Here is a 72,089-nt window from a genome sequence, read left to right as displayed (position 1 = left end):
TTGATCATAGAGTTAATCTTGTTAATCTGTTTTTATTTACAGTAAGAAGTTATCATCCTGTTACTACAATTCTACACAATTCTTTAAATCTTTAAAAGTCAAAGTCCCAATCCTGCAATCCTTGCACATGGAAGAAGTCCTTATTGAAGGGACTAAGCTGTGAGTAATAATGAGCAATCATGTAAGGGCTGCAGGATTGGGTCCCAAAGAATCTCTCTTCTTTCATAATCTCTTATTTTTAATGCCTTGACCTGCCACTTCCCCTCAATATCAGAATTATCCAGGACTTGTAATCTGGAGTAAATGTGTTTGTGATGAGTAGGGTGAAATCCAAGCCCCACTGAAGTCAATGGGAGTGTTGCCATTTACTTGAAAGGGGCCAGGATTTCACCTGTGGAACAGAACTTTTTCAAATGCATCTCTCATATATCTAGTTACACCCTCAGCAGCAAAATGAAAGAGAAATTCCCAAGGCCATTAACAGTAACCTGATAGCAGCCCCCCATTCCTTTCTCCTCCTCCTAACATGCGGAGCTGTGAGACATCTAAATATTATCTGCTGGAGCAATACAATTTAGGAAGTAATATATGCCAATAAAATCGAAGTGACTAACATTTAGCACTATCCTATTTCTATTGCCTTTTCTTTCCCATTTCTAGTGCCTGCTTTTTCTCCCTCTTCCTTTCTATTTTTTTCTTTCCCTGTTGTTTATCTTCTTTCTCATTACTCAATTTTATTTGATCATAGGCCAAAACAGCACCCATCCCCCACTTGGTTTTTCTTTCAGCCCCTTTTTGGTAATTGGTGATGGCCACAGGCAAAAACTGTGTGCATACTCATTAATTAAGGAGAGTTTTGAAAATGCTTCTCAAAGCTCTGACGTAGTTGCTTCCACCCTATTATCAGCATGTTGTACATAGGCCTCTAATTGTATCAGAGGCTTCTGGTTCACATCATACACACTACAGAAGAGCCCAACTAGCTTAATAATGTCACCATCAGGTCAGCACTGAATTACAATTTCAGATGAAGAGTATTCGTGAGCTGCTTATATTAATAACTATTCTTGAAGCATCACTGCACAGTGTGCTTTACTTTCCATTCCAGTGGAACCCTGCCCTCAGTGAAGGATAATTGTATACTGCTGCTACCAGGTAATGGAGTTACTTCTTTAGCTCAAGTGGTAGAGGTCAGTGCCTGGTGTTGAAGGTCCTATGTGTAACTTCACTGATGAGCTGTGCTATGAGTTACGTTCTTACTAGTAATTTTTTCCCCTCACATTGTTTATTTCAGTTTGTTTAAAATGCATCCAGCCAGAGCTCTGGGTGAACATAAAAACAGTGAGCCCAATTCTCTCAGATGCTAAGCACCTCTCAGTGTTGGTGAGTACCCTGGAGGGAAGAGGCATAATGTTATAGTTAAGGCAGTAGACAGGGAAGGAAGCAAGTTGAGTGCTATTCCAACCTCACCACAGACTTTCTTGTGAAACCTCAGACAAGTCATTTAACTTCTCAGTTTCCCTATGTGTAATAATTATACTTCCTAGTCTCACATGAGAAGGGTGTTGTGAGGATGAACGTGTATTAGAAGTGAGGCACCGAAGATCCTGTGAAGAAGAGTACCACAGAACACCTAGTAAGAGGTCTCGTTGTAGTCAGCGGGAGTTCCATGCTGTGATATACCAGGGTGCAAGCCAGACCAGTAGGAGGCTGTGTCATCCCTGCTCAGTAACCTAGGGTACCTTGCTGCTGTAGGCTCCAACCTGGACTGCTCACAAACAGCCACCAGCACGCAGGCTATTCCCATATGTTTGTGTAAATACAGCCTGTTAGTCACACCATGGCTTTCACCAGCCTGGGTTACACTGCAGGATGACCCCAACACACCCGCAGTCCTAGCTTTCCCCTCAGAAATGTGTGTCCTGCACTGCACTGCCCAGCCCTTTCCTGGATAGTACAAATATATCAAGTCCATTATTCCTTTGAGGGAATAATATACACACGACTTGCCACCCTAAAATGGAGTTACCCTCACACCCGAACACACTGGATTACATAAAACAAGTTTATTTAACTACACAGAGAGACAGATTTTAAGGGAGTACAAGTAATGAGGCATAAAAGTCAGAAATGGTTACAAGAAAAAAAAAGATAAAATGCTTTGTAGTGCCTAACTTAACAAAGTATATTAGATTCAAAGCAAAGTTTCTCACCCCATGCTTCCAGCAGTATTACTGACCAAACTCTTTAGGTCAGGATCTCTTCCCTCAAACTCCAACAGCTGTTTTCTGTTTTCCTTTGTCTTCTTAGATGCAAAGCCAAAGGAGGGGGGGGTTTGGGGCATTTTTCCTTCCTTTCATAGTTTAATACCCTGAAAAACATATCTAGCTGAGAACCAGGAGACAGTCTGCTGGAGGATAGAGACTCCATGCTGTTTCTTTGCTAAGATGCAGATCTTTGTCCCTGCCCCCCTTCCTTGCCAAAGAATGACCACTTGGAAGGTAACAGGCCTGTCCCATCAGCTTCATTGGCACCTGGCTGGGGTGTCAGCTTGCACTTTGTCTTTGAGAAACTGGTAATAATAACTCCCCAGATCTGGGAAACACACCTCAGTCATGATTTCAGCTTATGTTCATAACTTTACCTATAATGATATTACTGATCAGCAAGTTAAGAGTTTTCAAATGATGCCTCACAAGGCATACATCATAGAAAGGTTACAACAGTGCGGAGGGTATGCTCCATCACACATACCTCTTCAGGATCAGACTCTATATCAATAAAAACAAAACAACTTAAAACAATATACAAATTCAAAGCCCTCCAACACCTCACAGAAAAAGCTAGGAGAACAGATAGGCCAGGAGGGTCAACAAATGTGAGCTGTTGTGGACTAATGGGGAAAGCCAAGAAACATTTTTGCCTTCTGTGTAAAACTGGAGGACTGTGTGCTGAAGTGACCTCAACTGCTGTGGTATGACATGAAGAGAGTGGGACGCAGAAACCCCAGACCAAACACCTTCCATTGTTCCTAGCAACAGGTTGGAAGCTGGCACAGAGTGCTGGCTTGATGCACTCCTTGCACAGAATAGCACGCAACAAGCCAGCAGCCTCATCTGCATCACCTGAACTTTCTGAGCAGTCTGCAGGTATAGCTTCATGGGACAAAGGCATGAATCACCCTGGCAAACTTTGCATGCACAAGGACCTAGCCTCCTGAGCAAACGTAGGTGACGGAAAGTAACCTTGGCAGCTGCTGATACCCACACACAGAGAAGCAGCCGAGGATCCAGTAAAAGCTCCCCCTTGCAAACCTGAGTCACAAAGTGGGGGCAGGTTTTCGCAGCTGAAGGAGCTGATATCAGTGCCATGTCTTCTGAAGAGCAGAGGCTGCCAGTTCCAGCCAGAATCCTGAGGGGAGAGGTCTTGGATTCTGGAGGGAGATCTGGATTTTGTCTAGAGCTTTGCTTCCTCCCTCTGATCCTGTCACCTCCCTCTTGACTGCTGCTGCCAGTGTGGAGGAGCTGCTGGATCATGGTCTAATCTCCTGCCCCAGTTCCTGATGAGCAGCACTTCCTACTGCACTTGGCACAAACAGCCAGTGCAGGAAGCAGAAGGGAGAAGTGGTTCTGTCTGTTGAGACACGCACATCCTTGACCCAGCCATGCTCTTCAAGGTGACTGAATGCCTGTGAATGCTAAGGAATGGTGGGAGAGAGCACAGTGTATTGCACCTCAAGACCACCAGCAGTGTCAGCGAGGTGGCAGGCAGCAGCCTCCCTGTTCTTGTGTCTCTTACGCTTTATCTCTGCCATGCCCTTCCTTCTTCCTCTTCTCTCCCCAGATTCCCACTTCCATTCCACCCATCCCTCTCTTCTCTCCTACTCCATCCCCCATCTGTGGCCTTTTCTCACCCAGGTCCAGGCTGCTTCACAGCCCCCTGTACTTTTCACAGAGCAGGGCTTTAAAGTGAATCCACGAAGGCTCAGCGCCAGTGGCTCAGCAGATGTAACAGCCAGGCTCTGCTCTGCACTCCTGGGGGCTTTGGGGCAAAAAGGTGAAAAGTAACAGTGTAATTTGGAAGTCCCTCAGCTCCGTCTGCAGGAGAGGAGCAGCAGGAAAGCTGCTGAGCTGGCTGAATGGGAGAGAAGGAGAGACATGGGAAGAATAACACAAATGCTGTGGTCCCTGCTTCTGACAAGAGGTTGGACATATGTTAAGGAGCCATCACAGGAGCAGTTGGGATGAGACCAAAAAGAACTGAGAGGGAAAGAATTAGTCTCCCAACCATAATTAGATTTTAATCAGGATGGCTGCCTTTTGCTATTTTTAGAGCGACCAGGACCTAATTTAGCCACACTGTGCTAGCGCATTTGGAATGCAGCTCCACTGAAATCAATGGAGCTGACACTCCGCTTCACAGAGATGCTTCAATGGCTTAATTGGAGCTAATCTCCAAGTGCAGTAAAGCATCAATGCCAGAGAAGTCATCATGAAATCAGTGGAGCCAGCATCAACTCAGGATCTGATTCTGATCTTACGTACACAAGGATAACAGCAGCATACCTCCTCCAGCTTCAGGGGATGGACTCCTGTCCAACACCAGTAAAACATATCAGAGTCAGGACTCCAGATTTTGATATAAATATTCCACCTTCTACGATGGAGCATTCCTCAGGTTCTTGATCCTTTTTAAATACTGATCTAATCACCCCTCACCCACTCTCCTAACCTCCCCACCCCACCCAAAGCCACTCAGATACACACACAAAATTGGCTCCCAAGTTCCTAAGTGCAAAGCATTGAACTGGGATGTCATTTTATTTGGAAATCATCTTTGCACAAGCTGCAGTCTCTTGCAGGATGCAGACCATGTGAAAGTGAATTGAACCAAAAGCCGTCACATGAATCATCCTCTTCTATGTCTCATTTTCTGTGTCGGGCTCAGGTGGGGTTACATCACAATCAGCTGGTTTATGTATGGCAGGAGGATCATTTTGGCATCAAAGTTATCAAATAAGTGTCAGTCAGCCCCAGGCAGATGGACTCGCTCCAGTTTTCATCTGGAACCTCACAGAATGCTGCACTCATCTCACATATCATGATGGGCACCATTCTGATCTCAGGCACCCAAATGTACCTCCATCAGACTTCTGTCCCAGGCTGAGCTGGCTCTTTAAGAGGGCTGGAGCTCAGCTGTACCTGTGCCAGACTTAACTCACCTTCCCAAATAGGTGATTGGGAGGAGGTCTGTGGGTCAGCCTACACAGCTGAACAAAGGGGGACTGCAAGGAGAGGAAACAAGAGTAGATCTGGAAGTCAACGCTCGCTAAAGCATGGGAGGGCAGCCAGGAGGGATGGGAGCATACGAAGGGGCCTTGGGAAGAAAATAGGGCAGCTTTCCATTATGAGGGAAGAGTAGGGGGTTCTCAGAGCTGGGAACTCATAGTAGAGGGTGGATATAGGTTCCCCCTAAGCTGCCACCTTTTCTTGGGGTGCAGCAACCCCTGCTAACAACTGGAGGCTGAATAGTATGACTAGAGCCCAGGAGAAGGACAGTGTTTCACTTGGACTCTGGTTCACCAGAATGGGATGAACTTTTTGGATGTAGCTGGAGGGCTAGGTCATTGCAGAATCTGACATTGCTGGGAGCCAGTGAATGACTGACACTAATGGGAAACTGAGGCAGAGACAAGGCCCAATGCTGGGTGCAGAGGGGCTCTTGGTAAACAAGCATCTTCAATAGCATTTCTCTGGATTTACACTGGTGTAGCTGAGATCAGAATCTGAGCCAAGGTTTCTAGACCCAGTCTAATTGCATTAACCTTACTGTGCAGGTCAGGAAAAAGTCTGACCAGTAAATGGGAACACGTGCAGCCAAAATAAGCACCCTGATTTTAGTGAATGAGTAGAGGCCTCTTTACAGATCAGGAGTTGTTGTATATAGTGTGACAAAGTTCCTCCTCTACCTTGGTTGGTCCTCTGCTTATTGACAGATTTGCTCACCTCAGTGATCTCCCCCACACTCTGGATCAACTCCTCCTGTGTCTGATCAAGAATTGGGAGGTTTCGGGGGAACTCGGGCCCACCCTCTACTCCGAGTTCCAGCCCAGGGCCCTATGGACTTGCAGCTGTCTATAGTGCCTCTTGTAACAGCTACGCCTCCCTGGGCTACTTCCCCAAGGCCTCCTCCAAACACCTTCTTTATCCTCACCACAGGACCTTCCTCCTGATGTCTGATAATGCTTGTACTCCTTAGTCCTCCAGCAGCACACCCTCTCAGTCTCAGCTCCTTGTGTCTCTTGCTCCCAGCTCCTCACACGCACTTCCTCTCCTCTAGCTCCTCCCCATCTGACTGGAGAGAGCTCCTTTTAAAACCCAGGTGCCCTGATTAGCCTGCCTTGATTGGCTGCAGGTGTTCTAATCAGCCTGTCTGCCTTAATTGATTCTAGCAAATTCCTGACTACTCTAGTGCAGACCCTGCTCTGGTCACTCAAGGAACAGAAAACTACTCACCCAGTGACCAGTATATTTGCCCTCTACCAGACTCCTGCACCTCACTGGCCTGGGTCTGTCACATATCCCTCCCCCCTGCTCAACACCAAGGGGTTGGGCAGCTTGGGATGCCAGACAGTGGACACGTGACAAGCCATCGGCATTACCGTGATGGCTCCCTGCTCTGTGTTGCACACGGAACTGGAAAGGTTGGAGGGATAAGAACCACCTGGTCACCCTTGTGTTCTTCTCCTTGTTCTGCTGCATCCATTGGAGAGGGACATGGTCGGTCATAAGGCCAAATCTGTGCTTGAGCAAGTAGTAGCACAATGCTTCCATGGCCCATTTTACGGCGAGGCACTCTCTCTCCACCACTGCATATTTTTGTTCTCTCGGAAGGAGTTTCCTACTGAGGTACAGAATTGGGCGTTCCTCCTCCCCGACCATCTGTGATAGGACAGCCCCCAGCCCTACTTCCGATGCATCCATCTGCAGGATAAATTCCTTGGTGAAATCAGGGGCTATCAGTACAGGGTTACTGCAGAGGGCAGTCCGTAGGTCTGTGAATGCTTCCTCTGCTGCATCAGATCATCTCACCAGATCAGGTCCACAGGTTTTCACTAGGTCTGTCAGGGGGCTTGCCCTTGTGGCAAAGTGGGGGATAAATCGTCAGTAATACCCCACTACATCTAGGAATGCCTGGACTTGTTTCTTACGACGCGGTCGGGGCCAATTTTGGATGGCCTCCAACGTGTTCACTTGGGGTTTTACCAGACCTTTTCCCACAATGTAGCCAAGATATTTGGCCTCTGTAAACCCTACAGCGCACTTGGTAGGTTTTGTTGTAAGGCCAGCTCGCCTGAAGGTATCAAGGACTGCCTCCACCTTCTCTAGGTGGGTTTCCCAGTCTGGGGTATGAATGACCACATCATCCAAGTAGGCAGCAGCATAACTGTTATGCAGGCATAATAGCTTGTCCATGAGGTGCTGGAAAGTAGCTGGGGCCCCATGTAGTCCAAAAGGGAGGACAGTATATTGAAAAAGACCCTCTGGTGTAGAGAACACAGTCTTTTCCTTTGCGTTTTCCACAAGGGGAATCTGCCAGTATCCCTTTGTCAAGTCTAGGGTAGTCAAGTACCGGGCATTCCCCAGACGGTCCACTAGCTCATCTATGCAAGGTATGGGGTACGCATTGAACTGGGATACTTCATTTAGTCATCGGAAGTCGTTGCAAAACCTTGTGGTGCCATCAGGTTTGGGCACCAGCACGATTGGGCTGGACCACTGACTGTGGGATTCTTCGATGATCCCCAACTCCAGCATTCTTTTTACTTCTGCTTTTATTTCCTCTCTTTTGGCCGCTGGCACCCGATAGGGCCTCATTGTTATTCTGGCCCCAGAGTTCGTGACAATGTGGTGATATGTCTCAGTTGTTCGACCCGGTTTTGTCGAGAACACATCTTGCTTCCGGAAGATCATCTCAGACACCTCATTCTTCTGGTCCGGTGTTAAATCGGGAGACACTCTCACCTGTTTGGAAGGCTTGTTTTCCTGGGTTAGGTCTTTTTGGATAGTTATGCATGCCTCTTGTGCATGCCAGGGTTTCAGAAGGTTGATGTGATAAATCTGTTCTTGTTTTTGGCGTCCTGGCTGCTGCACCTTGTAGGTTACTTCCCCCACAGGTTCAACCACCTCATAGGGCCCCTGCCATTGGGCCAGAAGCTTGCTTTCTGCTGTGGGTACCAACACCATCACCCAATCCCCTGGTTGGAACTGTCGGACTTTTGCCTGGCGATTGTAATAGGTTCTCTGGGCCTCCTGTGCCTTTTCCAAATGTTCCCGTACAATAGGGGTGACACGGGTTATCTGGTCTCGCATCTGTATTACATGTTCTATTATATTTCTCCCCTCATTGGGTTCCTCTTCCCAAATCTCTTTGGCGATATCTAGTATGCCACGGGGATGACGTCTGTATAATAACTCGAATGGGGAAAACCCAGTTGAGGCCTGAGGTACCTCCCGGATAGCGAACATAAGGTAGGGCAGTAGGGTGTCCCAGTCCTTCCTGTCCCGACTTACCACCTTCCTTATCATAGCCTTGAGGGTTCGATTAAACCTTTCTACCAACCCATCAGTCTGCGGATGGTAAACTGAAGTTCTCAGGGTATGTATATGGAGCAGTGTACAGAGCTTCTTCATTAGCTTTGACATAAATGGGGTTCCTTGGTCTATTAATATCTCCTTTGGTAGCCCCACTCGGGCAAAGATCCCCACCAGCTCTTTGGCTATCGTTTTAGAGGCTGTGTTCCGCAGGGGGACAGCTTCTGGGTAGCGAGTAGCATAGTCCAAAACAACAAGTATATATTGGTGGCCCCGAGCCGTCTTCTCCAGGGGTCCCATTAGGTCCATGGCTATTTGCTCAAAGGGGACCTCTGTGATGGGAAGGGGTACTAAAGGTGCCCCCAGCTGGGGATGGGGACTGTGCAGCTGACACTCCGGGCAGGATGCACAGTACCTTCGCACTTCGTCATGTACTCCGGGCCAGAAGAACCATCACAGGACTCGTGCCAGGGTCTTCTCTACCCCCAAGTGCCCCCCAAAAAGATGAGACTATGCGCAAGACTTAATACAGCGTTCTGGTGTTTTTCAGGTACTAAGATCTGCTGTATCTTCTGCCCCTGTACTGATGCAACTCGGTATAAGAGATTCTTCTTCATTATGAAGTAGGGTCCTGGTCCCTGTGTTCTCCCTTCCACGGGGACCCCATCTATTTCAGTCACCTCCTTTCTAATGTTGTTGTACCTTGGGTCTTCAGCCTGGTCCCGTCCAAAATTTCCTCTTCCGGGGCTAATCTGCCCAAGATTTAGGGGCTCAGTCTCTGTTGCCTCTACTGGTTCAGAAGCGTTAGGGTGGGGTCAGACTCAGGAGCTTCTCCCTCCTGGTTGGCCTCCTTTTCAGCTGCTCGGGTCCACCTACCTACGAGAGCAACCTTCTGGCTTTGGGCCAGTATTTGGGTTCCCAAGGCCTTAGCTGCCCTCCTTTCCCTTTTCGTCTTTCTACCATGTCTGGGAATGGAAAATAAATCTGGGGATATTTCAGAGAAGACTTGGGGTTGACAGTCTACTGTGGATGCCTCACTAACTTCAGGATTCCCCTCTTTCTCCAATCCTCCTACTGGGAGTAAGTCTCCAAACCCTGGGAAGTCCCTCCCTATGAGCACCAGGTATGAGAGTTTAGGGACTACACCTGCTGCTACCTTAGTAGTGTTCCCCTGAATCTCGAGTTTTACTGGGATGGTGGGGTAATAACCAACTGTCCCATGGACGCATGTTATCCCCGTACGCTTAGCCCGCAGCAGCTAACTACACTTCACAAGCTTCCCCAAGACAAGCATGATAGCACTCCCTGAATCAACCAGTGCTGTGGTCTCTACCCCATTTAGCTTTACTGCTCTGGTGTACATATGTGGAGTTAGTGAGACCCCCACAAGGTGGATTAGGGAGCATGGGTCTGCCCACTTCCCCAGGTTACACTGCATCGGCTCCTCAGCATTGGGACACTGGGCAGCTATATGTCCCCACTCCCTGCAGGCATAACATCTGTATCGGGCCTTAGGCATTCCCCAGTCTCTTGGTTTGGGCAGTCTAACATCTCGATCCTCTTCTCTCTCAGTGCTCTGACTCTTTGTGGCTTCTGGTGGCCTTCAACCCCTCTCTTTTTCCACCTGGGCTCTCCTGGTGGCCCTGTCACTCGAGCTCTAGGGCTTAGTGCTGCTAGTTTAACCCGGGGTGCCTCTTCCTTAACTGATCGGGTCAGCTCCCTAGCTGTCCTTCGCCCTTCTACCAGTGCAACAACCTCATCATAGGTGGAGGTTTATTCTGGCTTACCCAGGCACGAAGGTCTGGCAGTAGTCCCCTCATGTATCGATCGATGACCAGAACCTCTAGTATCTCTTCTGGACTCTGGGACTCCGTTCGCAACCACTTTCGTGCGAGATGGATGAGGTCATATAATTGGGACTGCGGGGTTTTGTTTTCCTGGTACCTCCACTCGTGATACCGCTGGGCCCACACTGCAGTCATTACCCTAGATCTAGCCAGGATCTCTGCTTTCAGCTGAGGATAGTCTGCTGCAGCCTCTTCAGGAAGATCATAGTAGGCCTTCTGGGCCTCCCCACACAGGAATGGGGCAAGGATGCCAGACTACTGATCTCGAGGCCAGGCCTCCTGTAGGGCTGTCCTCTCAAAGGCCAGAAGGTATGCCTCTACATCATCCTCCCGGGTCATTTTCTGCAGCCAATGGCTGGCCCGTATGATCCGTGTCCTCTCATAGCCGCAGTTCAGCTCTGTAAGGGTCTTTACCTGGTTCACCAGTTCTCGCAACATAGCTTGGTCTTGAGAAGCCTGGTCCATCAGCAGGCGAATAGTCTCTTGCTGCAGCCGCACTGTTTCCTGTTGGGCAGCTGCCTGGACACGGGTAACCTCCTGCTGGGCTGCTGTAGCTTGTATCAATGCCCGCACTAAGTCATCCATTGTGGTGAAAAAAAAAAATAAACCCTCTACCTTTTTTGTTTGTTTGTTTGAAGTCACCCTCCTTCTTCTGCCGCGCTGTGCACACCAGATCCCACTCCTTACACCAGCTGTGACAAAGTTCCTCCTCTACCTTGCACTTATTGGCAGATTTGCTCACCTCAGTGATCTCCCCCACACTCTGGATCAGCTCCTCCTGTGTCTGATCAGGAGTTGGGAGGTTTGGGGGGAACTTGGGCCCGCCCTCTACTCTGGGTTCCAGCCCAAGGCCCTATGGATTTGCAGCTGTCTATAGTGCCTCTTGTAACAGCTGTGTGACAGCTACACCTCCCTGGGCTACTTCCCCAAGGCCTCCTCCAAACACTTTCTTTATCCTCACCACAGGACCTTCCTCCTGGTGTCTGATAACGCTTGTACTCCTTAGTCCTCCAGCAGCACACCCTCTCAGTCTCAGCTCCTTGTGTCTCTTGCTCCCAGCTCCTCACACGCACTTCCTCTCCTCTAGCTCCTCCCCATCTGACTGGAGAGAGCTCCTTTTAAAACCCAGGTGCCCTGATTAGCCTGCCTTGATTGGCTGCAGGTGTTCTAATCAGCCTGTCTACCTTAATTGGTTCTAGCAAATTCCTGACTACTCTAGTGCAGACCCTGCTCTGATCACTCAGGGAACAGAAAACTACTCACCCAGTGACCAGTATATTTGCTCTCTACCAGACTCCTGCACCCCACTGGCCTGAGTCTGTCACATTAGATATTTTCCACGGAACTGCCCAATCAAGGAGTAGAACCAAACAGCAGCAATTCACATAACAAAATGTAGAAAATGAGGGTTTTGATAATATTACAACAAACAAAATAAAACTTGGAAACTCCAGATTTGAGCCTCTGTATCAAATTATAATAAAGCAACATTAATCCATATTCACTGAGTATGGGATACTGGTCCTTACAGGTGAAAAATCAAGCAAATAAAAAGTTTGTATTATTACGTAAAGGAAGTTATTTAAGAACTAAAATCACTTGAGGGTCAGGTCCTGGTCCACTGAATTTAAGAGCAGGAACAGAATATGTATTGTTCAAAATTACCAAAATAATACATTTTTGTCAATTATTTTGTCCTTCACTTACCTGGCATGTGCTGGGGCATGTTTCTTCTGAGGCCACCGAGGGCAACACAGATACACCCAAAGCATTGTGGGAGATGCAGCTGACATTTATCACCACATAGAGAAATGCCAAGAGCCTGGGACTTAGACCTTGGCAAGATCAGTGACAACTCCGCCTTCAGCGGTGAATGTTCATTCTGTTGTCTTAGGTACTTGTATGGCCTCCATTACCGTAGGATCTGAACACCTTGTAACCTGCAATGTATTTAAACTCACAACACCTCTGTGAGGTAGAGAAGTATGATCATCCCTGCTTTACAGATGGGGAACTGAGGCACAGAAAAACCAAGTGACATGTCCACAGTCACACAGGAATACTATAACACAGCAAGGACTGGCCTACTGCTCTAACCACAGGACTATCCTTCCTCTCTGTTTTAACATGCTGCTGCCAGGCTCCACACAAGGACTAGGTGGTCCCTAGCCTGAGAAAATTGCAGCCAGAGTGGAGAGGTGGTATTGGGAAGCTCAGGGGAGAAATAACTTTTTTATTTTAAGCTAATGACTCATTTCTTGTGAGCAACACAAAAGAAGCGAAAGCTAGATCAATATGCCCTTGAAATGTGTGCACCAAGGGGTCACTGACTGAGCCTCTTCCCTCCGCAGGTGGAATGAGGGAACCAGTCACCTTCATAGCATCATCTCTCCCATCTGCTAGACCCCGTGAAGGGCTCTGTAAGGGTCTAGAAGTGAGAAGTGGGTGCATCATTCCCCTCTGCAGCCAGTGCAAACATGGAGGAGTCCTCTCTGCATTAGGGAGCACCCTTAAAGGGGGGCACTAGGGGCAGGCACTGGCTGGGAAGTCCTTGGCACCATAAGAGGGGACATCAGATGGGGGCTCAGAGCCAATGCAGAAGCACAGGATGCCGGTCACTTGTTTTTCTCCATGGGGGGGGTTGGGATGGGTACAAACCCCATCAGCTACTAGAAGAAGCAGAGGAAACTCCAAAGGAAACTTCACATAGCTTCCTGTTCCTTACTATACAGAAATCTGATCCAGCTCTGTAAGAGAGACTTGAAAGATTTACTGGCATGATTTCAATTAACAAATATATTTTCTTTGTTAGTAACTTAGGAAGAAGATTCAGGCTACCAAGGTCCAGATCCTTAAAAGGTTTTTAGGCTCCGAATTTCCATTGATTTCAATAGAAGTTAAGCACCTATGTGCTTTTGAACATCCCCACTATGTATCTATCAGCATCTTTAGGTGCCTAAAGACCACTAAAAATCAGGCTCTTGGCCCTCAAAAATCATGAGTGCACAGTCGTTCTATGTGTCTAGCTCAGGCTGACTTCAGCTGAAAATTGGGGCCTGGTGCAGGTACAGGACTGAATATTCCAAAGATAACGGTTAGGTGAAGGTCCTATCCTGTTCTCAAGGTTTACAATGTCATCCAAGGGCCTCAAATAAAATGCAGCATTTAATTCATTTCTGTAGCCATCTGTTATCCAGTGTGGTTTGGGGCTATTGGACAGGTGTCCTGTTCAGCTCTGCTTATGGTTTTTAAGGCCTCAAGAAAGCAGCTGGAAACTTACCCATGAACATATCAATGGAATTCACATTGTAATCTCTGAATAAACCACGTAATATGGATTAAAGGCACTTTTGATACCTTTGAAAATTAGCTTCCAAGACAAAGCACTTATGAACTCTCCCCTTGCGAAAAAAAAAATATTAAGATGAAATCTCTTTCAGCATTAGAGATTCATTCTATTTTAAATAAAAATTCCATATGCTGGGGAAATACTGCACGAGAGCTGGAAGAAAGTGTGGAAGTCAAGCCAAAAAGACACAGGAACAGGGGATAAAGAAGTGTCACAAAATGCATAGAGTCCTCATCATTAAAAAGTCACCATTTGCCAAACCACCACATAATTGGGGTTAAACTGAGGGGAGAAGGCAGGAATACAGCTCCCACTCCTTTGCTAAAAGCAGAGGAAGACCTTCCCTGGCTCTCCCTACCTTAATATGAGCTCCCTATTTTAACTACTACTGCACATATTGGTACCTCAGATGCCAGTTTCCCCTTATCCTTATAGAGTAGGAAATAGTGGTACTAACCATGTGGACGTATCAGCAGTGGCATAACACAGAAATGTCCAGGTGGAGCAGAGTGATTTAAACTAGGGCTGTTGATTAATCGCAGTTAACTCAAGCAATTAACTCAAAAAAATTAATCACACTGTTAAACAATAGGATACCAATTGAAATGTATTAAATATTTTGGATGTTTTTCTACATTTTCATATATGCTGTAGTCTGTGTTGTAACTGAAATCAAAGTGTATATTATTTTTATTATAAATATTTGCACTGTAAAAATGATAAAAGAAATAGTATTTTTCAATTCACCTCATACAAGTACTGTAGTGCAATCTCTTTGTTGTGAAAGTGCAACTTACACATGTAGATTTTATTTTTGTTACATAACTGCACTCAAAAACAAAACAAAGCAAAACTTCAGAGCCTACAAGTCCATTCTGTCTACTTCTTGTTCAGCCAGTCGCTAAGACAAACAAGTTTCTTTACATTTATGGGAGATAATGTTGCCCATTTCTTATTTACAATGTCACCTGAAAGTGAAAACAGGTATTTGTGTGGCATTTTTGTAGCTGGCATTGCAAGGTATTTACGTGCCAGATATGCTAAACATTTGTAGGCCCCTTCGTGTTTCGGCCATCATTCCAGAGGACATACTTCCATGCTGATGATGCTCATTAAAAAAATTATGCATTGAATAAATTTGTGACTGAACTTGTTGGAGGAGAATTGTATGCCTCCTGTTCTGTTTTACCTGCATTCTGCCTAGGGTGACTAAAGAGAAAGTGTGAGAAATCAGGACAGGGGGTGGGAGGCAATAGGAGCCTATATAAGAAAAAACCCAGAAATCGGGACTGTCCCTATAAAATTGGGACATCTGGTCACAGTAATTCTGCCACATATTTCATGTTATAGAAGTTTTGAATGATGACCCAGCAGATGTTGTTCATTTTAAAAACACTTTCACTGCAGATTTGACAAAACACAAAGAAGGTACTAATGTAAGATTTCTAAAGATTTTTATAGCTACAACACTTGACCCAAGGTTTAAGAATCTGAAGAGTCTTCCAAAATCAGAGAGGGACAAAGTGCGGAGCATGCTTTCAGACGCCTTAAAAGTAATTCTTCCACTCTACTCAGCGCTCATTAGGCCTCAACTGGAGTATTGTGTCCAGTTCTGGGTGTCACATTTCAAGAAAGATGTGGACAAACTGGAGAAAGTCCAGAGAAGAGCAACAAAAAATGATTAAAGGTTTAGAAAACACAACCTATGAGGGAAGATTGAAAAAATTGGGTTTGTTTAGTCTGGAGAAGAGAAGACTGAGAGGGGACGTTATAACAGTTTTCAAGTACATAAAAGGTTGTTACAAGGAGGGAGAAGAATTGTTCTTCTTAACCTCTGAGGATAGGACAAGAAGAATGGGCTTAAATTGCAGCCAAGGCGGTTTAGGTTGGACGTTAGGAAAAACTTCCTAGCTGTCAGGTGGTTAACCACTGGAAGAAATTGCCTAGGGAGGTTGTGGAACTTCCATCATTGGGGATTTTTAAGAACAGGTTGGACAAACACACGTCAGGGATAGTCTAGATAATACTTAGTTCTGCCTTGAGTGCAGGGGACTGCACTAGATGACCTCTTGAGGTCCCTTCCAGTTCTATGACAGGTTATTAAAACCAAAATCATCATACACTAGGACTTCTAGCCCCAGGGGGACAGTCACGTACTCAGATCAATGAATACTCAGAACCTTACACCAAAGACAATGTTGTAGACAATCCTTTACTAAACTAACTAAAGATTTATTAACTAAGACCTGGTCTACACTACAAGTTTAGGTCGAATTTAGCAGCGTTAGATTGATTTAACCCTGCACCTATCCACAGGACAAAGCCATTTTTGTTGACTTAAAAGGCTCTTAAAATCAATTTCTGCACTCCTCCCTGATGACGGGATTAGTGCTGAAATCAACCCTGCTCAGTGAAATTTGGAGTAGTGTGGATGCAATTTGATGGTATTGGCCTCCAGGAGATATCCCAGAATGCTCCATTGTGACCACTCTGGACAGCACTCTCAACTCAGATGCACTGGCCAGGTAGACAGGAAAAGCCCAGTGAACTTTTGAATTTCATTTCCTGTTTAGCCAGCGTGGTGAGCTGATCAGCGCAGGTGACCATAGAGTCCCAGAATTGCAAAGAACTCCAGCGTGGACCGAACAGGAGGTACTGCATCTGATCGCTGTATGGGGAGACGAATCCGTGCTATCCGAACTCCGTTCGAAAAGACAAAATGCCAAAATATTTGAAAAAATCTCCAAGGGTATGAAGGACAGAGGTTATAACAGGGACCCGCAGCAGTGTCGTGCAAAACTTAAGGAGCTCAGGCAAGCCTACCAAAGAACCAGAAAGGCAAACGGTCGCTCCAGGTCAGAGACCCAGACCTGCTGCTTCTATAATGAGCTGCATGCCATTCTAGGGAGTGCTCCTACAACTACCCCACCCCTGTGCTTCTCTCCTCCCGCATCCCTCCTGGGCTACCTTGGCAGTTATCCCACCATTTGTGTGACAAATTAATAAAGAATGCATGAATTTGAAACAACAATGACTTTATTGCCTCTGCAAGTGGAGATCAAAGTGGGGAGGGGAGGGTGGTTGGCTTACAGAGAAGTAGAGTGAACCAAGGGGGCGGGTTTTCATCAAGAAGAAACAAACAGAACTTTCACACCGTAGCCTGGCCACTCATGAAATTGGTTTTCAAAGCTTCTCTGATGCACAGCACACCCTGCTGTGCTCTTCTAACTGCCCTGGTGTCTGGCTGCATGTGATCAGCAGTCAGGCGATTTGCCTCAACCTCCCACCCTGTCATAAATGTCTCCCCGTTACTCTCACAGATATTGTGGAGCACACAGCAACCAGTAATAACAATGGGAATATTGGTTTCGCTGAGGTCTAACTGAGTCAGTAAACTGCGTCAGCGAGCTTTTAAATGTCCAAAGGCACATTCTATCACCATTATGCACTTGCTCAGCCTATGTACTGCTCCTTACTACTGTCCAGGCTTCATGAGCCATGGGAGTAAGGAGTAGGCTGGGTAGGTGCGAATGTGCAGTGCTGCCGACTGAGAAAGCAGCCTGAGGCAGAAGCCTCCAACTGGCATGATATTCCAGGCAGGACTGAATCTCCATTAGATGAAACTTAGAGAGAATGACCTAGAGTCATGCCGATTTTTGTCCAGGCGCCCCAACTAACCTCACCGAGGCCGGCCAGGAGCACTCATTTCTGCCCAGGTGGCCCCGACCGACCGACCGAACCGAGGTCGGCTAGGAGCACCCACGGGACGACGACAACGATTAGCAGTCATATTGCACCTTCTCCCATCTGCAAGACAAGGTAAGGGGATGCTGCTGTGTAGCACTGCAGTACCGCGTCTGCCAGCAGCATCCAGGAGACATACGGTGACAGTGAGCTGAACGGGTTACTGTGGAGTTACTGAGTGGGGAAGGGTAGAGGAGTAACTACTGCATTTACTTTGCACAGCTCCTGTAACCAGGCCTGGCCTTACCATGCGGCGAACTGAGGTGGCCACCTCAGGTGCCATACTTTGGGGAGGCACCACTAGGACCCAGCGTGTAGAAAATTGTGTCTGCTGCTGGTGCATATGTATTCTCTCTGCTCTAGATGTACAGAGATGGTGGAGTGCTGAGCTGGAGGAAGGAGGGTACAAGAGACATAGCAGGCAGGCAGGAGAAAAGGTGAGAGGGAATAACAGAAAGCAGAAGGAGCTGCAGGGAGAGAGAGGAGGAGGAGCTTCTTATGTACGTCTCTAGCACTCCCAGGATCCTGGACTCATTCACACCAGTTTCTCCAGGAGCTTCCTGTTTCCTGCTGCTTCCCTGAACCCATTTAAGGAGAACAGGCAGTCAACTGAAATAGCAGGAGCCAGTTAGGCCCTTAAGATGCTGATATCACTCAGGCTCTGCTACCAGCCTGCTTATTTGTCCCCTTCAATTGAGTGTTGAGAGCCACTATAGCTGGCACAGAACAGCAGTCATGAGTGAAAGAAGAAAATGCCCCTTTGGGGCAGCATTCAGAAAAAGAAAGCAAGCAGGAAGGAGCTCTCCTGAAATACAGACACAAATGTTCATGGTGAGCCTTCTGGTCCCAGTGAGGATGTGAGTGGTGAGGAGATGCCTGATCGTCCAGTTAGTCAGAGTGCAGGTGACCTGGCAGCTACTGCAGCATCCATACCTCCATCTCAAATGGATGTAACCGTGCTGTCATGGTATAAATCCCTAATCTGAACCTTAGAGTCCAAAAGATGGGGTACCAGCATGAACTCTTCTAAGCTTAATTACCAGCTTAGATCTAATAGGCTGCCACCAACCAGGACTTACAGTGCCTGGTACACTCTGGTCCCCCCAAAACCTTCCCTGGAGACCCCAAGACCCAGATCCCCTGGATCTTGACACAAGGAAAGTAAACCCTTTCCCCCACCATTGCCTCTCCCAGGCTTCCCCTCCCTGGGTTACCCTGGAAGATCACTAAAAGCAGCAAAGAATCCTGTGGCACCTTATAGACTAACAGACGTTTTGGAGCATCTGAAGAAGTGGGTATTCACCCACGAAAGCTCATGCTCCAAAACGTCTGTTAGTCTATAAGGTGCCACAGGATTCTTTGCTGCTTTTACAGATCCAGACTAACACGGCTACCCCTCTGATACTGGAAGATCACTGTGATTCAAACTCCTTGAATTTTAAAACACAGAGGAATTCCACCTCCACCCCTCCTCTCTCCCACCAATTCCCTGGTGAGTACCGACTCAATTTCCTTTGAGCCTTAACAAGGGGAAAATCAATCAGGTCTTTTAAAAAGAAAACTTTTAATAAAAGAAAGAAAGAGTAAAGATCATCTCTGTAAATTCAAGATGGTATATTACAGGGTCTTTCAGCTTATAGACTCTAGAGAGAAGCCTCCCCCCAGCAAAAATACAATTTAAATTACTTCCAGCAAATACACATTTGCAAATACAGAAAACAATCAAAAGACTAAACTCGCCTTTTTTCCTGGTACTTACTAAAATTAGAACAAAAGAGATTTTTTTCAGAAAGATTGGAGGAATCTGCTTACATGTCTGGTCCCCCTCAGAACCCAGAGAGAACACAGACAAAGAAAGAACACACAAACAAAGACTTCCCTCCACTGAGATTTGAAAGTATCTTGTCTCCCGATTGGTCCTCTGGTCAGGTGTTCCAGGTTCACTGTTTGTTAACCCTTTAGATGTGAAAGAGACATTAACCCTTAACTGTTTATGACACCTGCACATTCCTGAAGAAAAGTGTAGATCAGAGAAGAGTGTGGTGGAGGTACAAGAAACAGCTGCTGCTGAGTTTAGTTCTTTAAATCTAGATGATCCAGGACTGTGAACCCACTTGAGCGTTAGTCTGAGGGACTTCCCTGTATTGCATGGGCCACAGCAAGTGAAAAAGTCATGTTTCCCAAAGACAATGAAAATAGAAGTTTCCTTCCAACACATTACTGACGTGAAATCCCCAATGGTGACAAAATGGAGAGGCCATGGCTTATGTACTCAAAAACCCAGAATGTTGCACACTGTTTTTGTTGCAAACTCTTCCAGTCTAATGTTCTAGCCATATTGGGTTCTACAGGAACAAAGGACTGGAAAAATCTGGCTAGAAATCTGGCATGCCATGAGAAGGCAGCAAAACACCAGAGAGCATTCCATAGGTGGACAGAGCTTGAGATGAGACTAAGGTTAAAGGCTACCATAGATGATCAGCATCAAGAGAAGATTGCATCAGAGTCTCTTTACTGTCAAAATGTTCTGGAAAGGCTCATTGCCATTGTGAGAATGCTTGCTACTCAAAACCTAGCACTCCGTGGCACTTCAGATCAGCTGTACGTGCCAAACAATGGAAACTTCCTTAAAATTGTGGAGCTGATGGCTGAGTTTGATGCTGTACTCCAGGAACATCTAAGAAGAGTCACCCCCCCAAGAGTATACACACCACTACCTTGGAAAAACAATTCAAAATGAGATCATACAGTTACTGGCAACAAAACACAAACTGAAGATTGTGGCGGATCTGAAGTCAGCAAGATATTACTCTGTTATTCTGGACAGCACACCTGACATCAGCCATAAGGAACAAATGACTTTAATGGTGTGTTTTGTAACAACAACAGAACCTAGTGAAAATGTCCCTGTAACAGTGATTGTTAGAGAGCATTTTCTACAATTTATTGACATTGATGATACTACAGGAGCTGGTATGACAAATGTGCTTCTTAAAAAGCTGGAAGATACGGGAATTGTGATAGCTGACATGAGAGGTCAGGGCTACAATAATGGTGCCAACATGAGAGGAAAGAACAGAGGAGTGCAGACACAGATCCAAAAGTTAAACCCTCAAGCTCTTTTTGTCCCATGCCATTATCATTCATTGAACTTGGTGGTCAGTGATGCAGCATCAGCTTCTAGTGAGGCTGCTGAATTTTTTAATGTAATTCAAAGCATTTATGTATTTTTCTCTGCATTAACTCCTCGATGGCAAATTTTGAAGCAACATCTGGGAACATCCCCTCTGACACTGAAACCACTGAGTGTCACACAATGGGAAAGTCGAGTGGAGGCAATAAAGCCTATTAAACATCAAATTTGGAAGATTTGGAATTTGGAAGATAGAAGATGCTATAGTTACCATTATGGAGGATAATGCTCTGACAGGAACTGTTTGTGAGAGAACACTCGCAGAGGGAAATGGAATCACCAGAAACATACATAACTTCAAATTTCTGTGTTACTTAGTGTTGTGGCATGACATACTGTTTGAAATAAATGTTGTAAGCAAGAGACTCCAAGGTGTTGACCTTGATATATCTGGAGCAATGGAACAACTGGACAAAGCAAAGTCATACCTACAGTCTTACTGGTCAGATGAAAGATTTCAAAACGTTCTGAAGAGTGCACAGAAGTTGGCACAGGAACTTCAGACTGCAGCTATTTTCCCACCCATTCAAGAATACAAGAGTCACCGAACAAGACATTTTGATTATGAGGCACGGGATAATTCCATAAGAGACCCCAAACAACAATTCAAAGTTGGTTCTTTAACCAGGTGCTAGATTGCGCAATACAGTCAGTTGAAGAATGTTTCATGCAGCTCAAGGAACACAGCAGTGTATTTGGGATGTTGTCTGATATTTCAAAACTCCTCTCTATACCTGAAGAAGACCTACACCAGCAATGCAGGACACTAGAGACACTGTTGACACATTATGACATGCGTGATATTGATGTGAGTGATTTAGGTGATGAACTGAAAGCCCTTTCAAGTTACATTTCAGCAGGATCAACTCCAAAGGCTGTTCTGGAATATATGTGCACAAATAAGATGACTACCCTCTTTCCAAATGCTTTTTTGCTCTGCGCATACTTCTAACACTTCCTGTAACAGTTGCCAGTGGAGAACACAGATTCTCCAAGCTGAAGTTAATAAAAACACACCTACGCTCCACAATGACACAGGAGAGGCTGGTCGGCCTTACAACCATCTCAATAGAGCATGAGCTGGCCCAGACTGTGGACCTTCAGGAAGCAGTTCAAATCTTTGCAACCAAGAAGGCACAGAAAGCACCACTTTGATTATTCAAACAGATAAAAATGCCAGTGTTTACTATGCAGACAAGAAAAGTTACATTTGCTATTCAGGCGTCTGAAAGTTCAGTGTTACTTAAAGTTTTTGAACAAGGCATTTTACGTTGTTAGTTCTCCTTTACTGGGGCAGGTAGCAGAGCAGTACCATGAGAGGAATAGAACAGGAAGAAGGCAGAATTGAAACCTTTCAAAGTTTTGGCCCAAGCAACAGGGCATGGGGTCGTTATCTGAGCTCCCCGCCTCAGGTGCCAAAATTTTGTGGGCTAGTCCTGCCTGTAACAAGTGTAACAATAATGCTACACATTTCTAACACTGACAATCCCCATCTACCAAGTTGCATGTGCAAATTTATTCTAGCCAGTGAAGTTGCCCAGTCACCTTGGGTGCATGTTAACCTTGTCAATCAGTAACTTTAAAAACAGGGAAGGTTTGGTAAAGTGTGCATTTTCCTCATACCTTGTAACCAAGATATAAAATGTACCCTAGCAGAGCCAAAAAATTAGAGGATAAATAAGCCACTCATGTACAATAGTAGTAATTAGCTAGCAGTGACACCTGCTGCTAACAAGCAGAAAACGCAAGATCAAAGCGCTTCAAGAATTCTTATATGCAGGTTTTTATAATAAACAGCACCATACTGGGAGCACCTGATAGAAATATAGATCAGGATAACATTAATGGTATTATTTTTTCCCCTTCCATTCCAGATTCTTATTTAGTTAAATCGCTTATTTTAGATTTGCTTGCCATGCGAGAAAGTCATGCTGAAGAGGTGAGAGATATCTGAGTGGAAAATAGCACAAGGCATAGTCAACGTGGTTGAAAATTTAGATTTTTTTAAATGTATCAATCAAAGATAGAAATGTTGTTGAAAATATTGACTAGCTCTCATTTGGGAGCAGTCCCCAGGCCTCACCGACGAGAGCCATGATTCAAAAGAGTCTTTTGTACCTATGGACTTCCATTGTTCCTGAGGAGCAGAGTTTCTTGGTCAATATACAATAGTATGCCATGATGATAGTCTGAAGATTAGTGACTTTTGAACAAGCTCACTTTGCCATGTGCTCTTTCATTTTATAACCTGTTAATCAGGCTTTTATCCTGCAGGAAAAGAAAAATCCTGCTGAAAAGGTAAAACAAACAAAAACAAGATGTATTTAATCCTGCACTAAGGATATCATGACATTTGCTGGACTAACTGAAATGCACATCGCACTGGGAGTTTGTACATGTACTTCTATCGAGTTCTGCTACATCTCAAAACGTCAAAGCTATTCTGTCTGAAACAAACATAAAAGGTCAGAACACACAAACACCACATGCATAAGAAAGTTACAAAAAGCTTTCATGAAAATCTATCATTGCTCACAGCAGAGATAATCTCTCTGAAGAGGTTTATTTCACAGCTTATTTGAAAATAAATGTATTCACTTTTTTAAAAAAAGGCTTAAAGAGGTCTGCTCTAAATGTATTAAAAATGTGAAACCATAGGAAAGTATACATCTAAGGGCTCTCTCCAGGCATTGAACAAAGAACGAATAGGTCTGGAGTTTTTTATTACCATACAAAAAGGGGGGGGGATGATTTTTTTTGTATTTAGTTAATTTTATAAAATATCAACATTTTATTCTATGCAGAGCTGGTAGAACCACCTTTAGTTTACATTGCCCAACATTTTGCGTTATAAAATCCTGTTCTCGGAGGCTTCTAAACTTTGACAAACTTTACCCATTTGGCCTGAAGTTTTCCATGCCAGGTATCAGCCTTAGGCTGAATTATTTTCAAAAGCTTCAGCACGAATGGTTCAGTCATTTCTGAGAATGAGAAGAGGGCAAAACATATTTTATCCATATTTTAAAAAATCCTTACAACCATCTCACTGAGAAGCTCTAGTACCTTCATGCTTCGGAGCAGGGACTTGAACTTTGTAACTGGGAAATGCCTTTGGCTGCTCCCATGAAAAAGCACCCAAATCTGGCCAACTCATTCATCTACAAAAAAATAAATCATGGTTTACAAATGCTCAGTGAAAACTTCTTAGGGTTTGGCAGTTAGCTTCTGCAAAGATTCCTTTTGTATGGAGCTTGCTCCAATTCCCTGGAAAATCCTGCTCCCAGGGACCATTGTGGTGCCAGACAGTGGAATTAAAAACAGGGAAGCTGTATCTCCTTTGCTCCCTCTGCTGGGCCCAGGCACTGTGGAGGAGAAAACAGTCGGAGGCAATTGCAGAGAATACAAGGGCCAACATGGGGGGCAAGGCAGAGGGAGCAGACTGGGACAAGGAGCCTGGCAGGAGACTGAGAATGAATGAGGAGGCAGGGGACGTATGACAGGACAGGCTCAGAAGGATCTGAAACCACTAGAGCACACTCCCCTCAAGCCTAGGATAGAACCTGTGATTTCTGAATATCAATATTCCTTTGCTGTCAGCAAAAAACTGAAACCCACTAGCAAAGGGTATGCCTCATTCCCCTTCTGCCTCTAGCGGCTGGTCCAGATGCAGGACAACCTACTACTGCTTTTGGGTGCTCTGCTAACTCAAGTGGCAGAGCTCTGGGCTGAGGATATGAAGGCTCCAGCCCTTGGGTGTCAATATGATCCCATACAAAGCAATTACTGTTTTTCAGTTTGCTTTTTAAAAAAAAACCTAGAAAATCACACACACATTAAAAGAGCATTAATGATACAAAAAATAAATAAAAAATCAAGCATTCAAAGATTAGGAAGTGCCAGAATTATGATAATCTGTTCAACCTTAATTCAGTGCCTGTGCATTATGACAGTCTTTATATAATTGGATAATTTTTTTCCCACAGGACCTCTTCCTCATTTAGTGCAAAAGATAATCAGTGCTCACTTGAGCAGCTGTTTAACATATTTTCTCTTCATTGTTCAATATGTGGCCCTAAGCCCCATGCACTGAACACTATTCAAACCCTTCTCTTTATTAGTTATTTATTTCCTCGTGGACATTTTTACGGTGCTTGAAATTAGAGTATTTAAGTGCTTTACACACATGGTTTTCACAATACCCTGCGAAGTGAGGTAGTATCATCCCAATTTTACGGATGGGAACTGAGCCACAAAGAATATAACACATTCTTATGTTGGGGGTACAATTTGCGATGCCTTGGATGTGATTTTTCACAGCACTTAGCATTATATTGCACTTCTTATGTTCAAAGCACAGCTCCCATGGATTGCAACTGCAGGTGCACAAATGTTGAACACTCACAAATAAGACCCCAGGGTCTCACGCTGGGGCCTGGTCTACACTACGTGTTTAAACTGATTTTAGCAGCATTAAACCGATTTAACGCTGTACCTGTCCACACAATGAGGCCCTTTATATCGATATAAAGGGCTCTTTAAATCGGTTTCTGTACTCCTCCCCAACGAGAGGAGTAGCGCTAAAATCGGTATTACCATATCGGATTAGAGTTAGTGTGGCCGCAAATCAATGGTATTGGCCTCCGGGCGGTATCCCACAGTGCTCCACTGTGACCGCACTGGACAGCAATCTGAACTCAGATGCAGGGCCAGGTAGACAGGAAAAGCCCCGCGAACTTTTGAATTGCATTTCCTGTTTGCCCAGCGTGGAGCTCTGATCAGCACGGGCGGCGATGCAGTCCCAAATCCAAAAAGAGCTCGAGCATGGACCGTGCAGGAGATACTGGATCTGACCGCTGTATGGGGAGACAAATCTGTTCTATCAGAGCTCCATTACAGAAGACGAAATGCCAAAGCAAAAAAATCTCCAGGCTATGATACAGAGTCCACAGCACAATGCTGTGTGACATGCGTAACGGAAAGCCAAAGAATCAAATGGACACTCATGGAGGGAGGGAGGGGGTACCAAGGACTCCAGCTATCCCCTAGTCCCCACGGTCTCCAAAAATCATTTTCATTCTTGGCTGAGCTCCCAATGCCTGTAGGGTCAAACACATTGTCCGGGGTGGTTCAGGGTCTATCTCGTCAATTTACCCCCCATCCTCCTCCGTGATAGAAAAGGGGAAAAATCGTTTCTTGACTTTTTTATGTCACCCTATGTATACTGCATGCTGCTGGTATACACGGTGCTGAAGCAGTAAACAGTAGTATCCTCTCTCCACCCCTCCCTGGTGGCAGACGGTACAGTGCAGAAGGACTGATAGCCGTCCTCGTCATGAGCCCGAGTGCTCCTGGCTGGCCTCAGGTGAGGCCGGCCAGGGGAGCCTGGGTAAAAATAGGAATGATTCCCAGTCAGTCCCAGTAGATGGTACAGAATGGCTGGTAACCGTCCTCATCATAGCAACTGGGGACTGAGCTCCATCAGCCCCCTCCCTTTCAAGTGTAAAGAAAAGATTCTGTACTGCCTGGACTATCATAGCAGCGGTATGCTGAGCTCCTCTCCTCCACACTGCTTAATGTCCTGCCTGGACTATAATAGCAGCTGGAGGCTGCCTCCCTCTCATTTTATCTCACTAACAAGTCAGTGTTTCTTAGTCCTGCATTCTTTATTACTTCATCACACAAATGGGGGGGACACTGCCACGGTAGCCCAGGGAGGTTGGGGGAGGAGGGAAGCAACGAGTGGGGTTGTTGCAGGGGCACCCCCCGTGAATGGCATGCAGCTCATCATTTCTGCGGGATCTGACATGGAGTGGCTGTGCTCTCTGGTTCTCTGGTACACTGGTTCTCTAGTACACTTGCCCCATATTCTAGGCAGGACTGACTCTATTTTTAGATACCATAAAGGAAGGATTGATTTAGGGAGTCATTCCCATTTTTGTCTTTGCACCCCCAGCCAACCTCAGCCAGGGGCACCCATGACAGCAGCAGACGGTACAGAACGACAGATAACCGTCCCTGCTATCATGCAAAGGCAAATGAATGCTGCTGTGTAGCGCTGCAGTACCGCATCTGTTAGCAACATCCAGTAGATATACGGTGACAGTAAAAAAAAAGCTGAATGGGCTCCATGGTTGCCGTGCTATGGCGTCTCCCAGGGCAATCCAGGGAAAAAGGGTGCGAAATGATTGTCTGCCGTTGCTTTCCCGGAGGAAGGAATAACTGACGACATTTACCCAGAACCACCCGCGACAATGATTTTTACTCCATCAGGCACTGGGATCTCAACCCAGAATTTCAATGGGCAGGGGAGACTGCGGGAACTATGGGATAGCTACGGAATAGCTGCCCACAGTGCAACACTCCAGAAATCAACGCTAGCCTCGGACGATGGACACACACTGCCGAATTAATGTGCTTAGTGTGGCCGCGTGCACTCGACTTTATACAATCTGTTTTACAAAACCAGTTTATGTAAAATCGGAATAATCTCGTAGTGTAGACGTACCCTGGGCATCCAGAAAATGAGGGACGAACAAGCAGGAGCCACCTGTTAACAGTTTGGTTTAAAGTGACTTGTCTACCACCACACAGGAACTCTGTGGCAGAGGCTGAATCCAATTTCTCCAGGGGTTTCCTTCAACTTTCTTAACCACATGAGCATCCTTTTTCTTCCTGCAACCATCCACTACACAGCTTCCAGGATCTGCAACAAATGTGGCAGTGGTCCTACTGACAACCGCCCCCTTCACTATACAGCCCAGATTCATCCTCAAAACACTGTCCATCCTATGCACTGAACGAGGCAGGGGTCCCGTATAAAAAATAGTTTGTGATCATGTAATTTTACTAGATCATAATGCATACACACTAGAGGATCCAGGTGAGGTTGCACCAGCAACTAATGGTGGCATTTCCTGAGTGCTTGACTTGGCATTCATAATATTCTTTTAACATAACTTGTGTAATGCAGAATAATAGAAATGTAGGGCAGAAAGGGACTTTGAGATGTTATCTAGTCCAGCCCCCCACCTAAATCATCTCCAACACCTGTTTCTCTAACCTGGTCTTACAAACCTCAAACAGCAGGGATTCCATCAACTCCCTTTGAAGCCTAAGGACTTAAATATTCTTATAGTTAGAAAGTTTTTCTTAATATTTAACCTAGATCTCCCTTATTGCAGATTAAGCCCATTACTTCTCATCCTTCCTTCAATGGACATGGAGAAAAATTGATCAGCATCTTTTTTATAACAGCCCTTAGTCTTCTTTTCTCAAGAATAAACATGCCCAATTTTTTTAACCTTTCCTCATAGGTCAGGTTTTCTAAACCTTTTTATCATTTTTGTTGCTCTCCTCTGGACTCTCCCCGATTTGTCCTTATCTTTCCTAAAGTGTGGCACCCAGAACTGGACACAATACTCCAGCTGAGACCTCAGCAGTGCAAAGTAGAATGAGATATTACCTCTTTTAGTTACATACTGCACCCCTCTTTATGCACCCCAGAATCATATTAACCTTTTTTGCTGCAGCTGTATCACATTGTTGACTCATATTCAATTTATGATACACTATAACCCCCACATCCTTTTCAGCAGTACTACCATCTAGCCCAGGAGTCAGCAATCTTTCAGAAGTGGTGTGCCGAGTCCTCATTTATTCACTCTCATTTAAGGATTCGCATGCCAGTAATACATTTCAATGTTTTTAGGTCTCTTTCTATAAGTCTATAATATATAACTAAATAATTGTTGTATGTAAAGTGAATGAGGTTTTTAAAAAGTTTAAGAAGCTTAATTTAAGATTAAATTAAAATGCAGCGCCCTCCCGGACCAGTGGCCAGGACCCAGGCAGTGCAAGTACCACTGAAAATTAGCTCACGTGCCACCTTTGGCACACATGCCATAGGTTGCCTATCCCTGATCTAGCCAGTTATTCCCCATTTTATAGTTGTGCATTTGATTTTTCCTTCCTAAGTGAAGTACTTTACGCTTGTCTTTACTGCAGTGGTTCTCAGTGCATAGCTGCGGCCCAGCTGAGCTGTGTGCTAAAGGGCAGCCCACAGGCTAGGGACCCACCAGCTTTCTGGCTGCCCGATGGAGAGGGGTCCGGGTTGCCCTGTCACGCAGCACGGCTGGGGCATGGCTGCCAGCTCTCCCCACACGATGGGAGTCTGGGCTTAGAGGCTCCTATTCAGCCCTGCGTGGCGGGGTCTGGGGCTGCCAGCCAACCCCAGGGCAGCCGCATGGCAGGGAGCCAGTGCAGCTAGCCCACTCCACATGGCAGGATCCAGGGCTGCCGCTGCCCAGCCATGCAAGCTGCGGGTCAGTCGGCTCGCCCTGCAAACTCTGGAATCCGGGGCAGCTGCATGGCTGCCTGCCCCATGCGGTGAGGTCTGGGATTGGAGCAGCTGGCCCACCCCCTGGAGTCCGGGGCTGCCAGCCAGCCCTGCAGAGTCCAGGGCAGGCAGCCGCACGGCAGGGGTCTGGGACAGGAAGCTGGACACTCCACAATGTGTAATAAGTTGAGAACCACTGCTTTACTGAATTTTCTCCTGCTGAATTCAGACCAATTCTCCAGGTTTGTGAGTCATTTTTAATTCTAATCCTGTCTTCCAAAGTGCTTGCAACCCCTCCCAGCTTGATGTCATCTGCAAATTTTATAAGCATATTCTCCACTCCATTATCCAAGTCATTTTTTAAAATAGTGAATAGTACTGGACTCAGGACTGGGACCAGCATTAGATACAACCTCCTATTTTGACAGCAAATCATTGATAACTCTTCTTGAGTACAGTCTGTCAAGTAGTTGTGCGCCTACCTTATAGTAATTTCATCTAGATCCCATTTCCCTAGTTTGCTTATGGTACCACAGAATCTTCCAGGGACTGGAAGAACCCTGAGAGGTCATCTAGTCCAGTCTGCTGCACACTTGACAGGACTAAGTATTATCTAAACTGTCCCTGACAGGTGTTTGTCTAACCTGCTCTTAAAAATCTCCAGTGACAAAGATTCCACAACCTCCCTAGGCAATTTATTCCAGTGCTTAACCACCCAACAGTTAGGAAGTTTTTTTAATGTCCAACCTAAACCCCCTTTGCTGTAAATTAAGGTCCATTGCTTCTTGTCCTATCCTCAGAGGTTAAGGAGAACAATTTTTCTCTCTCCTCCTGGTAACAACCCTTTATGTACTTGAAAATTGTTATCATATCCCTTCTGACTTCTCTTCTCCAAACTAAACAAACTCAACTTTTTCAATCTTCCCTCACAGGTCATGTTTTCTAAACCTTTAATCATTTCTGTTGCTCTTCTCTGGAGTATCTCCAATTTGTCCACATCTTTCCTAAATGTGGCTCCCAGAACAGGACACAATAAGCCAGTTGAGGCCTAATCAGCAAAGAATGACTTTCCATGTCTTGCTTACAACACTTCCCCTAGGGTTATGGCCTCATAAGGTAGAAATTTTAAGGACATGGGGTTGATGGAGAAGAAATACAAGTAAGAAATCTTGCTCCCATAGCTTGGGCTCATTGCTCTGTTCAACTTTCTGCAAGTTTGTATGAAAGGGGTTAGAAACACGCTCCATGAACATGTGTGTTCAGTTGAGATTTGTGAAATATTTTCTTCTATCAGGAAATTTCAGAATGCACTTAATATTTTTATTGTAACAAAGTGTTCTTTGTTAATAAAGTTCTTTCATGAAGGCAATTTTTCCTTGAAGATCAGAATTCTGTCAATACCTTTATTTCTTTTAATTATAATAGCAAGATATTCAAAATAAACAATTTTGTTCCTTATTTGGCACTTCTAGACATGTTTGCTCATGCACTCTGATAGAAAATACTGCTGTTTATTTCAATTAATTTGAGTACAACTTGGCAGGAATAGTTTCCAGCAACAAATCACTTATGTTGAAAATATTATCTGTAAAAAACATTGCTATTTGACTGAATTATTTAGGCACCTAGCCACAAAAGCTTATAGTTTATTTTTTTTATTAGTATACTTTTACTAAGAGTTCCTGAGTTTGGCTTAGAAGTTTTAGAACTCTTTAGCAGAAATCAGTTTCCACAGTAAAAGGTTTAGTATAGAAAATTTCTTTAAAACATAAAAAGGTACACCCTCAAAACAGCAATTCAGATTTTTATATTGAGCGCACAAGAAAAAAAAGGGTAAATAATTTTAAATTGTTAGACTACTAATCATATAGCCCTGCAAGGCTATTATGGTTAACTGATTCCAATCTCCTCCAGCACAGGAGACAGAGTTTATAGCCCTTGAAGAAAGAAAACACCTGCGGTCACCTTCACTCTATTTTACTGCTCCACAGTGCAACTGAGTAGCTTGACGAAAATCCAGTATAAGCCTCCATTAGGAAAACGATGATTGGGACATGGAAGTCTCAAAGTCAAGGAGGAGCCTAAAGAAGAAATGGAAATACCCTCCAGACCCACACAGAGTGCAAGACCCCAGTGGAGAGGAAGAAGAGACCTGAACGTGATGCCATATGATGGATCTGTTGTCCTAATTAGAATAATGGCAAGTTATTCTTCCTCTAGCAATTCCACATTTCATCAGGTCAATTCCATATTTTTCATAATACATCCAAAAAAGGACAGGGTTAGTGTTTTAAACAACAAACAGTGTTACATTTTTATTAAAGGACAATGTTCCACACAATAAGCCTTCCCATCACAGTTTGGAGCTGAACTGAGTCATCATTTTTTCCAACTTCATTGCTAAGGCCATGTTACCTTTAATTTTCAGTTTTCCTGACATGAAGGCCATGGTTGGCTTTAGTTTACCTAAAAAAAGGGAATAAAATGTTATCAGGAAAATGAAAAGTAGTATAGATGTGGCTGAGGACAACATATCACTAAAAGACTCTACTAATTCTCAGAAACTATAAAAACTTAAGTATGTGCTGAAGTGTTTCACTGAACAGGAATGGACTGATGAATCAGGGCTTAAGAGACACTCCCCTTTTTGAGCCAACAAGTCTATGGTGATTGTTTGTGGACTTTGACTGATGTACAGTTTTGTATGTGATGAATTTCTGATTTTGACTCTGTCTCTTTTGAATATTTATGAATGTTAATAGTTATTTCAAGGAGTAACAAAACTGGGAAAAGTGTCATATAATACAGCATCCAAATACAATTTTAAAAACCTGTGGAGAAATTTTTCCTTTCCAAAAGTATTTTCAGTTCCTTCTCACCAATACGCTTCCTGTTAGCCCTATTCTGGGCCTGCTAACAATGCCAGAGTGCAGCAGAACATTGTGGCTTTGTTATATGACCGAACAAGGACTAGATTAAGAATAGCAGTCTTACTTGAGCTGAGTATTTTGAACTCAAGTCTCCAGGGGTCGGAGACACAAATGCACTAACTTATTTTGCTACCAACCTCTGTAGTTAAAATTGATCTCAATTATTCATCGTTAGCTAAAGTTTAGTTTTAGACTACAAACACTTAATAGAAACTACTTTTTAATCACTTAATACCACTTAAAAACAAGCGCTGGAGTGTGCATTTGATATCAGTGCATTGGAACAAAACTAATTTTGTGAACTTTGTTGACGCATTATACTCACACACTGTAAGCATGTAAAATTTTAGAGAGGTGATCTGGGCCTGGAGGGGACCCTGTAGAAAGATCAATGGACCTATAGAGTCCTTTGTCAAACATCTTAAAAGTTGGTAAGGAAAGTCAAGAGTGTCTGAACTAGCTGTTAAGATTTCAGTGACATGAAGATGCACCATGCTTTATATTTTCAGACCAGAACAAGAGAAGGGATGGAGAGAGATCAAGGGAATATTTTTTCACTTGTGCTACCAAAAGCCTAAGATTCATCTGGTTATGAGAACATATAACGAGAGAAATATCTAAATTATCAATTAGTCATCTGAATAATTCTAAACAGTAATAAAACTGGCTCAACTTTGGTAAAAACCTTTTGTTACTCACCTGAAAACATTTTCACAAAGTCACCACTAGACATGCTCATAACCACATCTACTTTCACAGGTGGTTCTCCAATTCCTGCACTCCCAGCTTTGTTCTTAAGATCAATGTACCAAGTCCCTCCTTCGTCACCTACAAACAAGAACAATGGAAATAGTTTACAGCACTTCAAACACAAGGTTTGTGCCTAACTCCTGACCATCTATGAAATAACTTTTCTTGATGTCAACTGTGTAATAAGACATTAATTATGAGAATAGTGTTATGGTAATTTAAATGGTTTAATGTTTCATGAACGGAAGGTAAGGGGTCGTGTGTCCACATTCTTCAAGGTGTCAAAAAACCTCTTCACTCACTGTACCTTTGGACAAACTAAGAATGAAGTATTTCTCTGTGCAAATGCTGAAGGTATTTCACTGTAAATTTGTAGGTGAAGATTTAATAGAAGAAAGTCTTCCTTACCAGATAGTTCAAACAGATAAACACCTTGGGTAGACCTTACAACATCTTCACTGATTGCTCCCTTAATAATTTTAAATGTTTCTTCAACAGGTCCCAAAGGCTTAACCGCAGCAGATTCAGCTGCATCGGGGCCTTCAGACTTGGTCCCATCATGGCCTTCAGGCTTGGCTCCATCAAGGCCTTCAGGCTTGGCTGATTCTATTTTCTTCCCCTCTCTGAACACTGGAGAAGCACCTAGAAGACGGGTTTTTGTCCACTGAATGAAGTAGATACTTTTTTACACCATCGTGCTAGAAAAATCTGTTTAAAAGTACCTATTGCATTTTAAAACATCAACAGCATTCTAGATCTTAAGACTGAGGAAATATATTTTATCAACTGCCAAACAAAAAGAATTTGCTAATTTAGAATTAAGGCTGAAAAGTGCATTTTTAGTCAACGTGGATATTAAGAAGGGGATGGAGAACTGAAGCTTAGACTGTGATGACCCACGCCCCACTGAGGGACGGCGTAGCTATATTGGTCCTGTCTCAAAATAAGGGATGGATAGGGATGGGATGGACTACATCAGGGTGTCTCAACTCATGGGTTGGGACATAAAATTGAGCTGCCAGAATGTTTCAAAGGGTCGCGTGGTGGCTCCTTTCCCACAGGACTGGCTGGGCTCTCCTCTCTGCTCCAGGCACTCCAAACTCTGGGGCAGCGTTTCTCAAATGTGGCCCTGGTGGCCACAGCTTTTCTTGTGTCCACAGCGCCCTGGGTTGTCTGTGTGTAGTAACAGCTCTTCCCTCTCCCTGTTGCTCCAGGATGCACCACCTTGGTGTTGGTTGCTGGGGCTGCCAGCAGGGATTGGGCCCTGCCTCCCTCTGGAGACATCTGGGGGACAATGCTTGAGGAGCAGGCAGCCGGTGAGTTCCCCACCTTCCCAAGGGCTGTGGGGCTTAGGCTTTGAGCTTCAGTCCTGAGGTGGTGGGCTCTGGCAGCAGGACTTTGGGCTCCAGTCCCAGGCTTCAGCTGCACAGTGGCAGGCCTTCGGCTCCAGTGGCGGAGCTTCAGGCTCTAGTCCCACCTGCCTCCCCTAATCCCTCATCCAGGGCTTAATTTCTCCCCAGGCTTGGCAGGGCTGAGTAAGTCTGCTGTGAAAAGTGATATTTGTATGTTAATAACACTTTTCACAACAGACTTACTAGCTATCAATATATAAATTACAATGATTTGGACATGTATATGTGCATATTTGTTTGTTTTTCTTAAAGCTAATTAAGAATTTTAGGGAAAAGGTGTGAAAATGGCCACCAACAAGAGTTGGTGGCCGCACTCTGAAGCCACCAAAAAGTTTGTCCTGAGAAACACTGCTCTGGGGTCCCAGTGCCACTCAGGTTTTGCCCAGCCATCATAATGACAAAAGTTTGGGTAGGCCAAATTTGAGAGAGGGCACTGCAACCCTATAAGCCAGGTCACAACTCCACTCACACAAATTTGGTCCAATCCAAGGACAGGGACAAACCTGAGCAGCACTGCAACTCTGGAGGTTGCAACATGTGGAGCACAGAGCCAAGCCCAGCCAGCGCCACAGCACAAGAGCTGTAGGAGCTGCCACTGTGGGGTAAGTGCCAGGCAGGACCCAACCCTCCCCTCTGGTGGGGTAGGAGGGCAGGACCCAAATGAAACCACCCCAGGGCCTCCACCCCCAGACTATTTGCTGGGTTGCAATGGACCATAAACATTTACGAATGAGCCCAGAAAGGTTGAGAATCACTGGCCTAGATAACCTCTCAAGGACTCTGCCAGTCCTACATTTCTATGATTCTATGGTTCATATTTCACCTCCCATACATGCACACAGAACCCTCTCCCCCCACCCCAGTAACAAATTGAATTAAATCTTAATTCTGATCTTTACACAATTTATTTACAACAAACTCTGTGTAAAGAGTGTAACATTATACAATACTAAAATTATTTTCTATGCTTTCTTTTAAATGGTTATGTATCATAGAACCATAGAATATCAGGGTTGGAAGGGATCTCAGGAGATCATCTAGTCCAACCCCCTGCTCAAAGCATGACCAATCCTCCACTAAATCATTCCAGCCAGGGCTTTGTCAAGCCTGACCTTAAAAACATCTAAGGAAGGAAATTCCACCACCTCCTTAAGCATTCCAGTGCTTCACCACCCTCCTAGTGAAAAAGTTTTTCCTTATATCCAACCTAAACCTCCCCCACAGCAACTTGAGACCATTACTCCTCGTTCTATTATCTGGTACCACTGAGAACAATATAGATCCATCCTCTTTGGAAACCCCTTTCAAGTAGTTGAAAGCAGCTATCAAATCCCCTCATTCTTCTCTTCTGCAGACTAAATAATCCCAGTTCCCTCAGCCTCTCCTCATAAAATATGTGCTCCAGCCCCCTAATCATTTTTGTTGCTTTCCGCTCGACTTTCCAACTTTTCCACATCCTTCTTGTGGTGTGGGGCCCAAAACAGGACACAGTACTCCAGATGAGGCCTCACCAATGCTAAATAGAGGGGAATGATCATGTCCCTCTATCTGCTGGCAATGCTCCTACTTATACAGCCCAAAATGCTGTTAGCCTTCTTGGAAACAAGGGCACACTGTTGACTCATATCTATCTTCTCGTCCACCTCTAGGTCCTTTTCTGCAGAACTGATACCTAGCCATTTGGTCCCTATTCTGTAGCAGTGCATGGGATTCTTCCGTCCTCAGTGCAGGACTCGGCACTTGTCCTTGTTGAACCTCATCAGATTTCTTTTGGCCCAATACTCAAATTTGTCTAGGTCCCTCTGTATCCTATCCCTAACCTCCAGCATATCTACCACTCCTCCCAGTTTAGTGTCATCTGAAAACTTGCTGTATGTATTGAATCAGGGCAATTACTGCAATACAGGCAAAACAGTAATGTATTTTGCATAAAGTATGTGTGTGCACAGTATGTTTCAGCTGTCAGTTATCAAGGCTTGTAAGATGTAAATTGATCCATCCTCCTACCACACTGATGGTCAGAGTTTTGATTAGTAGATACGTATAACATTAAGCACAATAGAAGCGTTTAACTAAGTGTATTTTATTTGTAATTTACACTGAATATTAGGTTGCATAGTGACAGGTCACCCTTGAACTCATCATCTCCAGAGCTCCTAATCCAGTGCACCTTCCCCAAACCCAAATGGTATTTGAGGGAAAGGAAGCTGATCTCTCTCACCTTTTCTTCCTCCTGCACTGTGCCGCTGCCCCTTTCTTGACATTGCTGCAGAAACTGTAGCTCCATTTTGGTGATTTTATTTTGGTTAACTAGGAAAATGTCAGTTTTTGAAGAGAGTATAAGATTTCCCAAAAAGAGGGTTACAGTTCCAACCAGGGTGACAATTACGTCTATGTGAATGTGGAAGTTAGCTATAATTATTATACTGAAGGGTATACAATTAGGTGAGGCAGATCACAAAAGATTTCTGAGAAGTATGCTTTTGACTGTTTATTTCTTTTTCCAGGAAGCACGGATGTCCCCGATTTCCCCCCAAAACTCAGACCTATGAAGAGTGCTTCCCGCTTTTAATTTTTAAGGTAAGGCAAAATTCTCAGAAACAGTGAAGGTCCTGTCAAGGACGAACACAGACACGGACACACACATACACTGAGAAATCATTTTTTCCCCCCCAAGTATCTTACATGCGACCACGTTCTTGGAAGGAAATATATTTAACAACCTTTACGTTTCAGCTTCATCACTGGAAATTAGCTTTAGTGAATGAATCTGATGTAAGTACTTTAATTTCTTACCATGTGCTTCCATTTTCATAGCTAGAGTATCAGGATCTACATCTAGAAAAAAGTCTGGTAGCAATGGATGACCTAAAATAAAATAAATAAAAATAGTGAGTAAAGTGAAAACAGCAAAAATAATCTATTTTTGTATCAGTATTAAACAAAGTCTAGGCTTCTAAATAGGTATTGTACAGCTTCTGGAAAGCAAAAGTCAGTAGCAAGGGAAAGTCAGGTACCTAATATTTTGTCTTAGAGACAGATTTTACTTAGATTTGGGTCTGTTCTCCAATGGGTGTAAAACAGAACTAGAAGTCTTGTGGAGTCGTAATGGAAAATCTTTCATTGAAGAGAAAAAGCAGAAGGGGCCTCAGGGGAGAGAAATCACAGGCTGAGGAATAACAGGTTGCATAAGTCAGTGACATGGAAGCATTTTCCTTTCATTAATTGATATTTAGTTATTGGAAGTTTCACGGGTGGAGGCTCTGGAAGATTGGGCCAACTGTTTCTAGGAATGCAGAAGGGTACCATGAGACTAAAATCCACAAGTCATTAGCAGAATAATGGATTATAAACTTACTTGTAGCTTATTTCCTTTCTTAATGTTATGTCCTGTCTTACCTGGTGCAACTGCATATACATCAAAATTCTTAATTCCTTCTTCTCTCAGCAAATTTTCATCAATAACGAAGTTGCCTGTGAAACTTTTTGGTTTTGTTAAAATGCAATATGCAGCATCTGCAAGGATATCAGTTTTTCTGCATTGCTGTTCCACACCAGCTCCTCCCAGCATATCCATAGCAGATGTATGTATAGCTAAAAAGTTCAGGAGGAAAAAACAGTGGTCAGCACTGATGTTTTAAAGTTCTTCTCCTTTCTCCTACTGCACACACACACACTTAAAGTCCATTGTTTTATTTTCATGCAAAGAGCAGATATGTAGCATACTGAAAAAACTCACTAAGTTATTACTAAAAGAATGAGATGGAAAAGAGACTTTCAAGTCCCTCTCTTTACCAATATAAGATTGATCTAGTACAGTATTTTTTTCTAATGTTTTTGTCCAGCCTAGTTTTAAATGTCCTAAACAATGAGACTTCTATCTCTTCCCTAGGAACACTTTAACATATTCTCATAAAGCTCAATATTTATTGATAGTGATCATCACAGAAAAGACTACTACAGTATTTGAGCACCTCACAAACATAACTAAATTTAGCTTCACAACAACTTCTGTGAAATTGGTAAGTAGAACCTTCATTTTAAAGATTGAGAAATGAGTCAGAGAGTTGACTCAATTGCTTGCCTAAGGCCTCACAGAAAGGCTGTGGCAGAACAAAGAATAAAATGCAGCTTTACTGAGTCTTTGGTTAGGTTATTGATCTATTCTAGCGGTTCTGTTCCTGCTAGTCTTCTGCCTTCTATTCAAGGGAAGAATATCATAAGTTGGAATGCTTCACAGTGGTTTGCACTGTGCACTTCGTACTACTCTTCCTAGTTACCATATATTTATTTCAGACTTTCTTGCTGCTCCAGAACTGCCCCATTACAATTTTAACTTATATTTCCCAGTTCCTTCTTTTGTTCCTCCTGTAGTTTTGTGACTCCCTACAATGACTCCATCTGCTGCCCAAGGCCCTGTATCTTTTCCTCCAGAAGCTTTGGGAGGGAATCTCAATTATTCTTCTGCACTGAAATTGAGGGATAAAGTTCTATTTAAGCCACCTTTGTACTCCTTGTATTCTACAGTCGTACAGGAGCTAGCCTGACCACGCCTGTCTCCATGCAAGTTAAAGCAGCCACGGTTGCTTCCAGTAGTCCTTGGAAAGCAAATAGCAGCAACTGCACTATACACTTTGGCTATGCCCCCAATACTCCCCAATACCAGGGGCTGGGAACAGGGTCACAATATAGCTCTTATACCAGCTCTATGCTAGCTAGGGAAGCGCTCTGCACAAAGAGTCTTCTGAGGGGACCTCTTCCACTCATTGTAAAGGATTCTTTACACTGGCATATGAGTGTAAGGCCTCAGTATAAGCAACCATCAGGCATGCGCAGAAAGTAGTTAAAGACTTCAGTGTACCATTAGGTAATCCCTGTTCCATAAACTGCAGTATTGAATGGACCTAAACACGTCCAATCTCATGGGGATAACAAACAAGATGTAAGGAGGAAGATGAAGGACACAGGGTACATTTATATGTATATGGAGGTACTAAGGGCATAATCCTGCAAAGTTCCATCAACTTCCACAGATTTCAATTGTCCAGGTACAGTAGTGAAAAGTGATCCCTAACTTCAATTCCTGGGAAAATTGACTGTGTGCTGTTACAGCAACAAATGACATCTCACTTCCAGTCTGTGTTCTGACCTCCTCCTAGTACAGTGTTTCCCAAACTTGGGACACCGCTTGTGTAGGGAAAGCCCCTGACGGGCCAGGCTGGGCCGGTTTGTTTACCTGCCGCGTCCGCAGGTCTGGTGGCCAGTATGTCCCTCGGCACGCACGCTTCCAGCAGCTCCCATTGGCCTGGAGTTGCAAACTGCGGCCAGTGGGAGCCACAATCGGCCAGACCCGCGGACACAATAGGTAAACAAACTGGCCCGGCCCGCCAGGGGCTTTCCCTACACAAGCGGCGTCCCAAGTTTGGGAAACACTGTTCTAATAAGTATACAAACCCATTTATCCCTCATTGTAGGGAAGTCTAATCTATAGATCTGGTGACGGTCTGATCAGTATCCTCAATTTGTTTTTAATAGTTGAACCCCTTCATAGACACCCTAAAGAACAAATAGCAAACAGACTTACTGTACATAAAGTGTTTGTAAGTACTTGAACTGTGGTTATGTAACAGAGACCAGAGGCTACTGACTATCTGTCCACACTGAAATGTAAATACGTTTCAAAAAAATTTAGCAAGCAAATTCACTGTGTGAAAGATCCCTAAATATGCCAGTGTTGTGGCTTATGTAACCAGCATCTGTATTATCTATGTGCACTTATGGCACTGTAAAAATATTAGAAATAAATTATACATTGAAATATATGTGGTAAAAAAGACAAATGTCATGTTTCCCAAGTTCTAGGCATCATTAACATGTTTTAAAATACTATTAGCACTTTACAATCATAAAGATTCTACAAAGCTTTAATAAAAATAAGAATGAAAAATAAAAGTTACAGCATCAGTGAAATTCCACCATCCACGGGAAAAAGGATAATTATTAGCAAAAGGACACGGTACTACCCAGCGGTGGAAGAGAAGGGGAAAATTGTCCAAGGACAATAGGCTTCACCCTTACTCTTCAGAAAAGTTTCATGGGATCTTTATGATCCCCACAGAGCAGGCAGGACTTCAGTCAAATAAATTTATTCCTTTGGTTTCAGACAAGCTTGCTTTTCTCCACAAGTAGAAGACCAGACATTTGCTTAAATCAAAATCAACTGTAAAGAAGAAATAATTTGCATCCATTCTAGCGAAGTGATAAGCTACAGTGAACAAAGTTAATCAAATAGATTCACATTAAATTTCAGTGGATTCATTAAAAAGATAAAGGCTCACAGTATTTTAGATGCCACACAGCTACTTAATTCTTCTATCTTAGGACATGATTACCTGAAATGTGTTATCTTTGTTTTTCATGTATTTTGAAGATAAACATTTTGAGACTCCTTTTGTACATTCAAAAGATTTTAAGCTATTATTCCTCTTTCTTAATTTAGGATTCTGTGATCATGGAGGGAGATATTGAATTACAGATACTTTAAAAGCCTTGCCTTATATTTCTAATGCTCTTAAAGTGAATTAGGGAAGACAGATATTCACTACTATAAAGCTTAGTCTGCATATAGAATAGCTGATTTTACAGGAAGTTATTAATTATCTTATAAATTACTGTGCAGACTCTCACAGAGAGCACTTATTCTAATAAATTTCTTTTATTTATAATGTTGTTGTTGCTTGAAGATTGGCTCTTCAGTGCATCAGGTTTTGAAGGCTCCTGTGATGGGCCACACTCAAAATAGAGAGCGTTTCTAGTGTGTCCAATTGTATTTTTAAATGCTTAGTTTGTAAGATACAAGTGCTTTAAAAAAAAATACTGTGATATATATTCAAATACACCTCTACCTCGATATAACGCTGTCCTCGGGAGCCAAAAAATCTTACCGCGTTATAGGTGAAACCGCGTTATATCAAACTTGCTTTGATCTGCTGGAGTGTGCAGCCCTGCCCCCCAATGCACCGCTTTACAGCGTTATATCCGAATTCGAGCTATATCGGGTTGCTTTATATCAGAGTAGAGGCGTATAATTAAAAGTAGTAACTTTCCACACAAAAACATCAAGTTTGAACATGTTTACTTAGCCTAATCTAAGAAGTCCTTTAATAATAACAGCCAGAACTGGGAGCTCCTGTTACGTGTGATTGCACAGGTGCTATTAGTTCTACCACCCTTTTGGAATTACGCAGGTTTAGAGGCTGATTTCATCGGAGTTGAAGTGTGGTGTGGGGAGACAAAAGAACAATTTCCTCTCCCACCACACTTCTTAGATTGCTGACTCCGTGGTGGGAGATGGTGGACAGCTTCCATAAGGATACAGTGAAGTTAGCCCATGAAGGCTAAAGTGAGGCTTGAAACCCCAATGGTGAGGGCTTGTACTGAAGTACTGAAAGTAGAACCAAGGAACGCCTCGTATGAGGTGTAGGGAAACAAGGGCCTCCAAAACAGTGAGGCTCAGGCTCTATTCCAGATAGCAGCAAGGCAGACTGTGGAAACCCTTGGCACAATCCTCAGTGATGAAGTATCTGGAAATGGGCTTCTCCTCAACTTAAATGAAGGTTAGAGTCTACGACAGGGGACAGTGGATAGTCTCTCTCTTGAATCTCCTACAGAGCCAAGAGGGGCTGAGGCCAGAATAAGGGAGTGCAACCTCTCTGGGGGAAGCTGATCCTTCATTCAGCAGCAGGGAAGGCAACACAGGCTCTAGAACAGTGGATGAAGACTTCTCCCTCAGTACTCCAATTAGAAGTCCCTCTTTTGGAACTGCTGAATGCACCACACTTAGATCTCTTACAACAGAAATGGAACTCAGAGGGAGTGAAGTTCCAACCAATGAGCATCAACCTTTCTTTAGGAAAAGAACTAAAAAGAACACATGCAAAACAAGATTAAAATCAATTATGTAAACCAAGGTTTACTATTTGTTGATCTAAATCAATCCATTTTGGTACCCTCTCTTTTGTTTCTTCTCAGTACTTGATAATGAGACACAACTTTGGTGACAAATGCCATGCTGTCTTTGGCCTCCAAGGCCCTCTCAGAATAGAGCATCTCTCAGACATGAACATGGACAGCCACAGGGATCAGGGTATTGAAGGAGCAGACTGTGAACCTGAAGAGCTACCAGGAGCCTCTTCCATCGGCAAACACTGAAGCCAATACTCAAGATCCTTGTGGGCCAGAGTAGCAAACATCTGTTGGGCAAAAGCCCTTCTACCCAAGCCACAAGAACATCAGGTATACGGGAGTCTCTCACGGACATTTTGCCTCTACAAGGAACACAGTCTTTAAGCTTAGCCTCTCCTACAGAATCCAGTGTCAGGGCAGGAAAAAAAGAAGAGACCAGAATAACTCAGTTGGGTTAGGAGAGGCAGTTGCTATGGAATCAGACCTATTCAAATCTTAAAAAACTCCCAACAAAAGGAGAAAAAGCAAGAAACTGGCTGACAAGAGCTAAAATCAAGGAACCTGAGGTAGTAATTCCAGCTTGCTGCTTCAGGGTAAGTCTACACAATTCATGGCAGCGTAGCCATCAAAGCCGAGTTGACAGATGCGGGTTTGTGCTACCATGCTAAAATAGCTGCAATAGAGACTGCTTTGAAGTTGCAGCTTATGCTGGAGCTTAGGCTCTGAAGCCCACCCCCAACCCTAAGCTTCAGTGCCTAAGCTCCAGCATGAGTTGCAACATCTACACCGACTATTTTTAGAGCAGTAGCATGAGCCCAAAAGCCTGTCGACGCGGGCTGGGAGGCTAGCTGCCACAGGTTGTGTAGCTGTATCCTGTCTCCTTATACAATCTCACCTCAAACATTTTACAGCTTGAGACATGGTCTGCACCAAACCCAAGAATCAGAGCTTTCCAGAGAGTTCCTGGATTGGTGCAGTGTGCAGATGCATCTCAACGGGGAAGTGGGGGTGGAGAAGCTGCACTGCCTCAAAAGAAGAACTCCAGAATCCTATAGTCTGAGAATATTCATTGTTTCCATGTGTGGTCTACACTTCAGACACACACAGGAAAATCCACAGCACTACAACAATAGTGTGAGCAGGGAGATCAAGAACTGAGCGCCAAACCTTGTCTACATTAGGAAATTTAATCCTGGTTGAACATGATTCTTAACAAGTCGGCCGACACGATGTGGACCACAATTCTGTGATCAGTTTTGACAAGAACATGATGTGGTCAGTATCATGTCTGATCCCAGAGGGTTTTAACTACTAGTGGCTCACCCTAACTTGCCCTTTTCTATACTCGTCAGAAAGTTGTGGTTGGCACCATGTCAGCTAACTTAGCTATTATGAACTGTGTTTAACCAGGAAAGTCTCCTAGTACAGACAAATGCTAGAGGTTAGGGCTGAAGCATATTGGCAGGGCAGCATGCAGAAGCTTCATTTTTGCCATCTGTTCTACCTGTTCTTTTGTTCAAATAAAGGACTTCAGTCTTGGAGAGAGTGTCAATTCACCACATGTTGTAAGTACTAAATTCACATACAGAATTTAATTTGGTTTTTTAACTTTGTTTGATAGTTTAACTTATGTTAATAGCAGTAGATCAAAATGCCCATAAAGTTTTTGGAGCAAAGGAGGGAGGGAAAGGAAGAGAGAGAATTCCAACTACTTCTCAGACACAGATTCACAAACATGTAATTGATAGAAACATCTGATTTCTTTTTTGGATATATTAATCAACAGAAACAAGTGCCTTTTTAATTGGAATGCCACTAAAGTTTGAAATTTTCTAGTTCCACAGTTGTTTTGCGGGAATTATTTCACATCTTCTTTTGAAGCATGTAAGTTGAATCATTTAACAGTACAATTAAAATACAATTTTGAAATGTATTAGTGGTGCAAAGGTGCAAACCTTATTACTCAGTTTATGTGCCCAATATGGTAGAATTCTAAGCATACATGTACTCTAAATACTCGAATGAGTATAAATAAGCAGCATATGAAAGCTGTCCCTATGATCCTGTACAGCACTCTTCGTTTTTTCAAATCACATCTGTAAGTGGCTATACCTTACGTAGTCACCCACTCCTGCCCTGAAGGGCTTAAAACTGCCCTTGGCAAGGGCTAAGGTAGGGGAAACCTGGGCTGATTGGGAAGCAGCCACAGCTGGGCCATGCCCCTATCAGGCCGCACCTGGCCCTTATAAGAGGGCAGTGGACCAGGAGCAGTCCATCTCTCTCTGCCTTCAGAGAGACAGGGGCCTGGCTGCTGGGAAGCTCAGAGTGCCTAGAGTGAGGCAGGGCTAGAGAGCTCCAGCCTGGCAATTCCCCAGGCTGCAGGCCTTGCCCAAGGCCCCATAGAGGCACTGGGTCGCAGAGAGAGGCAAGGTCCAGACCCAACCTTGCCTATGATGAGTGGCTGACACTGCAGTCTGCCCCAGGGTGTGGGGGTGAGTTGGTGACTGGCAGTAGCCTATGACTGAGGTGAGGTGGGGGTTCCCTGAGGAGGGGAGACCCTGAGAGAAAGGGGTTACTGGCAAGGGGCAACACCCCAGATAATGGGGCACCTGAGTCCTGGGAGGGACATGGGGGCCAAGTGGCAGTGGGACACCAGCCTGCAGAGGGCGCTCTGGAGGCTGGAGAGCTAATTCCCTGAGATGACCAGCAGGAGGTGCTATGGCAGTGAGTCTCCCACCGTCACGTTTATAATACATCCTAAATTAAAAAGATATTTAAGCCATATTGGCCTACCTGCAGGGAGGGTAAGCCTTAGAAGATGGATACAATACTGAGAAGAGTTATGTTTTATTTTTCAAGCTGTTCCACACAACTTTGAATCTGGTTACCTCCAGTCAAAGCATTACAAACTGAACATTTAAACAATTAAACATTCAAAAAAAAAATCAAAATCTTTAAAACTAACTTGACAAATTTAGTCTGCTACTCAAGGGGTCATAAGAGGTTTTTAGTTAAATTCATTACTTTAGACATAAATAGCAGCTCTAGACTGATGAGAAATAAGAACAAATGTTAAGAAACACATTTGGACCTTCCTAAATTCATTTGCTTTAAATCACTAATGTGTAGATCTGGCTGTTTTTACAGAGATAGTGTAATTTATTGTGCAGGTGGAAGAGAAGGAAAATATCTAAATTTTGCAAAGGAAAAGACTAGAATAAAGCATAATGTAGCCCATACCTTTGATTCTCAAAATAATCTTACTTGGTTCAATTATTGTTTTCTTCAAAGTGAGAGACTAAGGCCTGGTCTACATATCATTTTTTATACTAGCATAATAATTTCAGTTAGGTATGTGACTTTTTTAAAACCAAAGTTGTGCCAGTACAATCTCATTTAGTTTGTCACTCCATGCTAAGGGAGAACCGAGAATATCTAGACCAGAGGTGGGCAAACTATGCCCCGCAGGCCACATCTGGCCTGTGGGACCCTCCTGCCCGGCCCCTGAGCTCCTGGCCCAGGGAGGCTAGCCCCCGGCCCTCCCCTGCTGTTCCTCCTCCCCCCGCAGCCTCAGCTCGCTCCGCTGCCAGCACAATGCTCTGGGCAGTAGGGCTGTGAGCTCCTGGGGCAGTGCAGCTGCAGAACCCGGCCTGACCTGGTGCTCTGTCCTGCACGGTGGCATGCTGGCTCCAGCCGGGCAGCGCGGCTGCCTATCCTGGTGCTTTGGGCAGGATTAGAATTCAAAATAACCTTGACAAATTGGAGAATTGGTCTGAAATCAACAAGATTAAATTCAACAAATGTGCACAGCACTTCACTTATAATGAGGGGGAAAAAAATCAAATGCACATCTACAAAATGGGGAATAACTGACTAGGCAAAAGCACAGCTGAAAAGGATCTGGGGTTATAGTGGATCACAAATTGAATGTGAGTGAATGTGATGCAGCTGCAAAAAAGGCAAATATTCTGGGATGTAGTAACAGCAGTGTTGCATGTAAGACATGGGAGGTAATTGTCCCACTTTACTTGGCATCGGGGGTCCTGAGTGGTAATACTGTGTCCAGTTTTGGACACCACACTATAAGAAAGATGCGAACAAACTAGAGAGAGTCTAGAGGAAAGCAACAAAAATAAGTGGTTTAGAAAACATGAAACCTAAAAGGAGAAGTTGAAATAATTGGGCACATTTATTCTAGAGAAGAGAATGCTGAGAGGGATCTGGTAAGTATTTAAATATCACAGAAGCTTAAAAACCTGACTGGAAAGGATCTCAAGAAGTCAAGCCCAGCTCTCTGTGCCGTGGCAGGACAAAGCAGTCAGGCATTCCAAACACTATCAGAACGTGCTTCTTGTCAAATATCTTCTCAGAGGCACAGCATATATTAAAAAGATAACATAACAAATGATCCTTTCACGATGTTGTTTACATCAGAGTCCTGTGCACATTAAAAAGGGAACAGAACTTAAGAAAACCAATGGGCAAATTAAACCTTTTAAAATATATTTTTTTAAAGTGGGTCAGTGAGCCAACCACTCCACAGGTTGCTTCAGTCAAATGTAAGGCATAAATAAGCTGCTAGCAAGGAGACACTCACTATTTGCAGCGCATGTGGTCGGCCATTTGATTAAAGTCACAGTGGCCTAACAGAGAACTATGGAAGAGTATTTTGTAGGAAAAACCCTGAATATGAGCAACGAAAAACAAAAAAAAACCCTCAGGATAGTGAGCTCATTTTCAAATCTCTGCTCCGAACAATCTTAAGAAAGCCTATTCAGAGTGACATACATGAGGTCTGCAAGATGGAAGGCTGAGCAGAGAAGAAATCCAGCTAACAACATCAAAGAGAACATTATAGTATCTTAAAACAAGTCACCTGTTTGAGGCCATAAAGCATTGACTGCAACTTCTCCTCTAAATTCTTCTGCCATCCCCAACACGCACATGGACATGCCATATTTAGAAATGGTATAAGCTAAGACAAAGTAAGAATTTTATTTAGTAAGGTACAAATATGTCTGTGAAATTTTAAGATTCACTGATTTAATTCTTTACTCCTTGATGTAGTGTAATTTATTAAAAAGAAGTTCCTTAGAGTGGAACAAACCTATATAAAGTAAGAACTGAGAGGAGAATGGCTCTGCATTGAACTTTTTATTAACTAAATGTTCTGAACATAGAATCACAGAAGATTAGGGTTGGAAGAGACCTCAGGAGGTCATCTAGTCCAATGCCCTGCTCAAAGTAGGACTAACCCCAACTAAATCATCCCAGTCAGGGCTTTGTCAACCTGGGCCTTAAAAACCTAAGGATGGAAATTCCACCACCTCCCTAGGTAACCCATTCCAGTGCTTCACCACCCTCCTAGTGAAATAGTGTTTCCTAATATCCAACCTAGACCTCCCTCACTGCAACCTGAGACCATTGCTCCTTGTTCTGTCAAGATTAACTTCTTTATTATTGTTTCACCTGCACTAAAATGGCAACTACAAAAACTTTTAACAGACAAAAAAGGTGATCTAGTTTCACTGTAGGTTTGAAAAATTAAGTTTTTACCATCCTTTGGCACAAAATGCTTTGAAGAGCACAGAGACAGCAGAATTGTCATCAAGCTGTTCCATACACATAGGGTCTATGACCTGCTTCTGGCCCACAATACTAGAAAATTGTATTTCATTATTCTTATAAAAGAATGACAAATCAGGATAGTTTTGTCGGATTTTCAGGTAAGGAAATGAAGACAACTATTAGTGTACCATAGCGTTTCATGGAATTGTCAATAGTATTTCTTATATGGAAAAGGACTGACAGGACCATGGAGATCAAAATTACCCTCTTACCCCTGAAACAGTCATGAGGCATGTCTTCTAGTCTTCCCCAGCAACAACAGGTATAGTACAGGCTGTGGTAAAGTAAGGGCTTCAGTACCCAGGCCTATCACTCTTGTGCCTTTCATAACTACTCATTCATTTTTAAAGCATTTTAAAAATAAGTAAATATAACACCACCTACCACAATGATTTTTGAACCATATGGGATTCAGGTTAATTGGTGGGCTAATGTTAAGGATATGAGCAATGTTACTCTTTCTTAAGTAAGGAAGGCATATTTTAGACCTGAAAATGAAACAGAAATTAGACATGGTTAATAGTTCTCAGGTGCATCTCTTTTAAACAAAAAATTTATAATTTTGGCAAAGCCACTATGCCAGTGAACATACTTTGAGATCTTTTATTTTAAAAGATGCTGTAATCTACTCTGATCTCATTACGTTGCACCTGTCCTCATAGCCATATTCTGCTTAATCTAAACAGAGAACCAATATAATAATATATTATCTGAATGAAAAGTCCTTCCTAATATTTATGCATTCACACTGGGCCAGATTTTCTAAAACAACTTAAAACCTACAAATGGAGTCAGATTTTCAGAAGAACTCAGCAGCTCTAATTGTGACACTTTAGCTAGACTTTTTCATACTGCTAAACTATTTCTCCAATGTATTAAGCAGAGAGATTTTTCTTCCACATTAGCCATGTATGTTATCCTTTAGGTATTTTCCCTTTCACAAAAAAATATCATAGGGAAAATCCCATTCTCCATTAAAAAGAAAACTTTACCCCTTTTATTCAGTTCAAAAGTCCAAAGACTTTACAGTGTACATGGCACTGTCACAAGATGCAAACTGTATTTTATAAAAGCTGGTCAATACAATTGCCATTTCTAAACCTAGTGCTGCAAATGGATATCTGCTGGAAAGTGATGTAATTTACAATAGTTAGTAGCGAGAAACTGATGTAAGCTTTTAGACCCCGATCCCACATTTGACTGCATGCAGTTATGTGCAGTCAATTGCAGGGATGTAGCTTCAGACTCTTTGGGAGTAGAGACTGTCATTTACTGCAAGTCTGAACAGTGAACAGTATAATGGGGCCTGAACCTGGTTAAAATCTGTAGGTTATGCCACAATAAAGTATTAAAATAGTAAGTAGGATTTAACAAATTTCCAGTCTACTTTAATAATTGATTCATAGTCAACCAGAACTCAAATATTTAAACAAAATGTTTAATTGTTATGTTATGAGACATTAAATTACTTCTCATCTGAAGAAAAATGTTTGCATTGAATTCCACAGGCTGCAGCCATGACTATGAAATCTACTGCTTCTTTTGGCCCAACGAGCCCAAGTCCATTCACCTTCTGGGCACTTTGTAAGGCATAGCTGTGCACTCCATTATCTCTCTCAGTGGGAGGGTTGGCAAGGATGGTTTTGGTTGAGTTGGAGTATGCCTTTCAAAGCAATTTTTTTGACACTGTATAACTCAAGTTAATGTTTAATTTTCTGCAAGTGTATGAACCAAGAACACGTTGACAAGAATATGTATAAAATAGAAAATTAAAAAACCACACACAACCATGCTACTAACCTTAATAAATGCAATATCCTGCATGTGGAATTTACCACAAATCTCACTAAAGAACTGATTTTTCACACATTTATTAATAGAACCTGGTTACATAAGCAACAAGGGAAGAAGAAAAAGGGATGAAGTGTGTGGCTAGGTTATGCATTAGGTCTTCTGAACTGATTGTTACTACCACTGTAACTAAGACCATTCCCTGATGTAGGAGACAGAGAGAGCCTGGAGCAGTGGGCCTGGTGTAAGATCTAAGGCCTGAACCATCAAAGTTAGGCCATGTCATGAACCAAAGTCAGGCCATCTATTAAAGCTGATGCTTACAAGTTTATTTTCTGATATCTGACCTTGGCAAAGGTATTGCTAGGACACAGGCACTCCTAAAAAGCAACAGATACTGTGTGTGTGTGTGTGTGTGTGTGTGTGTGTGTGTGTGTGTGTGTGTGTGTGTGTGTGTGTGTGTGTGTGTGTGTGTGTGTGTGTGTGTGTGTGTGTGTGTGTGTGTGTGTGTGTGTGTGTGTGTGTGTGTGTGTGTGTGTGTGTGTGTGTGTGTGTGTGTGTGTGTGTGTGTGTGTGTGTGTGTGTGTGTGTGTGTGTGTGTGTCCCTCAAAGATTAGCCCAGATACAGCCTCACCTAACACCAGAAGAGAGGGTTGACACCAGAAAAGCCTGGAGCAAGATACTGGGGAGGTAACAAGCAAATGTCCTGAAACATGTAAGGTGGTTCATAAGTTGTTCGTCTCAGTCTATAAATGTCGGGATACATCACCTTAACCATTTGTGAGGGAGAGGGGACAGCAGAAATTCCTCCTGCTGATTAAGCTGTTCCTTGCCACTGGACACTCATGTGTTAGTATACCTGTCCCACAGACCGAGGGCACCAGGACTTTGCCTTGAGGGCAATAAACCTGGCCGAGTGCCTTTGTCACTGAACCATGCCTGTGATCTTTCTTTCTGGGTAGTACTATCGAGGTCTGCTGAACCAATTATCTGCATGGCTGGGACAGCATTACAGAGAGAGCATACACGCACACTAACTGACAACACTTGTTTGTTTTTTTCCTTTGGGTGTCATTTATCTTTCATATTTTTCAATGTTTAGCAACATAAAACTAAAGCTATTTTCCCCTTTTAATGCACTGTCGCAATCAAAGGAGAAAGAGCAATCCCTGTAAAAAAAAAATAGCAATATCAGCACTCCTTACAGATATTAATCAGAGTTAATGTCACCACCGAGGAAATGTGGGTGCCATTATTGAGAAAAATAATACTGTAATATTGAAAATGAGAAGAGTACTTATTCAGAGATGTGGCAACAGCCATCCATAGGGTGCTTTTCAATATTTTCTTGAAACATTTTCCTGCCTGTTATTCTAAAAGATGATTTTCCCTAATGAATGTGGCACTTTACCCATAGTTAAATAAAATGTTCCAGGATTATGTTAGGAAAAAAACAAAAACAAAAAACACCTCCTTTAGTATAACAAACGGAAGTTTTTGTTGTTTATCATTTTTAAACTACACATCTACCTCGATATAATGCTGTCCTCGGGAGCCAAAAAAATCTTACCACGTTATACATGAACCTGTGTTATATCGAACTTGCTTTGATCCGCTGGAGTGTGCAGCCCCTGGAGCGCTGCATTACCGCTTTATATCTGAATTCATATTATATCGGGGTACAGGTGTACTTTTAGAGCAACCCCCTTCTCCCACCCCACCCCCACAGTTTTTATACTATTTTTAAAAGATCACAATAATTTCAAATATACTTTTCACTATGTTAGGTTCATTGCTCAGACAATAAAAACAAATTCATCTTTATAATGTAGCACCACAGATGTCGCTCTCAGAATAGAATTCAAAAGATCAAAGAGCTCCTTGATCACCACAAACATTAATTGAATGAAAGCCTCAAAATTAAGGTTTCTATTTTAACTCTCAACAATTTAAAAAAAAACAAAACAAAAAACACCAAGTGTCTAGAAAATATAAGATTTCATTTTAGTGTATTACCAATTTGGAAAGATGAACAAAATATAAAAAGAGCCATACAATTGTGGAGTCAACTCTCAGTGATATTTGATGAAGTAATGAAACCAATATTGTTATGATGGAATGGTAGACCACATTTTCTTTCACTGAAAATGGACTTCCTTCTTAATGATTCTGATTTGTTTATTGTAAATTATCTGATTGGTGTTTTTTTCCTTCATAGAGCTGAAAAAGAACACTGGTAAGAAGGCAATTTACAATTAAGACACACCCATCGCAAAAAGATACAAAGTGAGTTAACATTTATGATTTCAATTACAACAAGAGAGCAGGAAAGTTTCAGCAAAACCTGGGTCTTATGATCTGAAGTTCATTTGCCAGAACTGCATTAACTTAGCCTTTTGTTTCCTGTATAGAGAGCCTGAATACTTTGGTGTCACAAAGTCACCGGTCACCAGCATTCAAGATCAAACATTACGGACCAGATCCACAAAGGTATTTATGCTCCTTACTTCCATTGCTTTCAAAGTACATTAGGGGCCTAAATATCTGTGTAGATCTGGGCCCTAGATCTTGCTGCAAACCTAGGGGAAAACCTTTCCAATGACACATGGCACATCCTTTAGTCTTTCAACCCATAATAGAGTTGAAAGAGTTAATCTTCAACCATTCATTCAGAATCTCCCAATTATTCATTCATGTATGTACGTGTGTACACACACGCCTTGTACCTTAAATTTTCACCTCAAAATTAAAAAGTTAGCGTAATCAGATAACTACAAAAGTTACTGTGTGAAGTGATATTGTTAAGGACGTTGAAAATGTAATTAAATCTACTGATGTATTTAAACAATTTAGTTTCCCAGATACAGTACTTACGCAAGGTAGGTTCCTCTTGTGTTAGCACTCATCATAAGATCCACTTTCTTCGTAGGAGTTTCCAAGGTGCCAGTCAAGGAGATAGCACTCGCATTGTTCACCAAAATGTCTATTCCTGGTTTTAAAATAATTAATTTTGCATTAATATTTTAAACTCCACCATTTAATACAAAATGCAAGGAAAAAACAAAGTGTACTATTCAATTTTTTTAAGCTAACCTTTTGACTATTTTGACTGAAAATTTAGAAGGCTTTTCATTAACTAAAACACACACATACATACAACACCCTCCATGATCACTAATTTTACCTCCAAATTTCTGTACAGCTTTCTCCACGGCATCAGCGATTTGCTGTTCTTCCCTCACATTAACGATGCATGGTAAAGCCTTTCCTCCAGCAGCTTCAACTGCACAGTGAAAAAATATATATATATTTTTTTCAGTTTGAACTTGCTCTTACACTGAGCAACCAACATGGGATAAAATATTCTCAGAGTTGGTCATGATTATCAACAGACTTCAAAAACATATGATACAATCTTTACAAGTACTGAGCACCATCAACTTCCACTGGCTTCAATGGGAGTCAAAGCTGCTCAGCACCTTACAGGAATGAGTTAATAACTGTGGCAAGCCAGAAAATTTAAGAGCTGCAAAGGATCACAAGCCCACACAGTGGCATTAGAGGTCAGTACACACAGACATATTCAGTCTTAAGAGAACACTAACTTTCCTATACAGCAACATCTTCTACTGTCTGACGACGAAAGGTAAAGGGGAATCTGCCACCATGCATTCGTCAGCGAGACTTCCTTAGAGAAAGGGGGGAATATTTCAAGTTATTGGGGGAAAAAACTAAAAGTTAAAGTATGGCCTGTTCTTCAATCACTATAAATTTATAGTGCTCCAAATGTACCTTTAAGAAAATAAAATTTGTTTTAGAATAACCAGTGGCATACTGCTTAAACTGACTGGAAAGGGGCCAGCCACAAGTCTGGGAGTAAAAATTGCTCATCCTGAGCTTCATGCCAGCATAATTTGTGGATATAGAGGGAGGAATTCTACACCTCGGAGGCAGGAAAAATGAGAAAGAAGTGTTTCTCTAGCAAGCAGATTTATTCATTTAAAGAACAGAGTAAGCCCTAGTGAGCGGAGGTCTCTGTTCCCAGTCCTGTGCACACTAGGCCAAAGGGTATTTTGAGGGGGCGGGGGGAATGGATGGAGAATCTATTTTGTCTGTGTCCTGTCCAGATGTGTTTTGTGAGAGGCATGATGGGGCACCGCATATGCAAAGCTGCGGGGTGGGAGAGGAGGAAGGCTAGTAAAAAGTTAAAAGCAGGAAGCGGTGAATAAAACAATGAGAGGCGGCTCATAAGCCTACCAAGCCTGCATGGAATTACATGGCTCCTGACCTCAGACAAATTCTGAAGACCTGCTACAAACCACAGAAGTACTAGAGCACTTAAAAATGGTCTGAAGAATGTTTATAATGAAAAATGCTAAGCAACCTAAATAAGGATTGCTGCTGCTTGCTCTATCACACTGCTTCTCCCAAATAAATTATAGAGACCACAGCATACCGCTATTAAAAAATGTACAGGAGTAATTTAACTCATGCTCTTCCTTTTGTGAAAATGCTTTAAAGAAATAACCAAACCAGATCCTGTTTTAGGGCTAGATCCTACAAATGTATGTGCATAGGCATAGGGGTGCACCTGGGTTGACTCTTCTAATGCAGCAAATTTGAACGTGTTATTTTGACAACAAATAGTAGCTTGGCTTAAAGTAAGGAAACAATTGTAGTGGCGCTTTTTCTTCAAAATAAAATACTTTTAACATATTTGTTAGGTGAGGCACATGTTAAATTAATGGTTCAATGGATATTTTTAATTGTAAAAAATTTAGAATTAGGAAACTCAAGTCATAGCTAACCAACTATTGTTTCATTACAACAAATAAATTCTAGGAAGTTTTTTTTTTAAACTGGAATATTTAATATACAATATAATAATATAACACTTTAATTCTTTGAATACTATTTAATAAACACTGAAAAGAAACTTTAAAATGAATAGTATGTGCCAACATCGTAAGCTCTCTATCATGTATACAAATGCAAACACACACTTTACACAGATACACAGTCTCCATCACCATAGTCTCTTTACACTTAACACACATTAATACATTTACTTTGACAACACTCCTGTAAAACAGAGCAAGTATTATCCCTAGTTTATGTATGAGCAACTGGGGCTGAGAGAGACTATATGATTTGCCCAAGGTCACACAGTCTGTGGCAGTGCCAGGAAATGAACTTGGATCTCCAGAATCCCAGTCAAACATCTTAACAAGACCATCCTCTCGCTCTTTAAAACTTACTCTCTTCTGCAGCAGTGTAGATCGTTCCTGGGAGAGTGCGATGAGGCTCGCCTGTCTTAGCAGCTATTACAATGTTTGCACCATCCTTTGCAGCCTTCAAAGCAATTGCTTTCCCAATGCCCCGGCTTGCACCCGTGATGAAGAGAGTACATCCTGCTAATTTCCTAGAAACCGGGGGGACACAACAAGGGTTCATTTATTCCAGTGTGAAAACAATAAATTAAGTGACTTCTAAGTTATCTTCAAGGGCAAAAATAATTACAATTAGTGTTAAAACTTGTGACTGTTTCTTATATATAAGTATTAATGTAGATATACTAGAAACTTATTAAGCTGCAGTATAACATTATATGACAAAGTCAGTGCAGGTGGGTAACTTAACATGTTTATAGATAGTAGGGCCAAAAAGACCACTTAGGTCACACAAATGGATCCTCTCTGTTTTGCAAGAATACTCAATACACCATTTCAAACAATAACTTTTATAAGTGCTGCAGTTTGATAACAGAGTAAGAGTGCAGCATCTGAAGTGTAATCTCAACAATATCTCAAACTTCCTCTGCATAGCATAATCCACATAGACAGCTTGCCAAGAGTGTTATCAATTACAGAATTCTAAACACAAAAATAGCAGGGTTCTAATTTAAACATGATTTGATGTTTCAGTTCATCATCACAACACTAACATACTATGCCAGTGGCTGCAGGGAGGTGTAGGAGCAAAAAATAAGTGTTCTGATTTTCAGAGTTGGTGAGCTCCTATTGATGTCAAGTTTAAAAATTATGGCCTTTGTACTCTCCCTGTACCTTGGTTTAAATTAACTTTAAAATGATTGCAGTAAAACTAGCTTATCTTTGTAATCATATTACAGGCTGAGGTCAAAATTTGGTGTATAAGTACGAAGTATTACTGAATTTAAAAAAAATAAATTGTAAAAAGTATTTGACAATACTTTTTCTCTTAAGTGTATTTTCTTCTGCATAAAATCTGTAACTGTCAATTATTTTGTGAAAAACCAAAGATCTAAATTTTCAAATGTGCACAAATCCACGCAAGAGCAACCCCAATTTCCATACACACACACACACACACACACAGACAGTGCTGCGCACACATGCACTTCAGCATACATACTGTTGAAAATATGGGCCAATCTTTATTCATAACTTTTCTCTGGGTCTCAGCCAGCTCTCTGCAAACTCTGAGCATGCTCCTATTCCCAATGCACTCAAAAGAGAAAATTCTCTGGCCTTGAAAGGGCAAGATTGGGACCCAGTCACCTGTTCCAGCAACTGGATCCACTAGCACAAATATGTATACCCCTGCAGAGTTCCACTAAAGTCAACAGAGCCCTGGTCTAGCAGATCACCAATTGACCTCAATCCTGCAGTGGGAACTTACAGCTATAAGATCAAGAGAACCCAAATAAAGCTCAGAAGTTACTGGACTAGATTCTTGTGAGGGGGTTGGTATAAGTAACTGAAATTTACTAACCAACACTGTTGATAATAATGAGGAACAAAAAGACTAAAAATTCACTTCCTCTTGGCTCTGCAGAGCCAGTACAGCCAATAAAAGGAAAAAGCAGTAGTTGTTCCTAAATTCAACTTCATGTGTTTATATCTTCTGATCCACATTTTAGAGTAGAGCTACACTAAGTAATTTGGATTAATCATTTTCATTTTCAACTCTTCTAGTTTTAAATATATTGCTCAGTAAGTCATACAAAACTCTCCATAGCTCTCTCATTGCCCATATCTTTGCATTCAATTCCTCCCACCAATTCCCTCGTGCCCTTTGCCCTGCTGAAACTTCTCTCCTGGCAGCTCCCTTTGATTCCATCTGCAGTTACAAAATCAGCATCCCAGTTACAACATGGATGTTATAACATAGTTTTCTAATGTGGTTTGTTCTACACAAAGAAAACCAACTTATTAAGGGGAAAATGGCCATTATGGAAAAGGAAAAATGATCCTTTTAGATCTATAATAGAGAAAATATAAGATACATTTTTGTTATATGTGGGGTTGTTAGCACTGACCTGACACATCCCATAATAACATCTTGTTTTCAGTTGCTCACAACTTTGCCAAACTTTAACTGTTTGGGCAAAAAATGTCCAAGCTAGGTTTCTACCTCAGCCTGCTTATTGGAAAATTTCAGACAAAATGGTTTAGCAGTTTCTGAAAGCAAGACTATGGAAAAGTGCAATGTTTTGCTCATATTAAAACAATTCTGGCAACCTTTTATTTGAAGAGCTCTAGCTCTCCCAGACTTTGAAGCATAGCCTTGAAAACTCGTGGGGACAAGGGGAGCATGACTATCAGTGAACGTTCACATACCTCTCTTCTTTTTCAATAAGCCTTTTTTGGGGTTAACCAGTCACTAAGGCCATGTCCAGACTACCCGCCGTATCGGCGGGTTAAAATCGATTGCTCGGGGATCGATATATCGCATCTAATCTAGACGCGATATATCGATCCCCGAGCGCACTTATATCGATTCTGGAACTCCATCAACCCCAACGGAGTTCCGGAATCGACACAGAGAGCCGCGAACATCGATCCCGTGCGGCGTGGACGGGTGAGTAATCCGATCTTAGATATTCGACTTCAGCTACGTTATTCACGTAGCTGAAGTTGCGAATCTAAGATCGATCCCCCCCCCCCCCTAGTGTGGACCAGCCCTAAGACACTTACTTGTATGTTATACCCCTTTCTCCTTCCCTCCATCTTTCACATCTATTTAGATTGTAAAGTCTTCAAGGCAGAAACTGTCAACTACTCTATATTTGTACAGTGCCTGGCATAACAGGATCCCATTCATAGTTGGTCCTTAGGCAATATAGTAATAAATATGATTAATAATGAATCAGTTAAACCCAGCTGGCCCACTCTGCACTGCTATTCTGTCCAATTGTGCATGAGTGAGCCTATATATTGCAAGTCCTTTGGGGCAGTTACTTAGCACACTCACACCCTATGTGAATAATCAGGTAAACTACTGTGAGAAACAAGGAACACTCAGTTACATTAACTCTACTAAAAAAAAATGTAAAACCCTCAAGAATATTTTACGTAACTGGTTGCTTTGTCCAGAATGCACGATTATAGCATCCACAAAGCTGAGTCTAGAAAATTCAAAATACACCATAAGGGAGATGATCGCATTTCACAGCACCATGCACAATAGACACGTGCACCCTGGCTCACAGCTTCAGACACGAGTGCGGGGCGGCGGGGGCATAAGTTGGCATGGGGAGGGGTCCCCAATGTTTAAAGTGGACGGGGGGATCAAAAAGGGTCAGAAACTGAGGAAAGAATGGAAAGTGGACAAGGTCACTGAGCCTTACTCTCCCATCTTACCAAAGCTGCTGCTTCCATATTATGATGGCCCCCCCTACACACACACACACACTTTTTTCAGACCATTTTAAGCACCATGACAGGTGCAGACGGCCTGGAGGGGGGGCAGACAGAGGAGCACAAGGCGGCAGGGATGGATGGACGTGGGACAGAGGTGGGAATGGGCACAGACACTGGGGGGGGGGGGCTGGGGATGGACAGATGCAGACAGAGAAGGGCAAGCAGGCGGGAAGGGTGCATGCAGACCGGGGGGCGGGGGGTGCACGCGCGGCACGTGCAGGGACAGAGAGGTCCCGCTTACCCGGTGTTGGGCAGCATGGCCAAGCCCCCGGACGGCGAGAGGGACAGCAGCGGGGGGGGGCGATGGAAGGGGAGCCCCAAGGCCGGCGCGCGGCGCGTGTCTCGCAGGCTCGGGCCTGACGCGCCAGATTCCAACGGCCGAGCGGCACTAGGGCAAAGGGCATAACAATGGGGCGACACGTCCCCTCTAGTCCCGCCCCTGCCAGCGCCACCGCCCACCGCCCGCCTCTTGGTTACCTAGCCCCACCCCCATGGCAACCAGTGTCCGGGGCACTGTCTCGCAGCAACGTATCCTCGCCGGGCTCCGCCCACCTGATGGGCGGGGCCTACAGCAGGGGCGGGAGCGGTCGGGCGAAACCTTAGGGGTTTATAGGAAACGAGGCTAGTGGGCGGGGCCGGGCGCGCGGGGTGTGAAGAGCTGGGGGCGGTAACTGAGGGGTAGAAGCGGTGGGCGGTGTCTGGGAGCAGGGGAAGTGTGAGGAGTCGTGGGGGGTATCTGGGAGGAGCAAGAGGCAGTGGGGGTATCTGGGAGGAGCAAGGGGAGTGGGGGACAGTGGGGGGTATCTGGGAGGAGCAGGGGCAGTGGGGGGTATCTGGGAGGAGCAGGGAGAGTGGGGGACAGTAGGGGGTATCTGGGAGGAGCAAGAGGCAGTGGGGGTGTCTGGGAGGAGCAAGGGGAGTGGGGGACAGTGGGGGGGTATCTGGGAGGAGCAGGGGCAGTGGGGGGTATCTGGGAGGAGCAGGGAGAGTGGGGGACAGTAGGGGGTATCTGGGGGCAGGAGCTGGGGGGGTGATTGGTGAGGTGAGTGTTAGTTGTGTGGTGTGACTTTTTTTTTGGGCCACATTGGGGTTGCAAAACTGGGGGGTGGGGGCTGAGTAGGGAAGGCTGTGCCTCCCCAAACAGCCTGGCCCCTGTTCCTTATCTGCCCCCCTCAGAATCCCTGATCCAGCCAACCCCTGTACTCCTTGTCCTCTGATTGCCTCCTCCAGAAACCCCTGCCACTAACCACCCCCTGGGGCCCCATCCCCTATCCAACCTCCCCTGCTACCTGTCCCCTAACTGCCCTGACCCTTATCCACATCCCCCACCCCCTGACAGACCCTGTGGGACTCCCACACCTATCAATCCCCCCTGCTCCTTGTCCCCAACTGCCCCCTCCTGGGACCCCCAGCCTCTAACCACCCCCAGGATCCCATCCAACCCTGCTGCTCACTATCCCCTGACTGCACCCTCCAGGGACTCAGTGCCCCTAACTGCCCCCCTCAGGACCACACCCCTTATCCAAACCTCCCTGTCCTCTGACTGCCCTGACCTCTATCCATACCCTGGCCCCCTGACAGGCCCCTGGAATTCCCACACTTATCCAACCCCCTGCCATTTCCCATCCCCTAACCACCCCTCCCCCAGAACCTCTGCCCCATCCAACCACCCCCTGTCCCCTGATTGCTCCCCAGGACCCCCTGCCCCTTATCCAACTCCCTGGCCCTAGCCCTCTTACAATGCTGTTCAGACCAGCATGTCCTGCATGGCTGCGGGGGAGGGGGGCAGCGGGGGCTACTCTCCCCGGCTGGAAGCTTAAGAGCCAGATGTGGCCTGCAGGCCTTAGTTTGCCCACCTCTGCCCTAAAGTCATAGGGCACAGGGCTGACAGTAGTTGGGCATCTTCCATGACAGTCTGGTGTTTACCAGCCTTTTCACAGTTATGCTTAGGGCTCTACCAAATTCAAGGCCGTGAAAAATGTGTCATGAACTGTAAAATCTGGTCTCTTCCGTATTTTTACCCTATTCTATACAGATTTCATGGGGGAGACCAGACCATTGTTTCTCAAATGGGGGGTCCTGATCCATAAGGGGTTAGGAGGGCTGTTACAAGGCGTAGGGGGTCAGCAGGACCAGCGCTAGGGGTTTGAGCACCCTAGGCGGATGGCAATTTCGGCGACCCGCGCGCTGGTCCCGCAGCTCCGGTGGAGTTGCTGCAGTGGTGCTTGCGGAGGGTCCCGTGCTCTGTGGCGCTGGTGGAGCTGCCGCATTCGTGCCTGCGGGAGGTCCACCGGAGCCACGCGAGCAGCTGACCGTCCGCAGGCATGACTGCGGCAGCTCCACTGGAGCCACGGAGCACGGGACCCTCCGCAGGCAGCACTGCGGCAGCTCCACCGGAGCTGCCTGCCGCCCCCTCTGGCAAAACGGCTCCCACCATTTATTCTGGCACCCTAGGCGATTGCCTAGGCTGCCTAAATGGTAGCGCTGGCCCTGGGGGTCAGGGTACTGCCACCCTTACTTCTGCGCTACCTTTACAGTTGGGCAGCTGGAGAGTGGCAGCTGCTAGCCGAGGGTCAGGCTCTGAAGGTAGCAGTGCAGAAGTAAGGGTAGCAACAACATACCATGCCATCCTTACTTCTGCACCGCTCCTGGTGTTGGTGCTGTCTTCAGAGCTGGGCTGCTGGCCAGCAGCTGCTGCCTTCTGGCTGCCCAACTCTGAAAGCAGCGCTGCCACCACCAACAGTACTAAGTAAGGATGGCAATATTGAGCTCTCCCCTCATAATAACCTTGTGACCAGCCCACAACTCCCTTTTGGGTCAGGACCCCTACAGATATAACACTGAAATTTCAGATTTAAATATCTAAAATAATGAATCCTACGATTGTGAAATTGACCAAAATGGTAGGGTTCTATCTATGCTATATAGCCTTTCAGGATCATTATGCATTCAGCCAGGTTTCAGGTATACTCCTGAAGCTTCCCGTGCTGACCACCAAGAGAACCTCTGTGTTACAGAGACATTGCAGGCAGATTATGTAATTTATTCTTCTGCCTTCTCTGTTCCCCTGGTGAATCTGTCACTCTTCTACTATGTCAGTAACATGCTTACCAGCAAAGAAAGTGACTGGGCAGGGAAAATTGTGGGGGAACAGAGGCTGAAAGAAGGACACACAAAACAATGGGAGATGGAAAGGAGATAGAATCAGCCTGCTTCCATTTTGTAGATAACTTAGCTTTTGCTTATAAACTTCCCTTGTTCTGTTGTACTGAAATGATGATGGAATCTCTGCTGAGGACAGGTGTTACACTCCAGCGTAACTATTCTGCTACTTGGAGCCCTTTGTGGATGTAAAGCTATGTTCCTCTGCCCTCCCCTCAACTAGTCTTACTATGTAGGCACCTTGTCCCAAACTTGCTACACTTTGTTCTGTGCCCAGTGCTGCCTCCTCCCTGACTGCATGGTGCTTCAGTGTTGACCACTACCAGATACTATTTTACTGTCACTTTTCAGAGCAGAACAAAGTCTTATGCTAATATAACTGAATTTTAGATAGCTGAAAATCTAGCTTGGCATAGTCGCTCTCATACTAAAATGCTGTATCTTGCCACAAATTCAGGTTGTGCCCCAAGAAAATACCTCACATTCCAGAAGACCTCTGCAAAAAATGTCTCAGGTTAATTTTTGTTTTTGTTTTTTTACAGTAAACATTATAGGTGGGGCTGGCAGCAGTATTACTTAAGGTTGCCTGATACATCCCATTATAAGACTTTTTTTTTTTTAAGTAGCTTATAACTTTCCCAGACTTTAACTGTTTGGACTGATATTTTCCATGCCAGCTGTTTGCTTCAGACTGACTTTTTTGAAAAATTCAGCCCAAACGATTGTCATTTCTGAAACTGAGACTTGGGTAAAGAATACATTGTTCTGTCAATGTGAAAAGTTTCTTGTGATATTTTCTTCAACAGTCTCTAGCGCCACCCTTTCTTTAAAATTGAGACTTGAAATTAAGCAGGGGGACTTTTTATCAAGGATGTGCCTTTTGTCATCCTTGTGGGAAAACTGTTGAAATTTGGCCAAGTTATTAGCCTTTGAAAAATTGCAGTTTGCACATGCTCAATAGAAACGTCTTAGGTTTTAGCAATTAAATTCCAAATATTATTTTCACACTAGGCATGTTCCAAGCTGGGGCTGAGCAGGACTTTCAGTGCAGTTGCAGCTGTGGGCTGCTGCAGGCGGGGACCCAGCCGGGCAATAGAACGGAGAGTAGGCAGCTGCCTTTTCCTGTAGTTTACCAATGTGATATATGCCATCATGTGCCAGCAATGCCCCTCTGCCATGTACTTTGGTCACTATGTAACAGAATAAATGGACACAAATCTGATATCAGGAATCATAACATTCAAAAACCAGTAGGAGAACACTTCAACCTCTCTGGTCACTCAGTAACAGACTTAGAGATGGCAATTTTGCAACTGAAAAGCTTCAAAAACAGACTCCAATGAGAAACTGCTGAGCTTGAATTAATATGCAAACTAGATACCGTTAACTTGGGTTTGACTAGAGACTGGGAGTGGCTGGGTCATTACACATATTGAATCTATTTCCCCATGTTAAGTATCCTCATACCTTCTTGTCAACTGTCTGAAATGGGACATCTTGATTATCACTACAAAATTTTTTTTTCTCCTGCTGATAATAGCTCATCTTAATTAATTAGCCTCTTATAGTTGGTATGGCTACTTCCACTTTTTCATGTTCTCTGTATGTATATATCTTCTTACTATATGTTCCATTCTATGCATCCGATGAAGTGGGCTGTAGCCCGCGAAAGCTTATGCTCAAATAAATTTGTTAGTCTCTAAGGTGCCACAAGTACTCCTGTTCTTTTTGCAGATACAGACTAACATAGCTACTACTCTGAAACATGTAGTTTCAATGACCATCATCCAAGGAAGAGGCGAGTGCCTGATCTGAATGAGAGGCCCATTAGCCATATTCTGGGGGTAGGAGATTGGTTCGGAGGAGTAAAACATGTAATTGATATGGTAACTACCTACCTAAAACAAGTTAGAAATAAATGCAGAAACATTATTTTTTTCTTTTTTAAATCTCACCTCTGTATAACAGCAAGGACACCTGGAAGCATCTTGTGTTGTGCAACTCGTGCCTAGTCCCCTCTTAATATTGCCTCTAAACATAGTATCGTATGAAATTTTTTTCATCTTAGCTATAGTACAATGGTTTCCAGCACTCTCCCATGGGACATGAGACATTTCATCTCTTAAACAGAACTTTGATTACATTTCATCTCAATTACTGCAGCCTCCCTGCATCTCAACTTTTGCTTCTACAGTTAATCCAAAATGTTTGTGGTTGGATCATCTTTCTTCTGCTACTCCTACCATATCTGCCCCGTCATTGATCCTCTTTGTAACGGAATACTAAACTGTATTATACTGTTTGGGCATTAGGTGGTGATGTGTATAAAATACCTTATTTAAAGGGACCTCACTCAAAGTTGACAGAGCATTGAAAAAGCTCATGGTGTATATAAGCAAGTCTATATCTGGAACAGGAACATGATGTGTAAAGAGTAAACTAAGAATAGAAACTGAAAGAACAAAGCAACAAAGGTTGCAGGAACTCTTCAATGTCCCCAGAGAACTTCAGCTTCGACAAAGCTTCAGAATGAACTGACTGGAAACAATATTTGCAAGATCTTGCATTGCTACCAAGCTCCGCAAGGAAACTAATGATATACTGGTATCTAATTTATGCTACAGGGAAGCCAGCAGAATATATCTTTAAATCCTTTACTGAAGACCGTCACAAAGATTACTTTGAAAATTCTATGTGATGCATGCTTTAAATCTCAGAGAAATGTGAGTTATGTAAGAGCATATTTTCACCAGAGAATTCAAGAACCAGGGGAAAATGTTTAATGTTTTATGAGAGCTCTACATACATTGGCTGGAAACTGATTTTTAAGAATGCAAAACATGAAAATATCGGAGAGGTTGGTTACTGGGTTAACACACACACACTTTTCACAGTAGCTACAATTGAAAAGAGATTAACTCTAGCTACAGCTAGACAGAGCAAAGCATTCTGAGTTGGTGAAATAGCAAAACCTAGAGCAACCCGACAAACTTGAAAAACCTGAAACTAGCTGAGAACTTTTAACACAAGTGTCTGTTTACAGTTTATCATAAAATCCTTCAGGCAAGGAGAGAGAGAAGGAGAACTCCCTAGATAAGAGGGACAAATTCCAGCCAACGTGCACAAGATGTGGAAAAAGTCAGATCCCAAGAGATGATGCATGTCAGCCAGAAGCACATGGTGGTAATAACTGCATGAAATATGATCATTTTGTAGCTGTTAGCTATACCAAAGCAGTCAGGGAGTTGATTCATATTACAAGCAATCAAGAGCCATTATTTCTGGGATCTATCACTTGTGATAACATGGAGACTGCCTGGAGAGTGAAACTGAATATTGATGGCAAGACTATTGACTTTAAAATCGATTTAGGAGCTTATGGCACAGTTTTCTCAGAAGGGAGTTACAATCACCTTCAACCCCTCCCAGAGCGGAAGTTACCTCTGGCAGTTCTGAACTGTATGGGCCAGTTCACCACAGAAACAAGCTACATTCCGAATGCCTAGCTTTTGTCTTTGTATGTGATCAAAGATAAACAGCTTTCTCAGCCACGATTGGCATAGTAAGAAGGATGGAAGAATTTGTGGAGAATTTTGGACTCTTGAAAAAACATCTGGTAGAAATCTACAGTGTACAAACGCTCTTAACCAGAGAGACCTTGGAAGAAAGAAACTAACCACAGATTTATGTGATTCAGAGGATATCATTACCTGGTCGTAGTGGGCTATTTTTCCAGGTATATAGAAATAATGTACATGAAAGACATAATATTGCAGAATGGCTTTGGAGCAGAGCCTGGAGCTGGAGCCCGGAGCAGCTCCAGAGCAGTGGAGCTGCATGTTTTTGCCTGGCACTGGAGCAGAGCTGGAGCAGAGCCGGAGCACAGCTCCAAAGTCCTGCATTGCAGGGCTATCGAGAAACTGAAGTGCACTTTTGTTCATTTTGATATTCCAGAACAATTAGCAATGGACAATGAACTACAATTCACTGCAGCAGAATTTAATTCTAAATGAAATATGATTGTGATCATATTATTACAGCCCACCTTATTCACAAGTGAATGGAGAGGCTGAGAGAGCTATATAGACAGCCAAGGAAATCTTGCATCAGGAAGATTCATTCCTTGCTCTTCTGAGTTACAGATCAACATCAGTAGCAGCTAGATATAAACCAGCACAACTCCAGATTGGAACAGAATCTGAGTAGTCTTCCCAAGTTGGAACAGAAGCTCTATCTCCAAAGTGGCTAGACATGAAGAGAGTAGCCAAATTTTGTTAAAAAGGCTAAAAGAGCCGATTAATACTTTTACAACAGACGTCACTCAGTTAAAGAAATGCTGGGTCTATGACCTAGTGACTGTGGTCATGTCAAATTGGCTGGAGAAAAAAAAAGATAAACTCCTCCAGTTGTGGTAAAGAAAAAGAATTCAGCACTGTGACCATATGTGATCAACACTGATGGTGGAGGGTTCAGCAAAAAAACTATTGGCAGCTACAGTTCCTCAGAAAGAACTATAAACAGAGAAACTTTACAGATAGCAGATGCAGAACAAGAAGATGACAACTCAAAATTGACCACATTCAGTCTTTGCAACTAATAGATAACCAGATGACCAAGCTGTTAACCAGTCAGATTATGTAATTGGAAAACCAGTACTATTCAGAGACACTTAACAGACTGATATGTACAGAACTTCAAAGATAGCATGAGTGTAAATGGCAAGAATGTAGAATTTAAAGGGGTATTTGTAATGGAATGGTACACTGTATTGTACTGTTCAGCCACCAGGTGATGCTGTGTGTAAAACACCTTATTTAAATGAATCAAAGTCATACCTGGCAGAGCAGTAAAGGATCCTCTGATGAACACATGGTGTGTATAAGCAAGCAAGCTCATAGCCAGTCCATGTTCTGTTACCAGATATGACACTCCTCTATTATTTTACATTAAATTCAAGTTGTATCCTTGCCTTCAAGATTCTGTACCATTCTCTTCTTTTGTTTCTTCCTCCTTCCCCATTGCTTTTTATGTCTGTCTCAATCCTGTCTCCTAATTGTACCTTTGGTTTCCTTCCACTCTTGATTTTATGATTACTTTCCACCTACCTGCTCTGCTTGGAGAAGCTTCTGCCTTCGTTAGTGCCAGGGACCTCCTCTTGCATTCCTATAAATCATGCCTTAAAACCAAGACCCTATCTGGTTTGCACAAAATGGCCTAAATACTGCAGCGTGGCCCTTCTGAAGAGCTCATGTGCCGTAAACTGGAAATTCTGCAGTAGACTCAGCTCCATTAAAAATGGAGGGTTTTATTGAACTAAATGTGAATGAAAATGAATAAAAGAATTGATATAGTAATCCTTTTTATTTTGGTATTGAACAACCAGACCCAGAACTGATCCCTGCAGGGCCCCACTTGATATGCACCTTCAAGTTTGATTGTGAACCATTGATAACTACTCTCTGGGAATTGTACAGGTATGTGCTGTTAAGGAAAGTTGCAGAAACTGAAGCCTGCATCCCAAGTACGGGGAAAAAATTGTAGGGAAGGGTTGCAGACCAAGCTGGACGAGCAAGCATCTCAAACACATGACTAAGAGAAAGCACAAGCCCTACAAGGAATGGAAGGTGGGAGGAGATCAGAAAGGAAAGCTACCTCTTGAGGTCAGAAAGTGTAGAGGTGAACTGAGAGCTGCCGAAAGCCAAGTAGAGTTGGACCTTTCAAAGGGAATTAAAATCAGTAGTCAAAGGTTCTATAGCCATATAAATAAGAAGAAAACATGGAAAGAAGAAGTGGGACCACTAAGCACTGAAGATGGGGTGGAGATTAAAGATTCTTCTTCGAGTGCTTGCTCATATCGATTCCAATTTAGGTGTGAGCGTGCTGGGTGCAGGATCATCGGAAGATTTTTACCCTAGCAACACTCAGTGGATCAGCTGAGGCGCCCCCTGGAGTGGCACCCTTACGGCACCAGATATATACCCCAGAGCCCTGCTCAGTTCGTAAGTCTGCTTCCCTAGCTTCTAGCTCATTTATAGTTGTAGATAGTTTTTATAGAGTTGTTGTTGTAGTTAATAATTGTTGTTGTAAGTGTAAATAGTAATTGGGGGTAAGGGGCTTCTCCTCTTCCCTCCCTCCTAGTACCTGGACTCATGCCTACGTTTCCAGGTTTCAAACTGTGCTCCACCTACCTTAAGCTGATGCCTATGGGAGACCCCCATGATGCCTGTTTGAAGTGCCTGGGGGAATCCCATCAATCAGATAAGTGCTGCATTTGTAAGGTGTTCAAGCCTCAGACTAAAAAGGAGCAGGACTTTTGCTTGAAGCAGCATCTTATGGAACCAGCACTTAGCCTGCTGTCCTCGGCTCCACGTCAAGACTCGGCACTGACCCCATTGGTCTGAAGCGTGCCTCCAGCACCAGAAGCAACAGCTTCACAGCCCAGTACCAGCAAAGACTCCCAGCACCGGACGTCTCCGGCACCTCTACTAGCACAGCATTGCTTGCTATCTCCGGGACCCAAGAAGCAGCACATACAACCTGCTGCTCCTTTGCAGGTGCTGGCACCACCTGTGCCTCCCTCGGAGCTGAGTCCTCTGCTGGACTGCCCTGTGAAGGGTCCAACTCAGGCACCGTTGATTCCGGCGCCACAAGCGCAATTAGTCTGGTGCATGTAAACTCCCCAGTAAGTACCATGATCGAGCTCGGCCTGCCTTCCACCCTGGAGACTTTCTCCACGGCACGCAACCTGATTGTGCTCACTGAGCCTAGACCGTCTCAACCTTCAGTACCGCCAGTACGGGGTGTTCCCTCAAAAGCAAAGCCCTCCATGATGTGCCCTTCATCGCAGAGCGAGCCGGGATGGCACCAATCCCGGTCCCAATCCCGGTCTCAGTCCCAATCCAGACGCTAGTTGTCCACAGCACTGCTCGCAGTCCCAGCACCAGTCGCCATCTCGGCACCAGTCACACTTGCGTTGCCACTCCGCCTCACGAAGATCTTCTTCCTGGTACGAGTTGGTACCGGTCCAGCTGCCGGCACCGATCCGCCGCTGGTCTACTCGAAGTCGATCCCAGCACCGTTCTGCCCACAGATCTTCGTCAAGATCCAGATCTGCCTCCTGGTATCAATATGACCACTGGTCCCAATCCAGGTCACGATACTGCTCAAGACCACGGTGCCGATCTCCATCTCCGTGGCGCAAGGTGACAACGCAAGACAGGGCGACCCGGCATGCACGGTCAGCCCCACCTTGGCCATCCCATCCCAGGTTGTCCCAGGCAGGTTGAGGTTGTCGCAGGCAGAAGGTGGCTACTAAGTCCATGACCAAGATGCGGATGATACTAGCCAATGGCACGATGAGGGGCAGGATCCTGGTTGGGGACCTCCGCAATGGTCCTTTTGGACCCCTTGGGTATACCATCAGGCCCAAGGTGTCCCCTCGGGGTCTTCTTGCTCTGCCCACTCAGAACCCCAGGTCCCGGAGGCCACTGTGAGTCACCCTCCCCCAAGGGAATTGGAAGCGACAGCCCTGCCCTTAGCTCAGGCCCATGCCCCTAACATGGTGGACCTAGGGCAGCTGGACCTTCCCCAGCAAGACATGCCCCAGGACCTGTTAGCCCCTGGAGTATCCTCCTCATCTTTGCCTGACGAGGCGGTGGAGGGTACATCCTCCTCTGGCCCTGCACCTATAGATCTCCATGCACACCACAGTTGCTTCGCAGGGTGGCACAAAACTTGATGGAGGAGGTGGTGGAGGTTGAGGATCCAGTAGTGGACATTGTATCTGCCAATGCCCCAAGACATATAGCCTTGCTGTTTATTCAAACCATCCAGGCTAATGCCAATACGGTCTGACAATCTCCAGCCTCTATTCCTCGCACTGCCAAGGGGGTGGAGAGGAAGTACTTGGTCCCCTCCAAAGACTACGAATACTTGTATATTCACCCCCAACCATGCTCCCTTGTTGTACAATCCGTTACTGACAGGGAAAAAAACGGCCAATAAGCTCTTGCTCCTAAATCCAAGGATACTATATGCCTGGATTTATTTGGTGGCAAGATTTATTCTACTGGCGACCTACAACTCAGAGTGGCTAACCAGCAGGCCCTCTTGAGTCACTACAATTATAATACCTGGAACTTGATGGGAAAGTTCAAAGAGCTTATTCCTCAGGAGTCCAGGGAGGAGTTCGGGGCCCTACTAGAGGAGGGCAAGAAAGTAGCCAGGCCATCTTTGCAGGCCTCAATAGATGTGGCAGACTCGGCGGCTAGGACTCTAGCCTCAGGTGTAGCTATGCGCTGCATTTCATGGCTGCAGGTCTCCGGTCTCCCACCGGAACTCCCACAGACTATTCAAGATCTGCCCTTTGGCCATGGTCTGATTTCAGACAAGACTGACTCCAGACTCCAGAGCCTGAAGGATAACCAGGCCATCATGCGTTCATAGGGCATGCATACCTGATGACACAACATAAGCCCTTCTGACCCCAAATACAGCGCACCTACCCTAATCCCTCGCTGAAACAGGACTTCTCTAGAAGATGCGGCCGGGGTGGTAGGAGGAGACAGTCTGGTCCTCAGACGGCCAGAACCAGGGCCCCCCCAAACCTTTGGCAGGGACCAAACAGAACTTTTGAAAATGCACGTGAGGGCGAAGCGCCAGTCTCCTTCCAGGATCCTTCCCCACCTTTCACCAACCGGCTCTCCTATTTCCTTCCTGTGTGGTCCTGCCTAACATCAGACTGCTGGGTCCTATGTATGGTGGAAAGTGGATACCGCCTTCAATTTGTTTTGTCTCCTTTCTCTCACCCTCCCTCCCCGTCCCTCTTCAGGGACCCCTCTCACAAGCAACTCCTCCTACAGGAGGTGCAAATGCTCCTAACTATTGGAGCTATAGAGGAGGTTCCAAGGGAACTGAGGGGCGGGGGTTTTACTCCCATTACTTCCTAATCCCCAAGGCAAAGGGAGGGCTGGACTTGTGCAGACTCAATTCATGGTAAGGTTGAAGTTCCACATGGTTTCTCTGGGGACCATTATTGCTTCCCTGGAGACTGGTACGCGGACCTCAACATGAAGGACACATAGCGATTTACCCACTGCACAGGTGTTTTCCTTCGCTTTGTGGTCAACCAACAGCACTTCCAATTTACCGTCCTTCCCTTCAGCCTATCCACGGCACCAAGGGTCTTTACAAAGCGTATGGCTGTTGTAGCTGCCTCACTCCGTCAACATTGGATCCAAGTGGTTCCGTACCTCGACAACTGGCTCGTTTGGGATCGCTCTAAGGTCCAAGTGCAATCTCATGTTTAATTCGCCATGAGCTTGTTCAGACAGCTGGGCCTGCTGCGCAATGTCAAAAAGTCCACTTCGGAGCCCACCCAAAGAATAGACTTCATTGGAACAGTCCTAGATTCAAAATTCACCCGTGTGTGCCTACTGCACGCCCGCTTCCAGTCCATGGCGAGCATTATCCACAGCCTCCAAAGCTTCCTGACCTTGACAGCATGCACGTGCCTCGGTCTCCTGGGACACATGACATCTTGCACTTTCATGACCAGACATGCCAGACTGTGCCTCCATCCACTTCAGGCCTGGCTCTCAACCGTATGCCGCTCAGGCCAGGAGAATATGGACACAGTGGTTACGGTACCAACGGAAGTCTTAACCTCCCTGGTCTGGAGGCTGAACCCCAACTTGGTATGCAAAGGGGTACCATTCCATGCCCCGCGGCCCTCCCTGGTCCTAACCACGGACGCATCATCTTTGGGTTTGGTTGCTCACCGCGCGGACCTACGCACACAGGGCCTTTGGTCCACACAAGAAATATCCCTGCACATCAATGTATAGGAACTGAGAGCAGTACACCTGGCGTGCCAGGTGTTCTGCAAGCACCTTCAGGGTCATTGTGTTGCAGTTTTCACAGACAACACAACAGCCATGTTTTATATTGACAAGGGGAGTGTGATCATCACCCCTCTGTCAGGAAGCTATTCACCTGTGGGAATTTTGCATAGCCCACTCAATCGACCTTGTGGCGTCGTTTCTCCCAGGATTCCAAAACACCTTGGCAGATCACCTTGGCAGATCCTTTCTGGCTCACAAGTGGTCGATTCGGCCAAACGTTATCCATTCTGTTTTCCAGAAGTAGGGGTTTCCCCAGATAGACCTTTTTGCCTCTCGCAAGAATCGGAAGTGCCAGATGTTCTGCTCTCTCCAGGGATGTTCCCCAGGTTCCCTATCAGATGCCTTCCTGATACCGTGGAAAGACCGCCTGTATTACGCCTTTCCTCCATTCCCATTAGTCCAAAGGCCCATCTCAAGTTGCGCAGAGACAGGGCCCGCTTAATCTTGATCACCCTGGCATGGCCCAGGCAGCATTGGTATACCACTCTTCTCGATCTGTTGGTGACCACTCCAACTTCACTTCCGTTGTGGCTGGACCTGATCACTCAGGAACACAGCAGTTTCTGTCATCCAGACCTGCAATCCCTCCACCTCACAGCATGCAGGCTGCATGGCTAACTCAGTCTGAGCTACGTTGCTCCCGCTCTGTGCAGCAGGTACTTTTGGGTAGCAGAAAGCCCTCTACTAGGTCCACATATTTGGCCAAGTGGAAGCGTTTTTCCTGCTGGTGTGCTCTGAGCAATACTGCCACTCTTGAGGCACCAGTACCTACCATCTTAGACTATTTCTTGTCCTTGAAACAG

At 44.2% G+C, this 72,089-nt stretch overlaps 1 protein-coding gene and 1 long non-coding RNA gene across 2 annotated transcripts; both read right to left on the bottom strand.

The window, feature by feature from the left end:
- Positions 1-23,252: 23,252 nt before the first annotated feature.
- Positions 23,253-26,459, bottom strand: LOC127046354 (uncharacterized). The gene is made up of 2 exons (XR_007773008.1): positions 23,791-26,459; positions 23,253-23,708 (listed from the first exon to the last, which is right to left on the bottom strand). It is a non-coding gene; the product is annotated as an uncharacterized LOC127046354 (long non-coding RNA).
- Positions 26,460-30,451: 3,992 nt separating this feature from the next.
- On the bottom strand, positions 30,452-58,503 carry HSDL2 (hydroxysteroid dehydrogenase like 2). Its single transcript, XM_050943129.1, has 11 exons — positions 58,464-58,503; positions 54,797-54,960; positions 52,723-52,821; positions 52,413-52,527; positions 48,132-48,235; positions 46,996-47,094; positions 37,554-37,748; positions 36,951-37,022; positions 33,151-33,384; positions 32,692-32,820; positions 30,452-31,528 (listed from the first exon to the last, which is right to left on the bottom strand). The coding sequence occupies exons 1-11, from the start codon at positions 58,478-58,480 to the stop codon at positions 31,416-31,418; spliced, it is 1,341 nt and encodes a 446-aa protein (XP_050799086.1). The 5' UTR covers positions 58,481-58,503; the 3' UTR covers positions 30,452-31,415.
- Between the last annotated feature and the right edge of the window lie 13,586 nt (positions 58,504-72,089).

This window comes from Gopherus flavomarginatus, chromosome 3, assembly GCF_025201925.1.
Source record: "Gopherus flavomarginatus isolate rGopFla2 chromosome 3, rGopFla2.mat.asm, whole genome shotgun sequence".
NCBI classification, from domain to species: domain Eukaryota; kingdom Metazoa; phylum Chordata; order Testudines; family Testudinidae; genus Gopherus; species Gopherus flavomarginatus.
The sequence above is the reverse complement of the archived record's forward strand: the minus strand, read 5'-3'. Positions and strand labels throughout refer to the sequence as shown.

What these genes read in the sequence shown, in the direction of transcription:
- HSDL2 (XM_050943129.1), bottom strand. An exon ending in TGTATATGCAGTTGCACCAG is followed by an intron (nt 37,023 to 37,553) that starts GTAAGACAGGAC and finishes ATTTTATTTTAG; the next exon opens with GTCATCCATTGCTACCAGAC. An exon ending in TTATCTGTTTGAACTATCTG is followed by an intron (nt 32,821 to 33,150) that starts GTAAGGAAGACT and finishes TCTTGTTTGTAG; the next exon opens with GTGACGAAGGAGGGACTTGG.